Raw genomic sequence first — 72,089 nt, forward strand, 5'->3', positions numbered from 1 at the left:
GTTCACTCTACAGTGGAAGGTTTACGGGTATTCATTTATGGTTCCATTGCTAAAGGGTAAAAACGGTACTGATTTACTTAGACAATGCTGTCCGTACCTTTTTTCTCTCATCAGGCTGAATCTCAGAATGTTGACAGTGATAGTGATAGCTAGGCTGCTAAAGTATTCACACATTTGATGAGTCATAATAAAGATTAAGGTAAAGGCACGATATATCAATATAAATACATTGGACACCCATCAAATTATGACCGAATCAATTTGTATTTTTTGACCATCTGTGTTGTGAGTCTAAATCTCGTTTGACCAGTTATCATGGATTTCTAGTAGTATTTTTTTTTTTCAAGTCATAGAGAGGGCTTGTTGAGCAGCGACAAGAACCTGTGATTATAATTATGTTCCTTTCAACTATTTCAAACTCCGTCCCTTTTTAACGTTATACAAAACATTCTTACGGTTTTGGGCAAACCCAACAGAGAATCATCGGCCTAGCCTTTTCCCAACTATGTTGGGGTCGGCTACCAGTCTAACCGGATTCAGCTAAGTACCAGTGTTTTACAAGGAGCGACTGCCTATCTATAATAATAATAATAATAATCATTTATTTGCCAGTAAAATTGTACCATACATATCCTTATTTGCTAACAATTAACAATAGTAGTTAACAATTTAAAAATAAAGGAAATTTTGCTTGCGGTCTCCACACTAGGTCGGGCCTGTCTCGAGGAGACCTTGGAATCTCACAATTACAGCTATTTCTTTGGAATTCCGGTTCGATACGTAATGATTAAGTTATTTAAATTCTAAACAGGAAGTAAAAATTCAGAAAAATAAAAAGCTAACGTAAAATGAAAATAAACAAGGATATCCAACCACTGGTAAGAAAATTATAAGGAATTTTAAATATGTATCCATGCAATGTGTATGTGTATCTGAGGATGTAAATGTATGTGTGTGTATGAGTAAGGATATGTTTTGTGTTGTGTGTGTGGGAGTGTGTGTTGTGCAGGTGTGTGTGTGTGTGTGTGTGTAGGTGCGTGTATGTGGGTGTGATATTATGCTAGCACTCTAACAAATAATTCGGATTCGGAATAGGATTGGGTAAGTAACCATTTCCGAACTAATTGTTTTAATTGATTAATTCTACACCGTTTAATGTCACGTATTTTAGCTACTTTATTATATATAAATTGAAGCATAAATTCTTGCATATGCCGGGCGAAACTAGTTTTTACTTTAACTGTTGGACATCTGAAAACTCGTCGTTTGATTAATTGTGGATATACTGAAGACTGAAGAATAATTTTATGGCTTTTTAAGACTATTTTAAGGATGTAAAGCTGGCGGACGTTTAGCACAGACGCTTCATGGTATAAACTAACAGTAGGATATTCGAACGGTTTTTTATACATGACTTTTAGTACAGAGCGTTGGGCACGTTCTATTTGTATCATGGATGTGGTGCCCACTCCACCCCAAACAGTAATACAGTAACAGATAACTGATTCACATAACGAAACATACACGAGGTGTAGGAGTTTTTTGTTGGCTGAATTACGCAACTGCTTCATTATGTGAACCAGCCCTCTGACACGCCTAGATACCAGGTCAATATGGGGTTTAAATGAAAGTCGCTGGTCAATTATAACTCCTAGATACTTCAGACATTTCACGTTTTTAATATCATCGCAGGAACAGGTATCTAGGTTACAATTTGAAGAATGGATTTTAAGTTTGGAACTATTGTTTGATGCTGATGCAAGCGTTTTGTGAAAACAGATGTAGTTAGTTTTTTTAATATTCAACGAGAGCAGATTCAAGTCCAGCCAAATTTTAATGTTAGATAAACTTCTTTGCGCAGTTTCGTATACTGAAGTCCATGTTTTATTTCGGAAAATTACCACTGTATCATCTGCATAACAAATGACTTCTGCATTTTGGTTAAGTACACAGTGAATGTCATTCATATAGATAATGAACAGAGTCGGGCCAAGGACACTACCCTGTGGGACTCCGAATTCTACATGTTTTTGAATACTGACGTAATCCTCCACCTTTACACTTTGTCGTCTGTCTGTCAGGTAGGTCTCAAACCATTTTAGTGGCAAACCCCTTATACCTATCGTCTCTAGCTTTTTTAGTAGTATGGGTATGGCAACGGTATCAAATGCTTTTGCCAGATCCAGGAATACACCTATACACTTTTCATTATTGTCCAGGTGGGATGTTACAAGATTGGTAAGTAGACTAACTGCATCTTCGGTGGATTTGCCTTGCCTGAAGCCAAACTGTTTATCGGACAATAGCTTATTAATTTCAAGATAGGAGGTAAGACGTTTGTTTATAATCTTTTCAAGGATTTTGGAAAATATTCCCAGTAGTGATATTGGTCTGACCGCCTCTATCCAGTTACCTGGGCAACACAATACCCCTTTTTTAAGCTGGTTGTCAGACTTCAAGCTTCTGACTACCTGTAACGATTACCGAAGATGACATGTAGGAATAACAGCCGGGACCCACAATTTAGCGTACCTTCCATCTACATACCAACCGCATCAAGCGTAGCATAACCTGTGATCGATTCACTTATGCGGTTATAGCTTAGCCACGAGCTCCTCCCAACGGATACGATGTTCCAGATAATTTCATTAAAATTTAAGATTGTTTTTATGTATGTTGTTGGTTTAGTTAGCTGTGGTACTTCTGATCACACTGTCAGTCAGGCTCGCAGTGTGCAGCCGCCAATTACCGCGTGTAATCCGCGGTCACGCCGCGCCGGCACACAAAGCGCACTGAAGGCTGCTCCATCACAATGTCTGAAACTTACGTGACTCTTGTAGATAACTGAATATCTATACATACAGGGTGATCCTCTTGCGTTTCTTAATTATGACTATGATACGCTACTATTTATGAATTTGTGAAGGATTTGTGGTGGTCCCGTAGTTTCATACGATGAGCGAGAAAAGCCTGGTGGTATTTTTGATATAGGTATAAACAGGAAAATTTCGTGAGGAAATAACCCTGTGAACCTATAACCTACGTATAAAAATGTTTGTTTCTAAAACAATCTAACATAATAAAACCTACCTTTAATTATGTTATGAAGGAATCCCTTCTGTGATTGAAATAAAAACAACAAGTCTATGTTCAGATGATAATTATATTTAATAATACAACTCATAATCATAATAATCTCATTAATTAAGTAGGAATATCAATAGGCTGTGGTCTCTTATCCATGTACCAGGAGCGCAGATCGCTGTGGCGGTGCGACGTCTCTCAGTTCGTCAGGTCGCCTTTCCAACCAAACTGTGAAGTGACGTCATCAGTTACGGCCTCGCATGTGACCTGCTTGGTCACGAGCCGCAGAGCTGACTGCTGGACTAGTGGAGAACCACTCGGGTATAAGTAATGACCATAACATCAACATCATGACATCGGAGTCCGGAGCTAGCTGGCGGCAGTAGCGAGGGAGCGACTTCATCAAAACCCTGCAACAGACACAAATATGTGTTACACTAAGTTGGTAAGATCTTTTAAATAAAACATTGAAATTGTATCAACTGCTTATACGAACTGAGTGACGATTTCGTGACCTATAGTGAGGTTTGGCAAAAAATACTATTTAATATTTCCTCGGTAACCGATTGTCAAAGACAGCGCTTGTGGCTTGTTCCAATTTAGAGATCCTTCTGACACATTTATGGTTTCATACACTTACATCTAAATGCTCAAAAAGACCAGGACTTATAGCAAACACTCAATTTAATCAGTGTTCGTGTGGACATATATCCAGTGTGTGGTGTTAGGTAGTGTATGTCAGTAGCAGTACCTGTTCCTGTCCCCGTCCCAGTGCCAGTCCCAGTCCCAGTCCCACTCCCACTCCCAGAGCCGGAGCCGCTGCCGGAGCCGCTGCCGCCTCCCAAGCCCAGCAGCCGCAGTTTGTCCAGCTTGTGTTGCGCGTGCGCAGATGCCAGTGCTGTCAGCGGGCCGGTGCCGCTGCCGCTCCCGCTCCCGCTGCCGCTGCCGCTACCGCTCCCGGTCCCGGTCCCGTTTCCAGAGCTGTAGACACAAGATGGGGTGACAACTTTCTCACGAACACATAGCAACAGAAACCAGTAACGAAATGATTACTGTTTTGAAAGTGCCAGTACCATCGGTAAGAACTGTGTGTATACTGCGTTTCCAGATAATTACGTTTCTTAACAGCACTACATTCAAAACTTATTGAATTTAACAATTTTTTTGTAAAGCCTGCTAATTTAAGCCAATCTCTGATTTTGACTGAGATACCCATCATCTCACATCTCATGTGTATGTGTGCTCCCGCTACTTACAAACCGCCCCCGCTGCCACCCCCGCTGCCGCCGCCGCCTCCGCCGCGGCCGCGGTTCAGCAGAAGAAGTTTCAGAAGACCGAAGAACGGGCGACCTTCCGCGCTGTTACACCACTATGGACAAACATACGAGTACACACTATTTATATTATACAAAATGATATAAATATGTGACTACCACCTCTAACTTAAACACAACGTTAATTGTTTCAAGACATGTCGCTCTTCCCTGTATAGAGCACTTGCACGCTTGTGCAGGTAAAGTAATATTTCTTTTGTAAATTGACTGTAAGTCCCACCGCTGCACTGGGCATAAGCCATCCCCCTGCTTCTGGTACTGGTCGGAGTGGAAGAGTACGGAGCTCCTTCTTCTTTCTTAAGACGTTTTGAAAAAAATAAAGAGCATGCGTTTGTTTTTAGATTGCCCAGTGTGAGGTAAATGAAAGGCACGACTCAGTTGCAAATCTCGGTGAAGGGGCGCATTTACGTCCCGCTGTGAACTCAGCCACGAGAGTGCTTTGGCTTTGGTATTTTTTGTATAAGATCGCGGTGACTGGTAACAAAGCTTCAAAACGTTAGCAGAATTCCAGCAATTGTCTATAGGCGATGTAGACGGGTATCGTGTCATGCACGTCTCTTGTGAGGAGAGAGAGGTCGGTCAAAACAGTCCAACCCCCAACGCAGTTTCTTCAATAGCTGTATAAGGGGTGTTTTAGAGTCCACGACGCTAGCCTTGCACCCCGGAAATCGCAAAGTTAAAAAAAAATGATTTTGGGATGACTCACTAGAAGCACCAGCACCGAGACTACTAGCACGACATACGAAGTGCGCCACATGATGAGTGCTGTAGAGAGGTGGGAGACTCCGAGACTAGGACAGAAAGTATAGGCCTGTGAGCGAGGCGCGCAGCTATATACTGCGAGTGTTGCACCGGCGGCCGACCACCAACACATACAGGCAGAAGTTTCACTCCACAGGGGAGGTCGAACATCGTGATATCAATTACAATCCGAATAATTATTGTGTGCTAGATTGAAATCAAGTTATAAAGGACCGTAAATGCAGTTAAAAATATGTGTTGATCAGATGGGCTAGACGAATTAAGTTCTTCGCAGTTTTTTAGGCAAAATCTTTCGTCAAAATATTTCGCGTTATCTAGTTACTTTACGTGAAGATCTTTATAGTGTGCTGCGTGTGTGGTGCTTCTAGAAGTTTTGTCGCGTGCGTCTTTTGTTCATTACGCAGTGTGTCACGATGTTCTTGCGGCCGCCAATTACCGCGTGTAATCCGCGGTCACGCCGCGCCGCGGAGACAAAGCCGCGCCACGCACTGAAGGCTGCTCCATCACAATGTCTGAATCTTACATGACTCTCTTACATAACCAAATACCAATACATACAGGATGATGTTGGTGCATTTGATAATTACGATTATTTTAACTAGTTCTGTATGTTGTATGGAATCGTTTCGGGTTTATTGTATGTCGTGGTTCTGTGGTTCCTTGGTCGGGATCCCCCGGCAATGAATGTGTCTGTATCGAAATCGGCTGATCCCTCTTTGTGATGCGTGGCGCGCGGGGTGCGGACACGGGGGAGGGTGTGCCTGGGGCCGGGGAGAGGGGCTCGCGCGGCGTGAGGCTCCAGTACCGTCGCGGCGCCCGTCGAGAAAGGCCGCCTGTGCGCGCGTGTGTAGTGCCGCGAGCTCCGCGATCGGATATCGGAGAGTGTCACAAGTGCGCTAGTGCTCCTCCGAGGCGACAGACAACGAAACAGGTCAGCGTTATGTCCAATGTCCATACACTGGTGGACTGGTTATATTTTAAGGGTTATATTTGATCTTATCGATAGGAAAATATAAGATAGGATATTTGAAAAAAGGAAAGTTGTCTTATATTTCCATATAGCTTAGACTTATGGTCGTGCTTGCGTTGTATAAAATAACAAATGCTCCGGGTTCACCCGCTTGTCTCAGTATGTTACTATCACAGGATTTTCTACACACGTGAAAATTCCCTAAATGAGTTCCTGTAAGAAAAAACCACCTTCTTCAATGCTTCAGGGAGTATATCGTTACGAGGCGTGTTTTATAGTAAACAGAATGCTCAGGTTTTAATCTACCAAACATTATCATGATCATAATCAGAAAGTTGTTACTGCTGTTATGAATCTATCTACTGACTGATTACATGTTTGTTGAAAGCAGAAACATTACAGTCATCATCATAACCTTAGCTTATCCTTGAACGATATTGAAGTGTCGTACTCCTCGATTCTGTGTTTAGTCTTTAGTCTAGAGGTGAATTTACGATTACTAAGGGCTCTCTATCTAAGCCTTCTCTTTCACTTTGTTGACGTAAATAATTACTATGTTTACTTTATTACAGAAGTATTAGTAGTTAGTACTTAAATTGTTGGGTACATAGGTCCATGGGTCTTAAAACATAGACAATGTGTATTTTATAGAAAAAAATTAACCGTCGGAAAACACATGAATCATCATTCTTCTATGTAAAGTGTCTTTTCCGGCTACATTCAAACTTAACACTACTACAAAAAAAAATACACTAAATTAGTTCCATTCGTTGGCAGATTGGCACAAAAATGATAACTATAGCCACAAAACATGTCTGAAACTACTCTAAGAACTAACCTGTATTACCCATATTATCAATCAATCAATCAATTTCTTTATTGCATTTCCACAATGTTATTTCACAACAAGAGATGCATTTTAGTTTCCCCTGTATAGGTCGCTGTGCGTGTGTGCGTGCGACACACTTGTTAACATGTCATAATGATGCGATTGTCTCTTGTTTTGTGAGACTAGCGAGGCCTGCCTTACGGTCACGGCACGCAGGGTAATAGGAGGAAGTGTCACTGGACTACGCAGTATATTATTGAAAACAAGTTATATTTTACTAAAGCTATCTCCACTTTTGTTTCTTTTTTATGACTTGCAAATCTGAAAACCGTTTTCCGTAAGTGGGTCGAGTTATAAAATCGAAAGATAAAGTTCATTGCCCCTAGATCCAGGATTACAAAAAATACATAATTGCACTTCCCTCTTTTCTATGTTCCGTGTTTACAACAGTTAAGCGATACGGAAATCATTACATTTAAGCCACCTTAAGGCAGTTTCGATGTACAGCCCATCTAGAACAGTGTGATTTAAAAAATTGTCGCCTTTAATATGACCTATATAAATCCAGTTATTGAGTAAATTGTATACCGGTTTCTTAATAGTACATTTTCTTATGAAAGATGACGAGAAGAAGGCTCTGTGTAGTAAGTCCATCCTGAAGAGGTCTCGACAAAAGATGTTGATGTGTTTTGTTTATGTTATCACATTCTCGCAGTAGCCATTGTCTGAGGTGGCTAGCCCCCGAACCTGCTTAATAAAGTAGGGTGTGTAGTCTGATATGAAACTAACTGTGTATGATGTCAGATGTGAACGCGGACACTATTAAGTTTTTGTAATGGAATACGAGTTTTGATTAGGTAATAATGACTTTGTGTAAAAAAGATTTTTTTTTCTTATTTTTCGTCAGTTAGTTCTTTGTTTCCATACCTATCGTGAACTACCTTTTTCAAGTTATGGTACGACCGGAAACGAATCCTGCTTAGTAAAATTCTAGAATCTCTGGTTATGATTTTACACTCTAACGGCTAAAACACTTAATTCAATTTGATTAAATTACATTCAAGCAAAACCGTTCGCTAAAGCTAGTTTTTTTTCCAAATTTTAAACACTATTTTTTTTCAATGTTTGTTTGTTTGTCGTTCCGGTTGGATTTTTGAAACTCAGTTTTGAGGCACTTCAAAATAAGCTAGCAGGCTGAAATTTTCAGGATAGCTTCAAGCCCGATGACAATACAATAAACTACCATAAAAACGGCTAAACAGATTTAGATAACTTTCGAATGGAGTGACATTTAAAACGTGGGTATTTAGATTTTTTTAATCTATTCATATTATTTTATAATGTAGACGCCACGCTGATAATTATTGGACTACATCTTATAACTACAATAGCTGACACTATATCACATATGAATGTATAATTATGTATATTAATATTATGTGTAAGTTGCCCTTGAGCGTGGTCGTCACCCAAGGCCACGCGCTCGTCGAACATTACCGCCACAGTGGAACAATAGCGATGCCTCAGTGTCAACTACCTTGAGATAAGAAGTCGGTCACTACTCACTAGGCTGCGCTACACAAACACATTAACTGTACTCGCAGAGATCAAGTTCCTGAAGACGTATAACGTAGCGTACCATCCTACTGACAGTCGTAAGGTGATATTCTTACCTGTTTACATCAAGATGCTGTAGTTCACAATATATCACGGCGCTGAAACCTCCAAAAACGATTTGCTTTTCTTTTCTTTAGACTTGCGTATAAATAACGCAAGTCTTATTGTCACTTGTTCGACTCGCACTTGACTGATTATTACTTGATATTATAGCGGCAAAAGATATTTTTAAACACATCATTAGTGAACTGTTTGTCACAGTTCATAAGATATAGCGTGGTGACAGACGTATGAACGGACGGCTGGGCCTTAACAAAAGGGTTCGGTTTCTGTACTGACAGTATACTTAGTAAAACGGAAGTCTTTTTTTTAATTAAGTCCTATATTCAAGAGAAATTGATACAATATATTACTAAGAGCAAGAAGCCAATTACTCAGTTCCTGCTCCATTACCTCAAACTATTTGAATCGTATAACATATTTAGACATGGCCACTCGGGTAAACTTGCAGCCAATTGCAGACTTAACTGAAATCGCCGATACCTTACATAAATAATCGACATAAAAATCCTTACAATAACATTTGGACCATAGTCTGGTTCAGATCAAAAATGAATAATAGTTCCAACGGTATAAGAAGTTCAGCTTTGATTTGCAATCCTGGAATTTCTTACTGACTATAATGATGAAAAGCAGTCCTTTCCTATCGTATGGTAGGGCTCCTGAGCAGTGGGGGGGGGGGTGCCGGGAGCGCGGCTCCGGCGAAGTTGTCGGCGCACATTAGTCAGGTGTCGAGCCAAAACGAATATGAAACTCGAAAACGAAAGTTGTTGCGAAACAATAAAACTGTTCAAAGTAGCGCAATAAATTGTTGATATCCGTTTCCTCCCCGCTCCGGTCCGCTCCGGTCCGCCCCGGTCCGCGCCGCCGAGAGCTTGTCGCAACTTGTTATTGCTAAATTTTTGTGGAGCAAATTTGTCGTTGACATTTATCAAGAACAAGTTCCCCCCTCCCCCCTCCCTTGTCAACTCCGCCTCACCTTTCTCTTGTCGGACGTTGTAAAGAAATTACAAAGCTAATTAGCGAGTACTAATTTAAAAGCTTATTGATTATTTTCTCTGAAACAGAGGAAATAACAAATGTATACTCGTAGGTTCCAAGACCAGGGTGGGATCACACGTAAACTGTTACTTGTTTCTATTGTTTTCATTCAGTTATGTCAATTTGTATTTCAATCAAAACGAATGTGTTATTGTCTTAATACCAGATAAAACTTAATACAAGACATCGCATTTTAACAAGGCCACACGTGTAACGTCTTTTAATACTGTGGTTACGTAATCCAGGTATTATGAAGTCTTTTGTAGTTTGACAGTTTTTTCTGAGGACAAAGAGACGCGTGCTCACACATCCACCAACATCGAGTGCACTGTTCAACTACACGGATAGCTGAGTGGATGAGGTCACCTCGCCAAACCCACAGTGCGCGTCGTGGTTGTTCTGAGTCTGGGTGTCTTTGTGCATGTCATGACACAGGGATTAAATTCCTTACTGCGGGAGTCGCTTTCTTTTTAGAAAAAAAAGTGAGTACGGAGATTTTTGATGACCTCGCGAGACACACACATACACACTGTATCACACATTCACAAATATATCGAAGTGTTGCTGTCGACTGTCTGTTGCCCCCATACACACACACACACGCACGCACACATTCAGCCGTGTGATTTATGGCTCGCGCTGACAGTCCGCTGGACATCCCGGACCCTGCTAGAGACACTTCACTACATTATTTTTGCTGCCTCACACGTACCTACATAAAGACATCCCTACACATCATACAGTCGGACCTTCTAACTGTATATTTACATTGGTTTGTACACATAATATGATTATGTCTTCACGATCATTTTGATCCGTGTGCTACTTAAACGCGATTGCGTTAGAAATAAGACGCGTGTGTTATGGTATAAACTTGGTTACAAAGTAAAATTGGTTCAAAAGAAGACCCTGGGCCTACAAACAAGTTACATATCTTCAAACGCCAAGACCAACTACGTCTATCAGTCTTATTGATAAGTGTATTGTTATACTATCAGTAAGTAGCAAACACAAACCTCAATGCAGGCCAGTGTGGCGGGAAGCCGCGAGCTTCCGCCTCGCAGCGCAGCGCGGAGGAAGCCACCTAAACACTTCCTTCCACTGCAGAAACACGATCGGGAAGACCCCACCCCCTACGACCCCTGCACGACCCCCGGACCCCCTTAGGTAGGGGTACACTATGACCCCCGCAAGACGGGGCGCGGTGTGTACCGCCAGACACGCGTGACTCACACTTCCTGGAAAAGTTCTAGCATCCAGTACCAGCTAGTACAAAAGCAGTTATAGTGCGTACCTCACAGTGGACAGGCAAAGCTTTATTCTGATGAGTTTAAAGCTACTAAAAATGACCGCTATTGTATAGCTATACCTGCATTTTAGATGATATGCCGTGGTGGGCTTGCAGTTCTGTAAATGGATTTGTATGCACGGGGTGCAGGTTCGATCCTAGCACAAGCAAAGTACTAATTTAAATGTGACTTTCTCAAAAATATACGACCGTATTCTTTTTAGTGTTGTAGTTTTAGTAAGTAAATGCTTATACAAGTGTCGTAATGTTGTTGCAGATGCAGCGTCCGTGGAGATGAGCGTTGCGCCTGCGCCGCCGGCCCTCTGTCTCGCTCTGCCGCGCGCGCCTCTCCCTCGCCCCTACCCCGCCCCCCGCCGCCATGCCGCCCGTCTATAGGCTGGCCGCACCTTGGCCCCGCCCCTTGCCCCGCCCCGCGCGTCGCACGCGCACCCTGCTCTCCACGCTCCTATACTTCACCTTCCTTACAGGTAAGTCAAGTGTCACTTTACTCTCTTACCAATAAATTTCAAGTAACATAACTTATTGATTAAGCACCATACTACTGTTGCTTAACCTGGATTTTTGGGATCCAGTACCCTAAAAACGGAAGCCCATGACATGATAGTAATGCGTGTCGGGGTGTCACGAGCATGTTAACGCTAACTTGCTATCACAGACCATGTGATAGACGGACAGGCAGCTGTGCAAAATTCCATATATCCTCTTTGGTTACTCAAAATCATGACTTTCTGATAACACATCTCAAAACCAGTTTCTGTTTCTCATCCCTCGAGTGAACTGGTTTACATTTACGAGTAGTGATAGCGATGCGAGTTGCTCTCCGCGCGTCTCTAGGGACGTGTTACACTCACCGCTGCGGTTTACTTGCGGTTATGTTTCTAACGAATCAAAAATCCGTGTCACCCCCGACGTGTGTAGCCCCCGCACAGTAGGGCAGCTCCCCTTGCCCCCGCGCCCATATAAGCCGCGTTATCTCACCATCAAGTTAATGGAGAGATTTAATTACGAGAGCTTTACTCTAAACCTATGAGATGGAAGTCGCGCGCCTCTTTATTTATTGTTTGTACACGCACTCGGGGCGCGGCCGGGGCGGGGTGTGCAGGGGGGGGGGGCTCCGAAGCGCTTCGGTTTACTTTAGGACGGAGCCGGTCGCGGGGGCTTCCTGTAATGTATCCACTGAGCATTATCTCAACGTAGCGCTGTTACCGAGTTAGCTAAGACAATCAATGATAGACGATCATTTCTGTAATGGTAGTGATACTCTACAACCTGTCTTGTGATTTATAGTTTCCATTATGTAACTTTTAGTAAGATATCGCATCGCCCGCGCTTCTTCAAACGCTCTACAAAATGTCCGAATGTTGAAATGTTAATTCTCTACAAAATTAAAGCGTACGCCTCGTTGTTCTCTCAAAAGTAAACACTTTAGACTCTATAGTGTATCTTTAAGGCTATCTTTAGTTGAAATACTACTTAATGTTCATGCCAGTATAGACAATGCTGCCTCAAATGGCTCCCATTTCGACGCACCCTACAGTGGCTCTACTATCTGCGCATCGTTAAGCATGCAATAAATCAGTGTCGGACGTCCCGATGTGAGATTTCCCTCTCAGACAGTTATTTCGTCTTGTATAGATCCCACTTGTCACTAAACGATCTCCCCTAACACTCACACAGATGTAGGATCACGGTCACTACACTCGTACACATTCTGTGAGTGTCTGTAATCTACTGCACCGATGGTAAAAATCACTAATAACTTTTTTCTGTTCTTCTGCAAAAAATATTGGCAACAATTTTTTGGTTGTAAAAACTTAAACGCATTAAGGCGTATACATGCTGCTGTCTATTTAACTGTGTTTTACGTAAAAAGTGCTTGTATTTTTTTCATGTTTATTATCGTTTAAACTGCTGTTTCGCTCAAGGCGACTGCCGTCAACACATGAATAAAGGAATTACTTACCGTGCGATGTATAATTTACATTCTATGAACAAATGACTGTTCTCACAATGTTTGTTACTATCTATATCTAATAGTCAATTATTCATTATTTTTTTGGGTCTCTTGGTGGGATAACAACAACTCTTAAGGACTGCTGTAAATCGGCTTAGGATAGCCAATAATGACCAGTAGTAGGAATTAAAAAAGAAACATTAAAAAATAACTAAGGTGGTATTGCTAAGTACCACAGATTACCGAATTCCTCACTAATACACACAGTCTTTACCTATAAGTACGTACGTATATTAGTGTAATATCTCACCGCGTCGCATCGCTCAGGCCTCGAATGTGATCCATCGCTAACGAGCGCGGAATAAAGAGCCGCCATCGATCCCGAGATAACGGAGATACCGCGGAGGCTGAGCGGAACATTACGAACATTACCAACCGTGTGAGGCGGCCTAGTGGCTAATGATCGAGACAGTTAGCGCAGTTAGCCCGAGTGCAAGTTCGAAACAAGTGTGAATTTGAAACGGGCAGCTGATTGCATATGGGGTGTAAAAATCTATTTATGTCACAGATTAATTAGCTAATAAGAATTTATTTATTAGAAGAAGAAGTTTACTTTATTTATTTATTTATCAGAAAAGAAACATACGGCTTAAACAATTACATTTAATAAATTCAATTAAAATTATTATTCACTTAGTCTTAAACACGATCTAACAACCATATTATTTGAGCTATATTCATCTCTCAACTGTTTATTATTTTCGACATTTCATAGAATTTCTAAACAACGAAAAAATTATACATACTTTAAGACCGACGGCATGTTGTTATAATATTCTGTATTAAATCCACTAACAACACAGCGTAAGTCACGGGATGGTAGACAGGTAACAATTAACTCATACATAATTTGATATTATTTGCCGCAACCTACTGAATGAAACATCGCAACATTCACAACACAGGGGGCTGCCCGCAGCGGTGGGGGCTTGCAATTACATTTCCACGATGAATGACACACATTATGCGCTACGCAAGACTTATACTCGTGAACGGGTGCTGCTTGCGGTGGCTGGTCGGTCTGCTGACCTTGGCCTTAGTATCTACTTACAGTTTAATTTTATATTGGCTTAGATGCAGCGATCTCAAATTTTTGTTTGTTTGGCATGACACCTACACACTTATTTTTTTATTGTACTATATGATAATTTTGTAAACGGTATGACAGCGTGCTGCTGGGGAGTTTGTTGCGCCGTTTCTTCTCTCACAGCAAAAGCACTTAGGAAGCGGTGAAGGGTGATCGAAACCGGGTGCTGTCCAATGTAATCTGACCTTCAAAAAGTGCTACTAGTAGCCTAATTTGAATAAATGAATTTTGATTTTGATTTTGACTTCAGAACTCACTTTGCCGGTCACTACTCCATGTAGCACATTGTAGTTCGGACTCGTAGCTCTGTGATCGAACTTATGTGCTACGACTGTGATCGGCGTACTATGTTACCTAAGTGCATTGGCTTCTTTTCTTATTTATAGCGTACGCAGTTGCTACGAGCTTTGTAACATTCAGCTATCGTTACAAAGAAGTTGTGTTACCAAGATAATAAAATGTATGTACTTTTGTCTGTGTGGCTATTCGTAGCTTCCGTAGCATTATAGCTACGATCGCCACAATTGTTGCTAGGAATCATTCATGTGAAAGCTGTTTGATTTAATTATTTGTGAGCGGTTGAAACTCGCTGTAACGTAAAGATACAAATGAATGTTGAATAGAACGCTTTACGAGCAGTGAGAGCTATTCGCGGATAATCACTCGGAACGTTCGGTTTTGTTCGGTAATGGGCGCCGTCACCTCGCCACTCACCGACGCCGAGAACAATCCGTTAAAAAATGTTCTACCGTTCCCCTCTCCCCTGTCCCCCGAATTTCCTCCCCCTCCCCCCACACTCTCCCGGCGACTCCGCGGCGTCTTCCCGTAGCGGATACGGAAGGAAGCCGAATGAAAGAATTATTTTAAAAACGTTATTACTCCCCGGCTAATATATTCATAGGCTGCGGCTAAGAACGTAGCCGCGACCACAATAGACGTAAATAGCAGAAGATCAATTAAGAAGGTATAGGAGGATTACTGGCTCATAGGTTTTCTTTTACGGCTGTCTCAGTAGGTCTTACAAGTTTTTAAAACTTTCCAAACAGGGATATCTGTCATGTAGAGTTATTTTTTTCAAACTTTACGACTGGTATATGATTCTTCTGCATGTTCCTGGCGACTGGTCGGTCGCGGTAGAGCGCCGGACGCTCATCAATATTAATGCTGATTGTCGACAATTTGTTGATCGCCGCGTTTTCATTACAAACGGAAACTCTCTACCACCAGCGAGCACTCTACTTAGACATAAATGGAGTTACAACTACTAAGCTGTAATCTTTTCTATTTTCTGAATACTATTATGACAAGACAAGCAGATATACTTACAAGCTGATAAGATAACCAACGCATAACGGCTTGAGCTAGATAAGGCTATTATGATAACATAACGAATTGTGTATATCTTAGAACCAGATCACTCTTCTTCTAGTGAAGACTAATTCCTATTAGTCTTCCCGGCTCCTGCCAATAAGTATAATTCAGATAGGTACTTTCTTCTGTTCTAATATTTTAACGAAGAAAAGTTTGATTTTTGATGTTCCTTCACCAATATAAGGCTACATTATTTAAAGGATGGATATAATATACTATTTTATCACGCATAGAGCGGATATAGAAGCAGAGCAAAGAAATAAAATTAGTTCTGAAAAAACGATTATTTTATAAAATGGTGTTATTCCTCATCAAAATAAATAGCGGAACAAATAATTAGTTTGGAACTAAGTTGCCCTTTAGAGTTCACACTTTCAATTAATATCTCAGGAGATCACTGTTTTAAAATAACAGCAATACCGAGCCATTTCACGATTACTTTAAAACTTTTAAGCTGATTTGTAAAATCCTACTCTACATATAATATATCCTCATTACCAAGCGGATGAAGTTGCGAGCAACAGCTAGTATGATACATATATGATGGAACATTATGAAGCTGCCTTATCTGACACGAGAGGAGTTATCTCCATGTCTCTAGGGCACGATCACAGGGCAGTAGAGCCGAGCTCAGCGCGACGCGGCCCTGCGGCGAGGGCCGAGCGGGGACCAGCCGCGACCGGCCCTTCGGGAAACTTGTCCGTGTCACGTGTCATCAGATCGTTAGTTATTGTCGTGCGTGTGATTTAAAGATTGTCAACAAATCTTTTGATTTACCATTAAATAAATAGTTCAAACTTGATGAGAGCCTTATACCTCGTATTGGTAACTAATAATAATATTGTTATTTATAGTAGGTATTATGGTATTATAAAATGCATTGATGCGATACGAGGTTTACCCAGAAGTAGAGTACTGCTCGCATACTTGGACACTCGGGGTACATCAACGTTTCTTATACATGGGATCCCTCATCATCAGACCTCATATGTCTACTATACATCCACCAGTGGTCTCCGACACACAATTACCCCCCCTCTCCCCCCACGTCGCCTCGCTTGGCGAGTTACTAACATTGGCCGATGAGTCGGAACTCGTTTCGAACTCGATCCACAAAAACTGTTTCGTTAACAAAAATACAAGTTTAAATAAGTTCCCCATTGTTCGACGACTACTATTGTTTCACTGTTCTGTGAAAAAGGAGGCGGGGGGGGGGGCAAGCGGGAGGGAGGGTGTGGGGTAACTCCAGTAAAGCGACTAATCTTATTACAAGCGTGCTAACTACTTATTTTGACAGGCCGTCAATCAAGGACCGCCAGTCATATAGAGAGAAAGTGCAACTGCCTTGGCCTAACAGATACGTTACTTTTACAGCAAAGTCCAGACGGGTGATGCGGTCAACACTACTGTAAAACTAAAAGCTACTGTATCTTTTCTAATAGAATATAAGCTTGCGTATTGACTGTATTCCTATGAAATGTATAATCTGTAGTAAATCTAGATACTGCCGGGAATACCCATAACATGTATTCGGGTTGATAAATACTTTGAAACGAATATATCGTTTGAAAATAATGAATCCACTGCAGCACCGATATGTGAGCGCGTAGACACGGTATACGCGTGTGTGTATGTGTATGTGTGTGTGCATGTGTGCTAGCCGGCGCCAACATGCAGGCGCGACTCAGAAGGTTCACAGTATTCAGTCTTCTACCAGTATCTAACCCTATTTGAAACTGCACATCACATGCAAAAAGAGATTATTATTAGTACATTATATAATATGAAGCGGTATTTTCTTGGATAAAACGGTAGCCTATCTTTGAATCGCAGTCACATCAGTTTGTATAAACTTTGAAAAAAAATATTGCCAAAAAAAATTATATGATCTACATCGACACCTCTTCTGAAAACCGAGATTGCAGTGTATTTGATAATAACATAGTTAAACCATTTTTCGGAACACGCAATAAACGTGCAGTTGTATGGTCGACATGATATCGTAATCCAATACCCCGTGTGTAGTAGTCCTACCGCGTACCGCGTGCTCATTTGCTGGTAGGTATCGATCTCGGTGCGTCGCACACACACACACGCGCGCGCTGCAGTGTCGGGTGTCCGCCGAGCCGGCGTACTGCCAGCCATGTATGAACGGGATACCGACAAAAATAATTACTTATTTTAGTTTTGGAAAGATAGATGAATATTCTGGATAAAGCATTAGCAGTAATACAGGGATAAGAGTCACTTATAATAATAGTGATGTGTTTGTTAAAGCGAACTTTCAATTTTTATCGTGGTTGTTTTATGTCTAGTGATCCAGTTGGTATTCGTGTACGGTAACAGACACTTTTAGACTACAGACTATGTGACGTTTATAACCGTAAGCACCGTTTTTTGTTAATTCTAATTATTCTAAACTATTACTGGATGAGAAAAGACATGAGAAGACACCAAAGAACCTCGGTTACGTGGTATAATAATGTATATGAAAGTAATATTTTGGTCGCTAATAATACATTTATTAGTTTATATTGGATATCAAAGATATAGCATAGCGGGGTGAAAGAAAACCTTGATACATACGACTATACGAGGAAAATCAAATCTTTTGGTGATATGACATGTCATCAAAATACTTACACCTAAATACGTTTTGTTGATAAAATATCATAGGTTCTAATTATCTCTTTATTAAAGTTCTACTAAGGAGTGGGCGCCCACTTTATTTAATAAAACACGTTGTAAAATGTATCAAATATAAAATCTGACTAAAATTACAAAGCCTGTTTTACAAGGAAAGTTATCGTAAGAAATTACAATACATTGTGTTTTTCTCGAAAGTTCTGTAATTATGTAGCGACGCGAGGATGGTAATGTAATCAATGGGGATCAGGCGTGACGTCACGCGGAAGGGAAGGGGTAACATTAACGACTGACAGGACACGGAGCATAAAGAAAATAGGGGAAGTAACTATTGTTGCCTAATTTATTTAGTCGCGTTCTAATACTCACGTCTTCGTCTGATTCAATCGTCTTTAAAAAGAAATATGTCTCGTAAAATAAAAATGTATCTTTCAGTTAATTATCTCATTATCAACCGTCTCCCTCTTATAGTTACATGCACTTAACCTAAGTACCAATTCCTCCTACTTTCCTATTTTCGTTGTCGTCACATATTTGTTGCAAACTGGTTCACACGACGCGACAGTGTACTGAGGCGGAGTACACAAACATGTCGGTGTGACGCGGACATGTTTGTGTACTGTTCGTGTATCGAGAGCTACACGCTGTCAGTGACAGGGCAAGTGTAAACATGTTGCGAAAAGGTTACATTTAAACGTTGTTTACTTTTAAATTTACCTTTAAATAGCACGTTAAAGATGGCAGGTTATATTACAAAGATAATGCGTAATATTTGCATAAGTATACCAGGTTTTTAGTCCGAACATTAACACTGTTATAAAAAATAATATGTTTTTCTTCCCGACTTTAGTAGGCCATTAAACTAATGTATTATGAAAATGTGAAAATGTATCAAACGGCAGAATGACGAACAATAACGACAACTTCCTTCGTTAAACATTAACAATATGAAAATGTCTCGACTTAACTAAATGAACTGAGTATTTACGTGAGGGAGACTCTTCGTAGCACCGTAGCATCGTAGGCCGCTACAGCGCTACGAGATTGCTACGCGTCGTAAACTATATAATATGTCTCGTGTAGACTTTTGTCTTTATTCATATATTGTGGATGGCAGGAGTTATCTAACAATAACTAATTTCCTTGTTAGATCCTATTTATAAGGTAGACACTAAATGAGACATTGGTATGGTTCAGACGCCTTATAAAATATCGAGGCAAAATAATTGTCGTGATCGTTAAAATTTGTTTGGTGCTATAAATGTTTCTAAAGGGGTTTTGATATTATTTGATGAGAAGTTCGTCAATGATCGATCTCGTAAGTAACTGCCTCCATTATGTGGAGTATCGTCATTTCGAGTTAATTGACGGCTGGTTTTAATTAAGCAATGCTAATGAATCCATCGCTGTATTGACAGAGGTCGCCCCCCCCCCCTGACCTCCGCAAATATCATAATTTAGCATCTATTTCAAGAAATGTGGTGTCGAGGAATATTGTTGTTTATATAAATACATTGAAACTTTACAAAGTTAACTTTGAAGTTACTTAGTTAATATTTTATCTTAAAATATCCCGACCTCTATTGCGCTGGTATTTTGTGATAAACACATTCATTTGATTTTGGTTTAAAATTATTATTTTATTCTATTTAGTATTTAGCATTGGCTTACCCATTTGGCATTTATTTATTGCTTTTAAATACGTTTAAGTATTGTTTAAAAATATTAACTTTTAACCACATATATTTTTAGGGCGTGTCTGCCTCCAATAACCCTAACTCCTTATTCCTCTATATTGAGCCTGTTGAAATTACTTTTCACCACTTTAGCCGCGTGTCGGGTCCCAGTCCGAGTAGACGTGCAGAGCTGGCGGGGTCCAGAGGGGGGGGGGACATGTCGATCGAGATGGGAATTTTAATATCGTATTTGTATCGCAGAGATTTTCCCGCTGGCAGTGGCGCTGGGGATTAGTGGGGGATAGCCCCGCAAGGGACCGCCGGTAATGCTGATAATAACATCAGAGTGCAAGTTGTGTGTTACTCAGCAACAAACTTTTAAATAAGTGTGTTGTTTTTTAATACACTTGACGCGGGTGTGATTCCGCTTATAAATAACGTTTGTGTGATCCAAGAATGATTGTTCTGGGCCTGGGTGTCCTTATGCAAGTAACTTGAATGTTTTCGTAATTGACATGTAAATTTAAAGGTGGGTTTTGGTTACCCAGAAATTGATGACAATCGATAGTAATTAATCTTCATTTTAAGATTTCCGTCGCGAAATTGTAAAAATAACCCAGTCAATAGACACTAAACATAATGATCGAAGTTAGGTGACGATGGTACAAGAAATTGTCATTATTAACAGCTGTTTTATTTGCGAGTCCGATTCGCACTTGTCAGGTTTCTTGCGCCACAGTTCATCATTAGTCAAAATATCAACGATCTAGGAATAAGGGTCATTGCAGACAGACAAAACAGTGGCGTCTCAGAAACTATTTTTTCCTTTTAAAATGTATGGAGTAATATAATTCAGTACCGCCCACCCGTCACACGACGTCACACTGAGCGCGGGACAGCACGCCGCGTGTGACAGATGTGTTCAGCAGACGTCACGTGCTGCACCTCCCCGGACGTATCGCGTATCGATCAGCCGGCAGCGGTGGTGACGTACTCACCGCTGAAGAAAGCTGGTTGTTCACAATCTTATCTTAATGCAATATGATGCAAGATTTCTGTCTGAGCTAGTTAGGACTTTTAATTGACAGTTAGTAAAGTGACCGTATAAAATGTAGCTTTTTGTAAATGTTTCTTTTCCGTTATAAAATCCAGCTATTACTTTTAAGATGGTCCATTGCGGCACTATTATTTTGTTTTCTTTAAATTCCTGTATCCGTTTGTCCTGTTACCTATGTTTTGTAAATTAAAAGCGTATAAATTCAGTTATTCGTACAGAATCAAATCACTTACATCACGGAAACATCACTACTAACATATTCTCGGCGCAATCTCGAGTACTGGACGTCCGGGATGTCTGCTGACTAATAATAGCTCTTCCAACATCTATTTGAATCGGGCGCAGACAATGAGTCATGATAATGCTGCCCTACACTGAACAGGTTCGCTAGCTGCGCCCGTTCCGTCTTGTCTGACATCTGACAGTCACTTATGTCGAACAACTCAGGTAGCTTGCAACTAATATAGTGCAACTGATTTATTTACTTTGCTAAGTATTTCTGACACTATTTTATCTATACTGATATTATAACGGGATAAAATTTGTGAGTTTGTGACTTAAGAGGAGTGATCACTAGAGATCTAATAGAATCTGAAAGATCTTTAACCAATATGTTTGTAGAAGACACGGTTCATTTAGTACTACATATTAAGAGAGTTGTAGAACTAACATATTACAATGCAAAGCCCACTGTAAGAAACTCTTGACAGTTACTTACTGAGACAACCATATAAAAACTTCACCTCACCGCCTTCAACACGCTAAGTTTATAAGCAAACACAGTTCTAACAAGGGAACAGAGCATATTGTCTGAAGGCACATCAATAGCTTCCGCCGTTTAGTTTCGACACATTGTTCATGCACAGACACCGAGCTCGGCGCTCGCTAGTGTCGCGACACTCCAAACTCTGAGTACACTCGACACTTGGGGCGCCCTCCACTCGCCGAAGTGGTACCTTTTCATAACGCTAATTGTCGTGGCGCTTACTATATAGACACATGGAACATCAAAGTATTAGGAAGTGGTATTATACTGCCGCAGCACTAGGGTTGGAGAAAAGTAACTTTTCTGGAAAGCTAATGCTATTGAATGACTCAAATGTAGTGCAAGTTAAAGTCAATTAAATTAAATTGTCAAAAATTAATGTTAATCTTACTATTTGAAGTTTAGTGTTACTTTCAGACTACTTTCACTAGAGTTCCGTAGCCAAGTGTGGCCAGGGCTCCATTTTAATTCCTAACTGAAAGATGTGCACTATTTACAAAATATATGATGTGGCTGTGGCTGCGGCAGCAAAAAATAAAAAACGAACTTTTTTTTCCTGCCCAACTGTGTGCCCGACTTGCGCTTGACGAGTTTAATTTAATGCGATTTAAAATTGTTGAATCCCTCTGGACCCAGTGTCACAAAGTTACTTATCTTCCTTCTGATTCTATACTTTGTTTGTTTTCTGTCAAAAACGTAAAATATTAAACATAGCATCCAGTAGCTTGGGTTTTGACATACAAACACGACGGAAGAAGGGAAATGTACAATGGGGCTACGAAAAACAATGTTACTCTATTTAAGTGAGTCGAACTTCAAAACAAGGTTGATCGTGATCTCCTAATGCCGACACGAACTCGTAGCCTCAATACCACCTCCTACTACTCTCGTATGTTCCGTGACTCTCCACGTATCCATAGTTACCACGCCGCTGCTCGCCGGCTAGCGCTGCACATGCTACACATAGCTGACGTCACAGCGTCACAGCGGGTATTGTTTCGTGACGTCACATTCATCTCTCGCGACAGGGACACACCTTTGTTGCTCTTTCTGTCTGTCGACGATGGTCACGCCACAGCCAAGTGCAGAAGGTTAGGTGAATTAGTTTGAATCTAGGAGTTGAACGTTGACGAAGAAATAAAATTAACAAACTTTGAACGTATAATACGGCATCGACATAAGTTATTAAAGACATAGGAAATCCACAATCCTCCCTGATTGTGGATTTCCATAGGTTGAATAAGAGATCTAATATTCTGATGTCTTGACCATGTGCAAGCTTGTGTGTGATCAAAAAATGCCTCAAATTTAGAACAAGCTGAATCTGAGTCTCTTTATGTTGGATTGTTTTTTTGTGAATTTTCGCAAAACAAAGATTAATTTCTTACTTCTGAACACTTTACTTAAAGAAATAATAATATGAAATATTAATTCCATTACTACATCCTTTCATCTTAATATATTACCGTTGGTCATGGACCTTCTGTTTTCACCTATCCGACTTTACCACCTTAAGGTATGTGGGTAGAGGGGGGGAGGGGTGGGGAGAATAAGAGGTGATAATGAGCATGTTCGACAGAACGCGAGCAGCACGTGTGTGGCGTGCGCCGTACGGTGCGCGGGTAATGTGTGATGGAAAATGGATAACTACACTATTTACAGATAGGAATAAATTGTCTGTTGTGGAGATATTAAGTGAGCAGGTGATGTTTGAAGATGTAAACGGATGACCGAACTGTAATAATATAGCTAAATTTTAATTTATATGGGGTAGTGACTGAATTATTCTTTGACTATTTAATTTATTTTTTTATACACATAAATAATGTTCTATTATGTGGCAAATTGAAAGAGAAGATATGTGTAATAATTTGATAACGGATAAAATATGCATTTTTAAGAACTTTTCTATTTGTACCTTCCGGATCGGAGAACCAAACCCAAAACCAAAACTGATATACTTTGACTCATCTTCGGCGTTCCGTTTTACTTCACGTCACATATCCTATTCATTACTATTATGACACCTATTAGATACTCTCTCCCTGCACCGCCTCATTCAGCCACATCGCGCAGTGCCCAGGTGTTCATTCGCAGCCGTCACGTCACCGCGTCACGTTGCCCGCGCGACCTTCATTACGATGCCGATACAATCTGCACGGCGATGGCGTCGTATTGCAAACGTCACGCTGATCTGCTGAGATATTACGTTCAGTATTATGAAGCTGGTGGGGACTTTGTAACTTTTGGTTTCGTGCATCTGCTTTTTATGTACAAATGATGACTGATAATTCAATTTGATTTACCCATGTTTTTATAAACTCACTTTCTTGTTTGTTTGTTTGTCGTTACGGTTAAAATTTTGTAACTCAATTTTGAGGCACTTCCCGATAAGCTAGCAAGCTGAAGTTTTAGGGTTTCAAACCCGTTGAAAATGCAATTTACAAGTACAAAAACGGCTGGACTGATTTTGAAAAAAATTAATAGAGAGATATTTAAAAACGTGAGTATTTAGATATTTATTATTCTATAAATTTAAATAAGCGGTCGGTGGCTGAATCTCTCACTGGATAACAACAGACTAGGTCAAAACTAACTAAACAAAAACATTTATCAAATTGACCGAATCCGGTCGATTGCTCCACGAAATCGTAGATCCCGAACCACTAATGGATGCTGGTGAACTAAGAGTTATCTCTGTTGAGGTGAATAGTTCGTAATTCTTCCCTAGGTAAATCATAAATTTGTATTTAAGGAACTTGCTGCGCATACGGTCTGTCGAGATGGAGGCTTTTAATTCGTTTTGGAGTAGGTATATTTTCTGGTGTTTTTTAGCAACAAAATGTCCCGAAAAACTAGTTTACATAATTTCAGTTTAAACGTTGATCACTCAGTCTTCCCGTAGTACTCAAGTGGCAACCCGGAGTCGTTGCCCGCGGTGTCTCAGTAATTAGTTGTTTTGTGTGCGGGCTCTAATTGCGCGCCATTTGTAACTACCGGCCGGCGCGCATACGTCACGCCTGTCCCACTACCGCACTATGACCCCCCCCCCTCCCCCTCCCACTACTCCTCGCCGGGCACGTAAGACCTTTATATGAAAACAAGTGACTGTAGGCAGCTATTAATTTACAAGAACACTGAGAATAGGATGCGATAAAGTTAGAATTGCATCATTTGAGGTACCATCTTAATAAGAAATAATATATTTTATTTAATCAAAAGCAGTGTTTGAATAGTACTATCATGACAAGTATTCCCCATGCACAACATTATATTGGTGAGTTTTTTAAATGATCGAAGTATGTTTACAGGGGGTGTCGCGTGGCGCGCGCGTGTCGGTCGCGCGACACGGATTAATGTTCCTCATTAATATTGTGACACTACACACGGCGCTCTCCCGGGACGAGGCCGCGGTCAGAGAACTTCAAATTACTTATTAAAATACCGGATCGAGTCGCATTTGCAACACTGACGGTTACGTAAAAATAGGCTACAGGAAAATTTAAAAATAAAATAGTTGCCCATCAAAATGAACTTACCAAACGTAATGTACGTAAATATTTGTTAAGGCAACGATGCCTTCACAAATATTTATTTTTAAAGTATCAGTGAAAATAATGGTCTGGCACAATTAATGAGATGCAGTCTAGCACCAATGTGACGGGCAGATAGCGGAGCCTTAGTGATATTAGTGTTTTATTAGTGAATAGGTATATAGGATAATAGGATAATCATCGTTCAGAAGACAACACCACAATGTGTACTTGTATCGATGGCTTTGCTCTAATAATCCGCTGTGAAACGACCAACAAAATATACTGTTTAATAACTTGGTCTTCAGAACTCCGCTCCAATTACAGGAAGTTTACCGGGACTTGTTTGTAAACTCCTCCTTATAAATTACTTGATAATTTTCTTTTCTCGCCAACATTTTTTGTTGTTATAGCTGTAGGTAGTAGGTAGGTCGTAGGTAGGTCGCTAAGTGAGCGCCAGCCGGCGGGTCGCACGCATCGCCCGCGTCGCTCGGAAGGGTTCAACTTGTTACCCTCCCGACAACATGTTTGTGGACATATTTTCCGTGAAATATTTATGTGTTGGGAGTTCGCAAGTCGCGGCGGGCGAAGGTTCCCACGTTATGGTGATAAACACATAAGCTGATGTCTCTTTACGGCACATGTGCTTACTGTCAGATAGACTACATTACGCGGTCTTATGCTGAATGTAACTGCGCTTTAAATGTTTTGCGATGAATATGAGTAGCGTTTGGCTAACGGTATACTTGTTGTATTCAATAATGTGTTATTTGTTCAGGCTTCCCCTTCTCGCGCGGTTCCGAGTGGTCGAGCTCGGAGCGAGCCTCCCCGGCGCCGGCGGACGCGGCCGACGCGATCCGCGACGCGCCGCTCTACCCAGTGCTCTCCGACACGACCGACACGAACGATACGCCCGACACGACCGATGCGACCGACGCGACTATCACGCCCGCTGCGACCGACACTGAGGTCGAACCTGCCACTGGTTTAGAAACTCACGATGTGAGGACCAAACGCAGTAGCGGACAGGACTGGGAGCGGGCACCCAAGGTTGGTACACTATTAACTAGTAGCTATTGTTAATTTTCTAACTATCAATTCATGGTACATAATATATACGGAAATTTGTTATGACGAGATTGTAACTAGAGTTAATTTGAGTATTTGTAATATTAAGTATATTAGAGGATGAGCTTCGTGTACAACAATTTAAGTTAACCTATTTAATTTAAGAGCTCTGATAAATCTCCGCAGACAGCATTGTCATAACAAAGTATTTGAACCTTTGACATTCAACTATCTTAAAATACACACCACTTATGCCTCGAACATGTTGGTATTGTACACGATACAGGCGCGTCACCCGGCTCCACCCGTCTCGTGTAATTGCCTCATAAACTTCATTGTTAAATTAATCTTTCTCGGTTTAATTATGTGAAGCCTGTGTTTTTAAACTTAGATTAAGAGGCGTTCGCAATTTATACCCGTTGTGTTAAATTACTTTAATTAAATATGTACGCTGTTGGTAAACTTTTAATACTATTTTAAGCTGAAATTAATTAATAGGATTAAGTGAACTGGTTTGGAATTCAAAACAAATATTGAGATAATGGCGATCCTTATTAAAGCTGTGCAGTGCTCTCGTCGTGTTTACAGAAAATCCTATTGCTCAAATCACCCTCACGGGGAGTTTACTTGTATAATATGAAATAGTAATAAAAGCTGCAGGATATATGTGTATATATATATCCTTTGAAATAAGGTTGAAATATTTAGGTCGGTACCGTCGGTACGCTTGTACTAAACCGTGGCCTGAAAATACCATTTTACTACCAGTTTCAAAGTAATATTATTGTAGTAGTGAAAAAAAAGAAACCACCTCAATCCATGCTATCATACTTTAAAACTTCCTAAATCGTTATATGTCCTCTACAACTCTTACTCAACGGCATCTAGTCCTGAACTAAGCAAAGCTTGTATCATGACTACTACGAAACTGATTCAACATTTATACACTTTTCTAAATCAAAACATAGTTAAAATAAATTACTTGAAACGGAATAAGTAATCGTGAATATCACAAGTCTTCTTTTCTTCACACAAAAAAACATTCTTGGGTGGGAATGGAACCCAAGACCTCCCTTATAGCAACACCACTTGTCTAGCTAGACAGTCAAGTAGATTTGATTAGAGCCTATAATTAAATGAGGCTTGTATTCGTGTATTGTATAGACAAGCAGTGGCTCCCGTCGCGTGAAGACAGGCGACACGATCCTGAACATCCGCGGTGCGGTGCGCGACGCTATCGGAGACGCGGGCGCCGCGCCCGGGCCGCGCGCCTCCTCGCGCCTCGACACCTTCGTGATCCGACCCGCCGCGCAGCCACCGCGCAAGCCGCAGCAAGACCAGCCCGCGCCGCACCACACACAACAGGTACCTACCTACCACACAACAATACTGACACTTGCTACTGAACGGCAATCATAAGTCATTTATTCAAATTAGGCTACTAAGTAGCAGTTTTTGAAAGTCTGATTACATTGGGCAGCATCCAGTTTCGCCCACCCTTCACCGCTTCCTAAGTGCTTTTGCTGTGAGAGAAGAAACAGAGCAACAAACTTCCCAGCAATCAAGGAAAAACTGGTCTTGATTTGATGAGCAAAACGCGTGCTGTCCTATGTCCATGTGTTTTGTTATCCCAAAAGTGTCAATAAAAAGCTTGACTTTTAAGTGGCTGCTCCATAGCCGCCTACAGGAAAAGAACTATAGCAAATGCAAACAGCAGGAAAGAAACAATAGCAAGCGTCCAGATGACGCTATCTGTAGATCTGAATATATCACTTGAGATATCCCATCAAGTTGTCACAGAGAGTCAGTCACCAGCAGGCGGTGTGCTCCCCTCAGCCCGGTCCTCGTTAGCTTCAGTAAATAAATTCGGCTCGTTATTATGTAAGCTTGTTATTTTTCTTACAAACCGTCGCGGACTTCATTAGTACAAGTTATAACGTAATTACAATCTCGGCAGGTCTCGCCCCCCCTCCCGCCCCCCCCCCCCCGCCACAGGCGCACAGCTGCGCGGCTCGACTCTGATTGTCGTCTGTTTGACCATTTGTTATCATTTTAATTTTAACGTTGTTAGATATTTGACAATATTCCTCAGTCCCTTTCGGCAGTAACTTTTCGTTGGAATTTCGAATCTTATTAGAGAATTTTTAAGCAGTTGATTTCTTTGACTTCACTAATTGTCATCATAAAAAGTGCCAGCTGTTTATCTTCAGTTTTCCTTTGCCAACTGCTAGGAGCTAGGAAGTAGGCAGGTAAAGGCGGCAGAAAATGTTCCGAGTCCGGCAAAGTAGACTCACACTTACATTTTATAAATTACAGATAGAAAGAGCACTTCCCTTGATAGTCACTCAATATAACTTGTACTTGTTGCACTAGGTACCAAAATTCGAGCGCGAGCTTCTGGTGGAAGCGCACGCCCGCGCGCGCATCGAGTGTGACGTCAGCAACTCCAGCGACGTGCGGTGGTACAAGGACGGGGAGCCGCTGAGCCTGCGTGGCGGGGTCGCGGGGGGCGCGGGGGGCGAGGGCGTGTGGCGCGACGGTGGCGCCGTGGTGGTGGGGCGCGCCACGCGGGGTGACGCTGCCGCCTGGCGCTGCACGCACAACGACCACAACGGCAACACCGTGTCCGGGAAACCTATCAACCTGCTTATCTATGGTGAGTACTTGCGATCTTAGAACCTTCATAACCTTCACCACGAATATGATGCTTCTGACATAACTATGACCCACTTACTGGTGTAACCATCTATTTCTTCTATAGACTTTCTTTCCACGTCTTAACATCCTGAAAGCTTAAAATTTTGTCATCATATTGACCTGGACATTAAATGACGTCTTTGCCAAGGTCTCTTATTTTGGCTGCAACTTGCTGTACTTAAACTGAAATTGGGTCTACCATCGACTCGACAAGTATGAGGAGAAACCAAAAAATGTACCCATAAGGTGCTTATCGCTTGCTGTTTCAAAATACATGAGGGATATATTAGGTACTTATGAAAATAATCACGTCCAGACATTGTAGTTTATCAGCTGATATTTGCAGTAATCCTAAGCACACTGAAGGCGGTGAAACTTTTAAGATTAATGTTGTTAGTTTTGTTCGCGTCTGGAAACTTACTTCGGTCACATCTCATAATAAACTTGTGTTGAGTTTGCTCCTTCACAATGTAAGCGGTGGTATAATTGAGGCTAGTGTTACTAACATACTAAATAAGAAACTTGAAGACTATTGTGGAGTTTTACAAAACCGCTTTGCATCGCATACCTAGTGTCTTCAAATTCTAGCTTAAAAGACTTGCTGGTGGGACAGCCAAATTACTGTGATCATTGTCTATTGGAGTTTAGCAAGTTTTAGACATTCGAGTCTCTTGGTTCTTCTGCGTACAAATGAAGCTTTGGAACCGTGCAACTAGAGTCACCACTGTAACGTTTTAAAAGTACCCGGAAATCGGCCTCAAAATGAAAGTTATGTTTACGCATTTATATCTCCCCCCCCCCTCCATAGTGTGTAACATGTAGGTATTCGTGAGTTGAGTGTATGTGTGTTGGTGCAGAGCCGGTGCGGTCGGTGTACCTGGCGGTGGACGGGCGGCGGCTGGACGCGGGCAACACGTGGGTGCCGGTGCGCGACAAGACCGAGCTCGAGGTGCGCTGCGTGGCTGAAGGTAAACAACCAGTCTTTATAGATGATGGAGAGGTCCTGAACTTATACAGGTTCTGTTGCAGAAAAGGTACAGATAAGATGGTTGATTATAACAGGTGTTTGTAAATCATTTTGACTTGATCCGGACAAAATAAAATTAAGCTGTAGTTTTTTTGTCCTTTGGGCGACAGATTTAGGTAAAATATTTTGAAGGTTGTTACACTAATTGGATGTTGAAATTTTTAGATCCTGCTGTCGTTCAGAAATGTTCGTTTTAGTGGAACTTTTTGATAGCCTTTATTGATAAAAGTTCACATTGTTATGTATGTTTTACTACATGAGGTCCTGATGTTAGGTGGTGTGCCTCCACCGGAACTATCCTGGCGACTCCTGGCGCTGGAGCCGGCGCTCGACCACCGCCCTTACCTCCGCATACACCACACCAATTACTCCATCGGTAAGTCATATCATACCACAGAATAATATGAACCCAAAGGTTTTTAGATAATCCCCCCTCGAGAAGATGTGAAAGTCGTATTTTTGTGTTGAATTCCATATTTAAGCAGTAATCCGTGTACTGTATTGGAACAAGAAGACTTTTACTACTCGTAAGGAGGACTTTTATATCATTGTTGGGATAACCAGAAGGCGTATCGGTATCGCACGCGGTGGTGACGGCGGCTCGCGAGCTGCACAACGCCACGCTGCAGTGCGACGCGCGCCAGCGCACGCCCGCCAGCGTCGCGGGGCCCGCCGCGGCCCCCGCGCCCCCCGCGCCCCCCGCCAGCACCCCGCCCCCGCATCTCATGTCTGCCAAGCTGGAGATACACGTTACCTGTGAGTGCTATAACGAAAGTAACGGTTGAATTCTGAAATCTCTTCAAAATTTTAGGGAAATTACTTGGTTACTTTGGCTACCGGTAGTTGTGCAAAGGATACTTCTGTCTTCTTCTGAAACAGAAAGAATTTTCAGCCTTACCTAGCATTAATATAGAGCAAATTATTGAAGTGGCTTGATTGGATACAAATTTGGTTAATTTGGTATTACTTATAAAGCGTCTTAAATGTTTCATTACCATAACTATAGCTCGCAAGCCGACTCCAAGCACAGACACAGGCTTAAGATATAAGCAAATACATTTCACATGAGTCCAGTACCTACTCCATATATTATAAAAATATATGTAAATTGTGTTGAAAGTTCTGGCTACTCAAATATTAGCAGCGTATGATTATAGCAGCATCGTACACGGGCACGGGATCGCACCCGCGGGAGCGAGGCGCGCGGATACTCCATCATCCTAACATTTTACTGTTTACTAAGGCTTATGAATTAACATCTGTATCGTACTGTTTTAATCATCTGAGTAAAGTTAACTTTAGGTGGTATTTTGTATCAAGTGAATAGAAAACAAAAAAAGAACATATACGATTATAACTAGATGACGGTTACTAAATAACGTTGAGTTCCAAATTGGAATCAGATATTGGTAACCTGCCAGTGATTTTTTATCTTCTCCCAGCCCTACATATCTATCAGTAAATTCAGTCTGCCGAGGTCCTCTGCCAGATATAGACTTTCCTCAAGTTGCTTTTATGCCTATCATATACATAGAGAGCAAAAAAAGACCAAGAGAGGCTAGAAAGATTTACAAGAGCCGTTAAAAATACCTTTTGTAATTTCGTTCTTATTCGTAAATGTGCGTTTTTTCATCCAGTTTTGATGCTGACTGTTCTAGCTATGTATCCCCTTGACATATACTACCGCCGAAGGATTGTTGATGAGGGTGACTTGTGTTGTATTGACGTAGATCCTCCATCGTTCGTGATCTCTCGCTGGCCGGGGTTCGGCGTGGCGCTGGCGGCGGGCGGCGCGGCGGCGCTGCGCTGTGACGTCGACGCCAACCCGCCCGCGCGCGCCTGGTGGCTGCGTGACGATGCTAACCCTACCAGGTATGCATAGGTCAAAGGCTCCCTTTACTGTTACGCGATTTTCGTCACAAGTATGTCAAAATTTTCTTTACACATAAGATAAAGTGTCTATTAAAAGTAGTATCAATATTTTTGAACTTTGTCGAAAGGGTATTATATAACATACAACTTAAATGCGACTGGTTTCTTCCAAACAATGTAACATAGTCGCTAGAAGCGGCACGGACGAAGCTCGACGCGAATGAACGATGGGACAAAAGACAAAAGGTGGGTGACAACTGTCGCTCTGATTCTGTTTCCCGTGTCTTTGCCCGTCACCCTCCCCCCCTGTCCTGAGGTGCGGAGGGGGGTAGTGTGACCTTCACCGAGTGCTTCAAGGTCGCGTCACCCTGACAGCGGTCGCCGTGGCATCGTCCTCGTTACATATTTAGATCACTCTTTACCTTTGTTTCCATAAGTTTGTTACAAGTGTCGTAACTACTAAACTGTTGTTTAACTTTATTGTTTGTACACTTTATACAACCCATGTTATTTGTCCGTGACAAGTGTTTAAGTGCCCCTTTTCAGAGATTAATATTTAATTATGTTGATGCTATTAATCACAACTTGGAACTATCGGAAGGTACACAAAACTCTCAGCTAATTTAACTATGGAAAGTGGATTTCAATTGAAATGGTTATTCATTCTTAAGCTCGTTTTCCAAGATTAAGATTCTCCACGAAATTATATAGCGGTATTATTGTATCCGAGCACTAGCGAGCACCACCGGAGGCCGGAGGAGTCTAATATAAGTGACTTGTTTGCTGAGGTTAGCCGTTATCTATCGCGATGCTGGGTCCATTTTTAACCCTGGCAAGATCTCATGCACATTTTCCACTCCCCCTCAACCCCCCTTTTGTTGCTTTAATTATTCGTAGGTTTTGTGCGATATCACCATAGTACCACCTCGTATAATACGCGTGTGTCGTGGCCCAGCTCGCCGCCCCCGCTGGAGGCCGGCGACGAGGGCGCGCGCGGCTCAGCCACGCTCCGCTGGGGCGCCCTGCGCGCCGCGCACGCCGGCTGGTACCGGTGCCGCGCCACCTGGCTCGACACCGACTACTCCTCCATCGGGTACTACCTTAATGTTATGAGTGAGTATACAATGTTGTTTAGGCCGTCGCATATTTTCGTTTCTGATTTCTTGATAAATTTTGTGTATGATTCAAAGGACAAAAGCGAGGTTTTGGCAGAGATGATAATGTCTGAGGAGCGGATTTTACAAATTTTTATATCTTATTTTAGACGCTTTGGAAGTTAGATCCGGTAGATCATTCTTTTGGCGACTATTCAAAAGATACGACTACTTAAACATTTTTTTTGCGAACCATAAGCATACATAAACCATTTCGTTCGGTTATTGGTTGATAATCCAAAAGTAGTCATCCACGTTTATTTCGATACCAGAATGTATAAAAAATATTCCTAACATTACTTTATTTAAACTGAAACTCAAAAAGTTTCTAATATCCAAAGTGTATTATTCAATTAATGAGTTTCTAGAGGATAAAAATCTTGACTTATTCTAATAATTAACTGTGACATATGCATAAATATAAATCCTTTATTCTTTAATTGACTATAAGTGCTGACATAAATATTTTAATGAATGTATGACATGATTAAAACCTCGAGATAATTAAGTGATGTACCTACCTAGCTAAACTTGTAAGTAATTGAGTATTCAAAATAATTATTTTCTTCTCATTATGACATTGTACACCTCAAAGGTATGTTACAGCGATTCTATACATGTTTAATTCTAAGAACCATATTTTACCTGTGACAACAATAAATGAATTTGATTTGATTTGATTTGATTCGAATCTCAAGCTAGTTATAAAAAAATACAACTGTTTGTATTCATCGTGGTCATATGCCTTTGGAACAGCTCCGGAAGCTAACACGGAGCCGGCACCAGAGCCGGAGGCCGAGGCGGAGGAGCCGGACCACCAGAAGGTGGAGGTGCCGCTCGGCGGGAACGTACAGCTACACTGCCCGAAAGGTAAGCAGACAGTACTCATAGTTTTAATACACTGTCCACTGCTGAAAATAGAGGTCATCAAACAGCGATAGCTACGACAATCACGGTTTTAAGCAGCCCGAGATTTATGATAAAGTACGTCAAGAAATGTGTAATGTTTATACTGTATAGTACCTGTCATATTTTTCACTGGAAGTCGTTTAGGTATATAACTATTTTAGATTGTTCATGTGAGATACAAGCTCTCGGTAAGCACCGGTGAGTTGTGCCTGATTGATTGTGTTGGTGTGTGCAGGCAGCGTGGGATGCTGGTGGCGGCGCGTGGTGGGCAACTCCAGCGAGTCGTGGGCGCCCGCCGGCTCGCATCACGCACACGGCGTGTTGGGTACGTCACTGGTTCATGTTGGTGGTAGAGGAACAGCTGATGCTGTTGTAGTGGCCGCATATTTGAATGAGAGCATTTTCCCCCAGGCATAAAGGACGCGTTATACCAAGAAGGCGGCGAGTACCGGTGTGTGGGGGCGCGCGCGCCGGACCTCATGCGGCTCAGAGAGCTCAAGCGAGTCACGCTAAAAGTTACCGGTGAGTACACATTATAGCTAATAGGTCATTGTGTTAGAGTTCTTAGTGGTTCTAATATCATTTTTTTGCTCACTCGGCTGGCTCAGGACCACTAAATATTTGGTTTTGCTTCCGATTTGAGAGTACGCCTCTTTGCCCTTTATTTCAGTCTTTCTGTGTTCGGTAGCCATCAAAAACATATTTTCAAAGAACCAGACTTTTCTTTAAAAATCACCCTCGGTAAATAATATAAGTCGAGTAGCAGTTTGTGGCAGGGTGCAGTGTAGCCATGTGTGTGTAGGTGGCGCGACGGCGACAGCGCTGAGTGCGGAGCCGGCGGCGGGCGGGTGGCGGCTGGAGTGCGGCGCGTGCGGGCGCGGCGTGCGCGTGCGGTGGCTGCGCGCGGGGGGCGCGGGGGGCGTGGGGCTGGCGGGCGAGGGCGCGCTGGCACCCGACCTAGCGCAGCACTGCTGGCGCGCCGTGCTGCACGTGGCCGAGCCCGACGAGGTGTGGTGCGTGGCCGCGGCCGGCAGCTCGGGCGCGGTGGCCGTGTTCCCGCGCCGCGCCGCGCCCCCCTCGCCCGCGCCCGCCCGACACACGGTCCGCGCGCTGCACAACCACGCGCCCAACGCGCCCCCTACACTATCCACCGCGCTGCTGATGCTCGCGGCTACAACAATCGCAGTCCGCGCGTAGGACAAAGACTGAACGCAGCGTGATGGGAGAATCTCCACGAGTTTTCTTGTTCTGCAACTCTAATGGCATCGCCTTGCGTTACGCAAACCAAAAGTACAAATCAGTCGTAGAGCGTGAAATTGTCTTCAGTAGATTGCTTTCTGATATCATTGAATAGAAAGTTAGAGAAAGTTAAAGAGCAAAAACTTGGATCAGAACAGTTGCAGAACAAGAAATATGAAAAAAGTGTTGTCAAGCAAGTTTCTTCTGGATCTCATCATGATCAAGCTGGACATTACGTGTGGAGTGGTGTCGCGGACACAAGTGATGTGTAGTGGTGTGTGGTGTAAGTGGTGGTGGTACAAACTCAAGCATTCGCAGGAATGCGTTGTTACTCGTCCAAGACGAGCTGACTTGTAAGTCTATCTCCTACTCTAGTCTTCGTAGCTACCTTCTGTATGACGTGTCTATCGGTTACTCTAGCGTGTCTGTACTCGTGTGTATCTAGCGGCGCGCGGCCGCGCTCGCGTGACGTCACGCGCGCTCGCGGCCGCGCGCCCGAGGCCTAACCCTTGTATCCCCTTCGTTCTCTTCTCTCCAACTTCCTGTCCTCTTATTTTCTAACGTAATATAAACAGGAAACGAATGTGCCAAATTGTTGATATTTTAATATTAAAAAAATAGATTTTTCTTATATTGATTATTATAAATATATGGTCGATTATTACGTTTTGTTCGTATTTTATAAAGGAAAGTGAATAAATCGTGCAATGTGAACACCAAAAGATAAAGATATAATGTTAATGTTAAGTGAGAGTAAGCTCATGTGCTAGTTGTCAAGCAATACGAGGCGCGGAGCTGACGTCACGCGTGCCGCCGCCGGCCGAGTCAAGCTCAGCTCGCAGGAGCATTGCGCGCTGAGTGGGAGGAACGCCGAGTGCTCCTCGGTCGTGTGCAGCAATGTATAGCAATAAATATAAAAAGTGGTGGAAGCGGGCTGGGCGGTAACGTCAGCGCCGCGCCCGGGTCCAGGCTAGCAGATAACTATAATATATTTTATATAGATGTCAAATTCTTAAAGTATAATACGTATGTATCATAGCTTAAACTGAATCATGTAAATTTCGATGTCAATTTTAGTCGTCCGTTTAGATCGGACGTTTTTTGTATGGACAAGATACTAATAATATTTGCTACCACAATTTTTGCAACAATCTCGTAGAGTAAGGGGTTTTGATCAAATGTTCGAAGTTGGTATTGGTGTTGGTCTGTTGGGTTCGTTTCGTTTCTTCTGATACTCGACGCTGTCTCTATGTGTAGCCCGAATTATAAGGTGAGTATGTGTGTGTGAGACCTGCCGTCCACACACACGCACACACACTGTGTATAAGTTAGTCTGGTTGTTAAGATTGTGCTAGTGAGAGGCGCGGGCGCAGGCGCCGGCCGCGCGTCAGTCTGAGAGTTTATCCAGTAACCACTGTCGTTAGTTTGTTAGCCGTAGCGAGATGTATTTTTGTATGTCTGAGCGTTTATCGTCAATTGGACAATGAGTTTGGAAAAGATAATGTAATTCTAATTAATATATTGTGGCTTTGTTTGTATCTGGCGGGTGACCTACAAACACATCTACATCTTTATGAGCATCAATTATTTTGACGATTATTTGCGGAAAACCAACGAAAAATGTTTTAATTTGCGAGTATTTTTTCCGTGTTGATCTAATGATTCAGTGTACTCCAAACTTTTCAAAATATCTAACTCATCACTCTACTATTGTCTCCCGCCAGATATGAATGAAGCCAAAACAAAAAGTCGTTGTTTCGTTCGTACCTGGATGATGTTATAATGATCCGTCCATGCGGAATTCGATGTAGTTAGTTAAGGAGCTACGTAGAACCTCTGTGTCCCTTCTCCTGCCATTTCTGTCGTGTCTAGCTCGCTGGCTATCAACACAAATTCATGCACAGAAGGATTACACCTCACAATATCTCGACAGTCTTCTGTTTAGTCAGTTTGTTTCGTTTGACGACGCAGCTGTCTGTTGCTAGGTGTTCTCATGGGTGGTCCTTCTGTATGTGCTTGTTGTGTGGTATCATTCTGTAGGATGTCGTCTGTTGTCACTGTTTTGGAGTCTCTTGGTCCTTCGCACCCCTCTCTCTGTCCTCGTGGTGTATGTTGGCGGTCCTCCGGGCCCCGGTAGTTGTTTGGTTGTCATTTGTTTAGTTGTTCGCTCCGCGGCCCCCGCACCTCGTGCCCGCGCCCGCGCCGGCCGGACTGCGACGCGAGCGGACATTGTTCAATTAAACACATATTTCCATGACAAGATTAGCTATCAAATAGTTAATTTGGAAGACTGGTTGCACGTACGTTTACAAGACACTTACTATTAGCAATGATTTGCTACGGGCTATCTATATTGTTCGCTCGCGTCGCCCGTGTCGCCCGCTCCAGCCGGCGCGCTCGCGACACGCCTCTATTCGTACTTAGCGTCCATTCGATACTTCTGTGTCGCATCTCGGTGCCAACATAATTTAATAGATCATAATGATATATATTTACATTTTATTATATACATTGTATTGTTTACTTTGATATTGAATGTACAGAATCCATATATTCATCGCCATGTGTTTATGGAAATCGTATACCGGATAAAATAAACGATAAAATATACTGAGCGCTTTCATTTCATACTCCTGTTTTGAGTTTGCATCGATACGACATAGTCGGTGTGCATGTAATGTAATCTACACCTTATGACCAGGGGATATAGTTCGAATCAGCTTGCTGGGGTGGGGTTTTAATAAAATTAATTTCAGCGAGGGCACGCAAGAGTCAGTGATGCGAGTGATGGAGGCAGACTTCGGCCTACAGGACGCGTAGAGAACAATAAGTGCAGCTGGAGCAATGCTAATGTATGTACGAGTATTAGAAAATGAGTATAACCAAATTCAGAAGCATCTTTCCAATTAGGTTAAAGTACATACACAGTACATAGCTTTTAAAATATGTATCCGGAACTCTACGTAACCTCGCCATTGGTTCCTATTTGGAGCTGTTTGGTCCACCGAACAGGGCTGACCTGTTCGCCTCCGGCCGGTCTACCGGAAAGTATTGTTTTATTAAATTATTCACTTCACTACGCCGATGAAACAGCGTTTTAATCAAATTAGAATTTTCGGGGAACTAGGGTAGGTGGATTGAACATTTAATATTGATATTGATGGCGATTCAAAAGAATATCTAAAGAAAACATAGAAAATTGCGTAACTGACTTTAAGATTTTTAATCATATTATGTTTGGAAAAGGAATGTATATTAAACATTAAGTGGACTGCACGGGTAGTCGAGTGGTCGAGGTCACCACGAAAAACTCACTGTGCGTGACGTGTCGCAGGTTCGATCCCCGCATACAACAGCATGTGTGTGATCCACAAATACTTGTTCCGAGTCTGTGTCTTTGTGCGAACCCCTAGCGACACAAGGATTAAATTCCTCTGCGCGAGAATAGTTAAAAAATAGGATCAACAATAGGTACCTACTCTATAAAATGTTCATCGGATTATTTACGTCATACCGTATGATAATTACACAATTGTTTTTTTTTCTAGTGACACCTATGTGGAGCATTATAATTGCACAATTACTTGACAATTACTATTGATGCATGTGAAACTGTAATAAGTGCTTGTAATATTGGTCGGCGAAAACAAACCCACACAAAACAAATGAAAGCTAGTCACACTGCTCTGCTGTGAATGTGAGTTGTGTTGCTTGTCATATAGGTGTTGGTCACAGGTGGACACGTCGTAGACATCGTGATTACCGGCACCGGCGACGTGCCCCAACATCCCTCATGTTAATGGAGTTGTTCATTATGTTGCGACACACTTTTATTGCGTGTTTCACGTAATGTTCCCGTGTTATGTCACGAGGGATACACTGTATCTATGTAGGTTTGTAACGCCGACAGCCGAACATTCAGGGGTGCTTCCACCAAGCGTTGAAGAAACACTGTTGCAGTTGTGGAAGCAAGATGTGTTGTTGAGCAGTGTCACTCTCTGCAACTGATGTCTGTGTCTGATTTGGACAAAAGCGGGACCGGATGCGGGTCATCGGAACATTAACGATTTCCAGTTTTCCTCACAAAGAGCGTCAGGATCACGAAATAAGTCAGTTTTGTGATGCACATACGATGACAAGTTAGCATTTTAACATTGGTAATAACAGTACCTTTTTCATAATATCAAAAAAGGAAATCATTTAAAATCTGTCAGTTTAAAAACTTGATATTTAATAATCGACCTGATAGGACCCTATTTAACTCGGTATGCTTCGTACTACCGAAAAAGCGAAGGTTGGAAGGAAGGCGATTTGACAGTCACTAACACTTGTAAAAGTGTATCTTGCATAGAAGTAGTATTATAAGGAAGTGGAGAAGGGTGGGCCTATTGACATTCAAAATGAAACGCGGTATCTCATGTGGTTAAATGGATGTCATTTCAAGCAGACTTTCCCTCTAACAAATTAAGTGATACTTGTACATTATTCATAAGATTCGAGAGACGTTACATTAAAACATGTGTGAGTCATATTGTTGGGTCGCTACAATAATACCGTATTCCAACTGGGTCCCGGCCATCCAGTACGGTGCACGACACATACTATGTAATCGTTGCTGCTTAGCGATGCAACTCGCCTCTTATCTCCTCACAACTGCACTTTACGAGATTCATGTTCCGTTGCGCCATTTGTTCGGCGCTGACAATAGCGGGCGGGTAATAAAACGGCAATGTATGCTGAAGTTGGGTCGTTATCTGTCACAGTTTAAGTTGCCGTGATGCGCAGATTATATGACTTTGTAGCGGGACAACTACAAAAGTATCACTATGTACGTATAATGTCGATGTATTCTTAAGTTTCTTTTTATGTAGCAATATTATATCAGACTCTTCATATTTGTTAAGTTTTATAGAATACTAGCTGTTGCCCGCGATTTCGTCTGCGTGGTTAGAAGATATAAGTTATGACTTTTTCTTCGCTCCTTTTAGTCAGCGTGATGGTATATAGCCTAAAAGTTCCTGAGATTAGCTCTTCAGCTTTATATATAAGTAAAGATTACTAATGGGTTTGTGTGATTTCATTTCTTAAATATTAGGCAATCTTTATTCGTACATTCGTAGTTAGCTCTGCCTCTGTGCTTGCCTCTGTATAGTAATGTACACAGCCTACTGCCGACCGCATTGTGGATGTTGAGCTCTTTGTTAGGCAGCTAATTAAAAAGGAGAGCTGTTTGTGTCGAGACAAAGGCAAGCGCTTTAACAACACCAGTACTTACCGGCTGGTCCATAATCATTGATCTTTATGTACCTTAAGAAGGCCTATCTAGGTCGAGGGGTCTATCAGCCTCTCTTAGGGTCTAAATTCACACTGAATGATCAGCGTTTCTATATAACAAATAATTTTTAATTCTATTTACGTCATTGAAAAAATCACAGTTAATTGAAAGCAAAAAAAGGGCCTACTAGCGTCTAGCTGACGCCGAGCCTAGTCTCGTTGTGAAATACGTAATCAGATTTACTTAGTTGTCTATTTCAAGGACGCCGGATTCAGGTACTTTTGAAAAGTTAATTTTAATGACTCTAGTTGCGCGTTTCTAAATTACCATTTACAGGAACAATAACCGATATACACTGCGTAATTTCTTTGTCAGTTGTAGAAATAAAAGGTTTTTACCCTTTATATTAAGGACATAACTTGGTCAGTTATAAGCAAGGTACCAAAAAAAAATCTAGAGATTTTGCCAAATAGTTAAGTTAAAAAGTAATATTAAACAATTGCCTAGTTTTATAAGCTTAGAGCCAACTCCATAATACTATAGGTAATGAGTTAGCTACATGACGTCTTATTGAGTTGCAAGAGATTGCAATAGTTCTGCATACGTCGTATACGTTACGTACGCTGTGTACATCATGTACGCTACGTACACGAATATTGAAATCATCTCGTGTAGAACTGTGTCGTATATGCAAATAGTTTGAAACTCATTCGACTGTCAAATGGTATTGAGGTGCAGTGACTGAAGTGTGAGACGGATAGATATACTACCTGTCATGTTTAGGAAGTAGAGATACTGTTGGGTAAGATTTGGAGATTCGTAACACACATACAGACAAGGACAGATCTTCAAAACTGTGACGAAAATTATTTTTATAGGACTGAATTTTATAGCTATGCCATCCGCGCAGTTGAACAGCAGTTGTAATTATGAGTCCTTCAAGTGAAGGTAAAGAAGTCAAGAGACCTGCTCAGGGACAATCGTGGCTCTATCACGCTTATTACTAAGGTGGCAGTTTGAGAGTTTACTTCTATTTTTGTTACCAATTCACGCTCATATGGTTAGTAGAATAGGGTGTACATTTAGCTGATAGCTTTTGATTGACTTATTACCTTTCTTTTCCCAGCCATAAGAGACATCTGAGTGGGCAATAGGTAGACTTTCAATAAGTAGTAATAGCTACATCTAGACAGGCCGGCTACCTGTTTGCCTCGGCTTCGCGGGCGCCAAATGAAGTCACGCTCTACTTGCGGACACTCCACAGCTGTGGAGGAGGAGGGGAGAGGAGGGGATGCTCAGGTGAACCTGAGATAAATAATAACAAAATCTGTCTGTCAATCAATAATCTTGTAGTTATTTTTAATAGTGCTTGTTATAGACGTATGTTGTATTTCAAGTTTTAAAAGTGAGTTCGTAAGGAAGGCTAGTTCTACTTGCCGATACTTGATGCCAACATTTATGTGTTTCATAAAGCATACAGGTATGCAGCTTCGATGTAAATTTTACTATGTTTAGGTATCTTGCACTACTTAGTTTATGCATTATAATAGTTCTAAAGTATGAAAATTGGTCGTATTAGGTTATTAGTAAGGGTCAGTGACCGCATTGTAAGACCGTACGACGAGTATCTACTCAGATTATAACTGCAAAGAGTTAGTGAGTTTCAGCAAAAAAGTTTAGTATCGGAAGCGAAAATATAGTATTTATTTATTTATTCGATTGGGATCTCCAACAAAGAATACACCTTACAAGCTAGAAATAAAAAAATCACAAAACCACAATGACATAGTGTTTCTTCAGTTATAGGAGACCACATCATGCGTATTTAGATTAACAAGTAACAATGCAAAAGGAAAAAAAACAATAATAGAAAACATTAGAACACTGAAATTATGTAGTATGAACTCAAATTCTGTAGAAAAAAAAATGGAAATTAGAAATTAGAAATTAGAGAGAGTATCGTAAGTAAGAGAAATTAGTATCGTAGATCTAAGACTCAAAATATTATAGAAATATCACAATACTCTAGAATTACAGTTGCTAAGCACTTAAACACCGTAGATGCTTCAGTAAGATAAGTCCACTTAACTAAGAGTATACTAGAATACAGGTGTTAAATAACCTCCAAGTATTGCACCTTGCTCTTAATAAAGTACACTTAAACCGTTTCCAACAACTTATACAACGAAGCTCCGCTCATAATACGAGCTGTAATAAAGCTATTGAGAAACAAAGCGCCGTGATCCAGCTTATAATAAAGCTGCATAAAAAGTGCATCGTACATCACTAGGCGAGAAGGGGGTGTGAACGGGGAGAGGGGGGGGGGAGAACGAGTAGGGCTGTCAACATGACTTCAGTAAAACACATATTTTAAAATATTGTATTTTTCTTTTACTCGTAAAAGGAGGAGGTTTTCAATTCGGGATTCATGCATTTTCAAATTAAAAAATATATAATACGATTTAATCATTGCGATAAAATGAGACAGTTCTTAGAGTCATAAAATATAACAAACAGTCTTAATAACCTAAGCCACAGAGCTAATCGCAAAACTGTAAATTAGTTTCAATATAGTTTTTGTGTGGAGGTGACAACCCTACTGGCGGGTAGTGTAACGGAATATGAGGGCTGCGGCATGGGACGCGAGCACGCTGTACAGATTACATCTGCGGTAGGTGCTTGCGAGGTACCAGGAGAACATAGTTGAGTAAGGATATACGCTGACGACCACGTGAACGACATATGACATTATGATGATAAGATACAAGGAGTTATATTGCAACGAATGGTTTAACTGAGTGTTTATGGCTCAAGTGGGTAGGTTGCCTGCGGTACTACCAGGAGCACTATCATGCAATACATAATCACATTTAAATTGTAGATAAAGTGGAAATATGGACTTTCGATGTGTGACATATTGTAGTAAAGTTGTAAGCTTGTATTTATGAATTAATGTTTTTGACTACTGGCAGCCTGGTTTTGTTACTTTGTCAAACATAACATTGACTATTATAGAAAATCCGACAAGTCATCATTGGCCTAGCCTTTTCCCAACTATGTTGGGGTCGGCTACCAGTCCAACCGGTTTCAGCTAAGTACCAGTGTTTTACAAGGAGCGACTGCCTATCTGACCTCCTCAACCCAGTTACCTGGGCAACACGATACCCCTTGGTTAGACTGGCTGTCAGAATTTTTCAAGCTTTTGACTACCTGTAACGACTGTCAAAGATGTAGGAATAACAGCCGGGACCTACAATTTTACGTGCCTTCCGAAACACGGAGGAACTCGTTATGACAAAGATGGTCACCCATCTACGGACCAACCGCGTCAAGCATAGCTTAACCTGTGATCAAATCACTTATGCGGTTATAGCTTAGCCAAAATCCGACAAGTCCTATGAGAATTTATTTGGTGGAATTGTTTCATGTAGCTAGTGTCTTTTTACTGCTCACGTGGAACAAATTAGTTTTTTCATAACATCATTATTTACCGTAAAATACATTAAATGACGATAGGCGTTCTATTTTTGTTCAAAAGAGCTCCCTTTATCCTACAAGTAATAAAATACAGACATTGCTTCCTGGTGTTGCCATATTTCACTCGTTCGTATTTCGTCGGTTAACAGTTGGCGTTGAAGGGATTCAGATAAAACTTCCTGGATTAAGACGATTCTTTTTCACTGGAATAAAACTGAGAATATATATGGTTCTGTAGAAATTTAAATAGAATGCAGAGAAATTCCCGACTTCAACTTTAAAAACCGACTGCACGGATAGCTGAATGGTTTAGGTCACCACACCCAACCAACTTTGTGCGACTTGCTGCGGGTTCAATCCCCGCATAGCACAAGTATGGTTGCTCATATTCTGGTTGTCTTTGTGTATATGACTCGAATGATAAAATTAATAGTGCGAGGATTTCAAAAATAAACAAACAAAAGAACTTTGTGAACATTTAGTTACATGAAAATATACAACCACATACCGGGCTAAAGTTAAACTTAAAATATGGTTATTACTGCGCTTAGCAAAGGTCACCTCAAAAAAGCTTAAATAACGTGACACACATGAATGGCAAACATTTGCTGCCAACATATTTGCGCCAACGTTGGTGGTTTGCTAATACAGTCATATTACTTTCGTTTATTGCGTCGCACACACTTCGGATGCTGGAACGATGTCGTTACCTCGGGGCTCGCACTAATCCCCGTAAGAGATGCTGTAAGGTCATGGAACATTAAAGTAGAAGGAAGTGGCACTTCCGTGCGTGTCATTGTTATGAGATCATGATCAACTTACCCGAAAACATACCTGAGAAGTTGAGACATTAAAAACGAGTAATATTTTTTCCACGAAATCCAAGTCATTTATCTGTTAGTCATTATTTTTCCTAGGAAACTATGTTTACTTTTTTGTCATTTGAAATAAAAGGATTTACGAGAGCCGGCATGCGATAAATAGGTAAGTTTAATGAGAGTCGGTCCAATATTGTGTCACAGTACGTGTACTTCTAATCTCTCAGGGCATGCGCAAGAAATACTGCCTAGGTAAAGGATTTCTTATAGCCTAGTTTACAATTCAGCTAGTTGTAGAGGGTTGTCACTAGTTGTTGTAACTAACTAGATACGCACTTCCCTTTACTGTTCTATAATCTGTGTGTACGATAGTACAGGGTGGAGCGGGATGGCGGGCTACGCAACTATCCCGGGTAACGGCCGCCTATTACAAAGGACGTAAAAAGCGCAGCGAGACAGTTTTGATAGGGAGTTTGTCAGGGTGCCAGCGGGCTCCGGCGACCGGCGACCGGCCAGACATGTACCTAGCTTAGCTCGCTTGTATCTATCAGTTGGAGACAGAAATACGGTGTCCATACTGTCAGCATTTAGCACGCCTTAAATATTGTGATATAACAAGTCAATAGTTAAATTTATTGAAAAGGACTGTCATTTAAAAGAGAGATTTTAGAGTCATTCGTTTGTCGCTAATACTTCTGAAATAGTGACTTTTATGTTTTCCAGCGTACCCAAAGGTTTGTATGTAGTGGTCTTCTACAGGGTTTGACATTCTTCTCAAGGTTGTTTTTTTTTAATATTATATAATAGTAGGTGGTGTAGACTTTAGCATTGCATTACAGACTTCAGAGACCCTACCACCAGTTTTAAAATAATATGATTACTCCTGTGTAAGAGAGACGCCGCTTTACGCCGTGTAGAGTGCTATCTCACTTCTACAACTGCAACAATACTACTATAAGGCGTAGTGGTAGCCTCACAGGCTCGCACGCGTAGCCTCCGCTATAACCGTTAGCACAATGTGCTAAAATTATAAGAAACACTTTTGTTTCTCCCTGCATGCCTTAACGATTATGTTTCTTGCTTTCCAACTTATATAATTTCTGTAATAACATGCAAAATTAAACTTAAAAATATCCAAACGGTTAAACTTTGATCCGGAGAACAAACTTCATTACAATGTCTTACAATACTTATGTACCACAGAGCCAATAAAAACTTAGACAGCGCGGCAGAAGAATTGAGAACAAAAGTAAAATAAAAGTATATTTCCATTTGTTCGGACATCTAAGATGTTTTATTTCCAAGAATATTTCTGTGAAAGTTTTGCTTCTGGTTTTTATACAGCTCCGACATTCATCTAAATTACTTTTATACCAGCATCGGTCTACGAGAACAGATGACCTAGACCGCGTTACATTACATTATCATAGACAATTCATTAAAAGCACAAATACGTTATTTATGGATAAGTGATGGGACTTTGTCTTATAAGTTTAATTAAATGCATTTTTAGGTTACTGTACTCTAAGGGTGAAACCGAATACCTGTCACTAAAGACTCTGCTGTTTTTCTGTCTTCCAGGGTTTATCTCAAGAACTGTAATAGCTAGTGTTAAAACTTTCACAGGGGGTTCATTATGGCAAAAAGTATATGTAAATACGAAGTTTAGCATCGATAATTATCGGCATTGGACATAAAGTGATGTATTTTGCATATTTATTCAGCTTATTGGTACGTAACTAACCCTCAGTGTTAGTCTGACTCGCATTAAAAATATCTTTAATCAGAGTTAGCGTTCTGATAGATTTGGTGTGTCTATGGGCTCAGATTTTTCCGAAACAGTATTAACATTGCTAATAAATATTGGCATTACGAACAATCCTTACTGGTTTTATTGCGTGTTGTTTATGACACAGTCTTTTCTGAAGCTAGACAAGTTAAGGGGGGCAGTAAACAGGTCTGTCCGTGCCGCCAGCGCGACGGAGGTGAGCTGGCGCGCTGTCCGGCGCTGTACTCACACACAATGTAGGGTAACGTACTTATAACATATGTGACAAGCTCTTCGGCTGTTAGTTTTTATTGCAGAGATTTAGTGTGATCATGAGCACCTTATACAATACAGTCGTGCTTCAAAGTGAGAGAACGAAAGAAATGCATAAGTAAGGTTGAAGATTTCAGTTTAGTTTGGGGACCATTGTCAATAAATGTAATGAAAATTGTAATTTTTAAAACAATAAATTTTATTCTTATTTTTATTTGTTAGTCAAGCAAGGAATTATGTTCTTGGGTACTGAAGTTATCTTGCACAAAAACAATTTATTACCAGGAATAATATAATTTAACACTTCAAAAGTGTTTTTTTTACAAGTAACAGGTTTAATATAAATAGCTCGTATGTAAAATGAAAATTCTTTCGTTTCACAATCATAGAAATCACAAGCTCAAAGACTTCATGACTCAAAACAAGCTTTTGTGGATCACATAAGCGGTTGCCCTACGCGGGGATCGAACTCACGCCTCGTCGCGTGCATTGGCTAAGGCATATGCACCTATAGCACTCGGCAATTCGTGCTGTCACTCGTATTGACTCGTCTAGGGGGATAAAAACGGGAATAACCCAGGTAAAACCACAAGGTGCAGCTAGCTATACATATTAAATATCCCGATGCACTTGATTACTGCCCTACTAATATTGTAATGTGTTCGTGACTGGCGCCCGCGGGGACCACGGCGTACTTATTCAGTAGGACTGCATGCTGCAGGCTGCTATAGGCTATTGCTGGAAGTATGAGAGTTTTATATTATTATGTTATACTTTGTTTCTTAAAAAACGATTCCTACAGTAATTATTTTCAGCCTGGTCTCGCGAGGGTTTAAAAAAAAGCATTCAAGCCAAGTTAAAATTGCAATATGTAACCCGATTTTATCGAGGGTGCCAGCTACTTCCACATCCCTATCATCAGCTTCGTCGAAGTCGACTATTGCGAAAAAAATCGCTAAGTTTTAATGTAAAACTGCTGTTAATATCGTTTGCCGTGCATGCCGTATGTACTAGTAGGCACCATGATAGTGTCTTCTAATAATGTTCTATATTTTTTCATTCCCATAAACCTCTGACTATTATCAGTCGTTGTGTGTGGTGTTATCCTAGTGTGTCTCGTCTCGCAGGTCTTCGTGCAGTATAATAAAACATGTCGCCGTGTTTACTGCTGCTTAACTTTATACTGTGTTGTGTGAGCTGACGTGTCGTTAAAGCGGTGCCTGGCGCTGGCGATGTCATAAACTTGGAATAGGTGTCGGTAACTGTAGCTAGCTGTAGTTCACTTGCACACTGAGCCTTGTCTCCAACTTAGGCTTATATATTTTTTTAAGCATATATGTAGGTGTTACTGTAACATTATGGCTTCTTTACATTGTGTCAAATAATTAGTTTACAAATTGTTGTGTTCGGAATCTCCTTTTAGACAAATAATGCCTGTAGTAGAAGACTCCAGATTGTTTGTCTTTTTTGAAAGAATTCTTTTAACACAATGAAGCCTAAGTTTATTTAGTAAGCATGGTAGAAGCACAAACCTGCACACACACACCTGACACATAGCTTCATCTATTTTTTATCACAAAGACTTTCATCTGAAACTATCGGAGCAGTTCTCATTTTTCTAATAACAAGTCCCACGGAAACAGGTACTCTAGTTTGGTTTACCATGACCAGGTGGTTACCGATCATGGAAGCTTCTATCCCTACTAATATTATAAATGCGAAAGTAACTCTGTCTGTCTGTCTGTTACGCTTTCAAGTCTAAACCACTGAGCTGATTTAATGAAATTTGGTACAGAGATAGAGTTGACCTTGAGAAAGAACATAGGATAGTTTTTATCCCGGACTTTTGAAGAGTTCTCTTGGAAACGCGATATAACCGACATCGACGCGGGCGAAGCCGCGGTCGAAAAGGTAGTTACTTATATAAAAAAACCAATAGAAAACATGATTATAGAACATAAAAAAAGGTTTTATTTAAATCCTATCACAATTCCAAAATCATAAGAAAATTCTCAGCGGAAAAGCGCTCCTACGCTTTAACAAACATTTCTGAACCCAGGTGTAAATATTTCTCAACAAATAATATAAGTATTAAAACAAATAAACTGTTGCCGGTTATCTCCCGCCCCGTCCCTGTAACTCGAGACTCGACACGAACTTGGAGTAAGTTACGCAAATCCTTTGTCAACTCGCGCACTTGTAAGAAAACGCTAATTGGCAATTAGGATCACTTTACATGACGTATTCGTCGATATATGACAGGCAAGGGTTGGTACCTGACCTTATGCGACCCTTTTTCATTGCTCTTGATTTCTTGTTCAAGAGTTATCGGAGGTCGATGTGAATGAGTAAAATATGTTTTATATTTTCACGGATTTGTCGTGGTGGCCTTGTGTGTATGTATGTGCCTCTGATAGACGATGATGGAAAACAACGTTACCTGGTTTCCACATTGAGTTATCTCGAAACCCACTTTCACATGTTTTCTGTACACCACCCGAACTGATAAAGCGCTTTAAACTGTGTCCTTAACCGGTCGCTCTGGTGACCTATTCACTTCTATTTGATTTTGCAATACAAACCCACTAACATCTATCTTTAAACTGCCTTCCAACGTTCTCTTTTCGCCTAAAGGAGTACTTCCAAAGCATTCTCCACCTAAACGTAGTTCATTCTTCGATTAAGCCACCCCGACTAACTGTAGTCGTACTCTCGACAAGTTTCCGCAACTAGACGTTTGCGTCTCACTTGAATACAGTTTAATAACTCCCCTCGGGTTTTTGTGACGAGCACCATACATACATACACACAGGCTGACGGCCGGCCTACATTCACATGTGTGCACGTCCAGATTCATATTTCATACAATTTAATATATCTTAGAAAACTTCCTGGTACACATGTCGCTGTGGAGGTGACACAGAAGCACAAGTACGAGGTCAGCAGGTTAGTTTGTAAGCGATGTGTTTTGTGCTGTGATACGAACTTGGACTTGGTACTAACTGAAATATTTCGTAAAATAAAGACTAATTTTAAATGTCATGAAATTATTTGGATCTGTCTCCTATAAAATGTATTCTGTGCAATGAGTTTTGCTGTAGTTTGTTTGTTGAGTGATCATTTTTGCTCCTTGGGTGTTCATGTTAACTAGACCTTCTGTCAATACATTACACATACCCAATGTATGGATGGAATTCATCAACTGCCCGAGGGAGCGCGGGGCACAGGCGCGGGGTACGCCGGGGCCGGGGGAGGGGCACGGTTCAGAAGTTTTTGCCCCACGCACAGCAATATAAATCATCCGCCAGATGATATCTGAGGCGTTGAAAAACTTACGCCAACTTGTGAAAGTCGTGCTATTCAGCTCTGCTACACCCCCCCCTCCACCCCGCCAGCCAACCCGCACCCCGCATTGAAAGAACTTCGGGAATTAATTCAATTCTGTGTTAGATAAATATAAAGAGCGGAAAATCTGTATCGCATCTATAAGTAGCCATTAATAATGATAGGAACCAAGTTACCAGGAACCATAAAATCATTCACGAAGTACGTTGGAATAGATATTTGAAAACCATCACTTACATTTTCATTACCATAATTAATTTAAACGCTACTGCTTGCCTTGCTGGACCACTTTCTGTCGACCAAAGTTTGTTTGCGTCTAAAAGTTCAAATGTCAGTCCATTGAATTCGTCCTGTGAACTACTGTGGCTATGTAATCGTTCGTATATGTCTAATACGTTTACTTCTTGAATGCGTTATGTGAGCAATATGTTTACCTATCTGCTAAAAAGATTCGCATGGTATATCTTTGCTCTCGTCTCTTGCAATAAATGAAAGATTTGGGTATTTTAGACTCCAATATTTGTTGTTTGCCTTCACCGTTTGTTCCATACCAAAAAATCACATTAGTATCTATCTGAACTGGGTTCCAACTTGCACCTCGCGAATAAAAATCCATGCATCGGATCTTCAGATCACCACAACGATAAATAATAATCTGAACAATACTTGAAAATGAATTAACCTGTTAAACATCGTTTACAAATAAAGCAGTCCATTCATAGTTATATTGACTTCAACACAACATATCTCCTTGTAAAAAACATTCGTGTCACGTGGTGTCAGCTGATCCCGCGGCCGCAGTCGCGACTCAAGTAATGCATGGTTTATAGCCGCCTCATAGCGCCTCCTCTTGAATTGTGAAAGAGATCTCTTTAAACATATGTATTGGGATATCCTTGAGGTAAACCTAGCATAATGCAAATACTAATTAAATCATATTCTTCTTTAGGTTTAATAGACAAATGGTCTAGGTTCAAATCGAATCAACTGACACTACACAATGGAATGATTTGAACTCTCGGTCAGTGAACTCATTAGCTTAGTTGTTAAAGCGACATTTGCGTTGAATCAGGAGTGACATATATTTGCATTTAATTGCGAAAACACAAAAAAACCACGGTTTTCAAACAACTTAATCTTTAGATTTTACAAGTGTATATATACCTGCTAGCATAATATATGAGAAAAGTTCAATAGTCTTCGGAAGTGAGTATCCGTTATCCTCCAGTGTCTAGTCTCGCCGGCAGCGACTCTCCTGTTATTTATGATGGCAACAATGTGCGAACTACTTGTCTGGTCATAAAGTGGCTTTGAGAGCCGCCCCCCCCCCCAGTGACGTCACGCGGACTGCAAGGGGCGCACCAGCATCAAACCTGTTGACGTTTTTAAAGCGAGATGGCACGATACACAACGTAGCGCTTCCTCTCGCTTCCACAACATCGACAGCTTTGCTTCAGGAGGTGCGGCAGAGGCACAGGTCCCAGAGACACTTAAGATAAGTGCCTGCGGTTTATAGGGATACTGTCATAAAATATCCCTCCTGCATAAACTATGGGAACTGGCTTATGTTTGATGAAATATTAGTACCTTTCCAATAAGAAGAATGTTATTAAGGTCCGAATGAGAATGGAAATTATTATCATTAATGTACGGTTGGCAACGATAGCCGGAGAACAAAGTAATATTGCTGAAGATGTAGAAGAGAGACAGTATTCTATCTCGTACTATCTCGATTCCACAGACAATTATCCAAGTAAACTCAGATTCAAAACGTGACAAATGTGTTCGACTTCATATTGTTTCAGTAAATCTAATTGTATTTTGTTCAGGCAAGACGTTTTATAAATTATCTGAAAATATTAATGAACTTTTGTCACTGACTGTACCTACTTATTCAAATGTCTAATTTAGTTGAAATCGAAAAGTGACTCGTTATGATTTTGACAATCACGAAGAAATGAACTACGTGACGTCACAAGGAAAAAAAAACCTTTTAACGAACGTATTGTTATTGTTGTGACGGAGATATGTTTTGTATAGAGTTTTGCCATTAACTACTGATAAGGAAAAATGTAATAAAAAATATATTTATCTTCCTCAATCATGTGGTTATAATCAACAAATTTATTAAAGAGTGTGGTTATAAGATATGTTATTGTTTCTTTGTAACCTTTTCAGTATACCTCTATTGGGTAAATACCTTCAAATTCGACTCCACGCTGCTCTATGAACTTTAAACATTTCAATAAAAATAAAATTACTCTAAATTATTCCTGCGCTTTTCTACACCAATCGATGCGACGCTTTCTAAAACTTGTAAGGGAATAATTTCAAACCCGCTTTTGATAAATGTCCAAAAATCCCACGCATTTGCCGTGTGGGTGAAAACTCAGTCCGATCTGAAAATAATTGTTCCAATATTTTTTTGCAAACCTGTAATCCTCCGCATACTTGTACGGAACCCTCCTTGTTTTGAGTCTAACTTGCTCTTGGCAGGTTTTCTATTTACACAGAATAATCCGAAAATGTCAAATCAGCGTGGTTTAATATAGATAAACAAGTTCAACCCTTTGCGAAGTTATGCAAGGGTTGTACAACGTGATCTTTTTAATAGAGAGCCCTTTGACGAGTTGCGGAGAGCCCCCACAGCTAATGTCAGATTTATTATTGTATGTAAATCATGCCGTCCGGGGAATGAACCGACGATAAAAGTTTTAATGCACACTTATTCTCCGAATAAATCTACAGGACTATAGCTAAGAGTTGTTTTAACTACGTTTTAAAACATTTCCAACTCAGTTGTCTTAAATTTTTATTTTCGGTGATAATATTCACTAATCAGAATAAAGTAACTTATCTATATACCCAACGGGGCGTAGTATGTTGTACAACTTGGTCTGTAGTAGTACAACCTTAACATAAAAAAACTCTACCCTTAGTGTCAGTAACTCAATGTGTTATGTCAATGGAGCACATACAAAACACAAATAAGAACACTAGAATTAAAACAAGCTAGACTGACTCACACAACTGACATCACATTCCCAAGGCCAACACAGCAGCACGTCATCCACGCTGGTGACTAGAGCTCGCATCATATATCTGTATATTCAAGTTACATTGATCAGGAGACCCGATCTCCTTGTTATAAAGTTACATCATAAAATATTTTCATGAAATGTTAATTGTTCGTTAATAACGGTTCAATAAAAGGTCTCGACTAACAAACTGCTCTCAACAGCCCTGACCTTTGATCATTTGCGCGTTTATTCTCGAAACAAGCAACTTCGGAACAATGGCCAATATTTTAAGAAGTTGTTTTGTTATCTTTAATACGTTCTTTGTTCGTTTTCGGAGTTCTCTGAAACATGATGATTGTTAGGCTCACGGTTTACAAGTCCTTCACGTTTAACTGACTTTAAAAGAGCTTCTGAATTTAGTTGGTATGAGTTATTGTGTGTATATCGATGATGTCGAGATTTCTGATCAGATCTTCGTGTGTCTTATATGATTCGATGTGCAAATGTTTCCATTTGGGCCAAATAAATTAATATCATGATTTGTGTAAAATAAATTTTTTTAAGGCGGGGGAATCCTCATGCACACCCACTCCCTCGGGGGAGGAAATGGGTAGTGTCAGACTCTTACTGACTAAACCTGAACCGTTGTGCTACGTCATCCGCGTTTTTGTGTCGGTGTATGGCAATGCGTTGCAATCCTACATTCACTTGTGTACAATACCTAACTTGATACAGAGCCGATCAAAATCTTTGTTTATCTAGATTTTTTTAATATACAAAATCAAGTTTTCTGAATCTGCAAAATGCAATATACAAAATCAACAGAACATAATGAATTTTAAACAGCGATTGAGTCATCATTGAGGTTTAAATTTCAAAGTATCGAGTTTAATGAAAAATACTGCCAACGGGAACCGAACTCGCTCTGAATTATTAATGCGTTCTGTGAACTGAAACTCGTTGCCTACAGGTTGCCAATAACCTTTCTCAACCGTCTGTGACTGTACTGCGAAATTTAAAAGATAGTGGCCATAGTGGAAGCGAGATGTAGGAATACTGCACGTAGCGGTGTCTTGCTCTTATAACGGAAAACAATGTTTTGTTACTAGAGGCCTGTTACTATCGTATATAGTAATTCTGTTGCCGTTGTGGTGATGAGTGTGCTAGGATATATTGTGAACTACATATTATAACTGTATTATTGTAAAAAAAAGTATAGCTGTCATTTGTCTAAAATGAAATCCATAATTGAAACAAGCCTAGACACACTTGTGTTAAGGTTTTACTGACTGTACAGTTGGCTGGACAGTCAGCAAAACCTTAGCAATGGTGTTTCGATTTTTACACTTTGCCTACGGAACACAAAATTCAAGTTTCCAAATAACCAATGAATGACAAAGTTGCAGCACTAAATCACTTGGGAGTGTCGAATAAGTGATTAATAATCATGCTATAAAATGTACAACATTAACTATCATCGAATGTTCTGAGAAACGGTTTAATATTAGTAATATCTGACTGAAATTTCACGTCTAACTAAGGCAAAATAGACTGACCAATATAACAGATTAAGATCTTATGTCCCCTACTTTATGTGGAATAAGTGAATTTCAATTTGAACCTATGTTAGGCAGATCTTCAGGTGTGTTTTGTTTTTATCTCCAACTCCTCCCGTGCACTCTATAGGTACTCCTCATATGTCAATACTTCCTAAAGTTTTTGCCCCGGAACTAGGTCAGCGTGCACAATGTGAACACACAACATGTTGCTAATCTTAACAGATACAATGTCCTTTTGAAAAAGGCAATAAAAGAATATAACGGTTTTTGAACTTATATCTTTGTGGTCTAAATATGTGTAAGCTCTATATCAAATAAGATTAACAGTTAAATAAAACTCAATAATAATTAACATTAAGTAATATTAGTTTGATAAATGCGTGAACATAACTACTGCGTGTGGAATGAACGTAATTGTGTCCTCTTTCCTGGTTAAACTGCTGAACCGTTTTTGATAAAAAAGTATGTAATGATAGATTTCACTTTAAGGAAGAATACAGGCTTTTCGCTCCTATAAACGACATCAAATCCGAACTGGTGAGTTGATTACACTTAACGTTTTCTGTTTTCTACTTTTCCTATATTATAATTGGTTATTGTAATTAATATTGTAATATTTGTATTCGTTACTAACATATTGTGGGATAGTCGAGGAAAATTACCCGATTGTTTTAGTTTTGCCTTGTTTTTCTCGGGAATACCAACTGCGCAATATACAAACCGATTTAATTTACAATATTATTTCAATTTAAAAAATATATTTTGTAATATAATGTCATCGTATGGCAAGTTCAATGCTATGGAAGTGGTTAAGACCACCAATTATTTTCAAATATAGGTACTATGTTACTGACTGAAAGTTTTTCATAACTCTGTAATATTCAAAGCAAAACCCCTCAGATTCCCCCATGACTCTTCACTCAGCCTCCTTAGATAGCACAGGAACCCAACTCTCAAGGAACCTACCACCGTCACTTAATGTGAGACTTTATTAGTTGTGGAAAGGAGACAGAGCATTCATGTCATAGAGCGACGTCTCGCTCTCACAACTGCAACATTCCTACTCAAAACTCAGTGTAAGTCGCTAAGTAATTTGAGGAAGTAGTAGCAAATTAGTCAAAATGCAATTTTATCAAACATATTTATTAAGGTTACTATAATTTACTTAACTATAACAGTGGTTGTATCTCGGCAGTTCACAAAGTTCAGATGTTATTGTTGTCTCACTTGTAATCGTAGTTTATGTACGTGTACTCATCCTCCCTGAAAACGTATAATCTATTAGTTTTGTGACACTTCAGTCCCAAATACTGTTTTACCTTGCACAAAAGAACACGATTGTTATTGCCATCGCATGGGACAGAAAAAAATATATAAATAAATTGACGAAATGTTTACGCCCTTTTTTTAATAATTCATAACTATATTTTATTGTAACACAGTACTTAGACGATTATTTTGTACCTACAATTGTGCATCGAAACTATTTAAGTAGATATCTGTTTTTAACTATAGTGCATCAAAAACTAAGAGGTTTTAAAAACATAATCTAGACTCATAGTTGTCTCGATATTTTAAAATAACTTATTTAGGTGCAATAATTGAACAGGAACAATGAATTATAAGGCTACTCACGGTATTCTGTGATGCATACAGATGTACGCTCCAAAGTAGAAGACTCGACTAGACTGGTCGTTGCACCCAAATATACCCGGAATCATGGCCATCGGCGCGGCGTGAGCGAAGCCGAGGCACAATACTAGCACACAGAACAATATTATTACTTTATACATCGTGGACCACAGTTAAACATTAAATAATAAACTTCAAGGAAAATGTCAATACTTATATACTGGTGTGATGACTACGTAATAATGTATCATTCGCTATATTTGGAAAACGCGACTCTACATGGATAATCTAATATTATATTGAGTAGAATGAATATGAAAAGTCAGACATTATTAAAAAAAAAAAGTAAAGTACTTTTTACTATCTAGTCTCTGACACAGACCATTTTTGAACCTTCGACATAAAAAAGGAGGTCATGACTGTGTCTGTATGTTTATTTATTAATTTTTCTTTTAAGACGACTTCCGTACTAAGAAATTTAATCCTTGCATAGCGGGAGGTGTCACAAACATTCACGTGTCAAGCACAAAGACACGCAGACTCAGGACAAGCATTCGTGGATCACAAAGATGTTTGTCCTTGAGCCCGCAACACGACGCGCACTGTGCTCTCCGCTATCCATAGCTTTCAATTAGCTGTCACGATTCATGAGACGTCCGTAATCTAGTGACACAAGAATCATCAGACAAACGTAAGGACAGCAGAGCGTCAGTTATTAGAGTTCCGTTGTTACCCTGCAAACAAGGAAACTTTAAAAGAGGGACAAAATCACGGGCGACAGTTAGTTCTATTCGCAATGAGTCACCCATGTTGTAGATTATTTTAAAGTATGTCAATAATGTGAACGTACTGTCAGAGGTTAGTCATTTGTTTTATAATTATCTAGGAAGGAAGATCTACATAAGTGTGACGTTTTATTTAATACGTATATTACTGTATGTTCCTTATTTTAGTCATGTGTAAATATATTTATGACGGAGTAAATAAACTTGTAAGTTCATGTGTTATGCATTGATTACTGTATCTGTCATTATTATTTTTGATGCAGTGTGATGTGTTTAAAAATATTAAAATGATGATTTATTTCTTCTGTTACAGTACAGCTTGCCACGTGCATTGTTTGGTTACAGGTTAGGTTGAATTAGTTTTTGTTACGTCTTGTTACATATTTTTACGTAATAAAATGGTAATTTAATATTTAAAAGTTACACAAATGTATTCTAGCACCGGTAATTCAAAATAAATATTTTAATGGAATTAAAATCAAAGCCCTCGTAATTTAAGGCCAAGGCCAAGCCTCCTGAAGGCCTCTCCCGGTGGCCTGGCCTCTGTCGGGCCCAACTAATTGCCTCGTCCATCGCTGACTTTTATGCTAATTTGATTGGGGACGTCACTTCATGTGAAATATGTCCTTCATTTTGTTTCTCATTTCTGGTATATACAGGTTGTTCACAGAGTTATTTTTTTTAGGTTTCGAAAATATTGTAAAGGTGAACAGAAATCAAGGCAGCAGATTTCATTATTTTCATGAAAAGTTCATGAAAAACCTTTCCTTTACCTTAGGTGTGATTCAATGCTGTATCTTCTTTTATTACGCTAGATTCCATTAGGTTTCTGCAATAACAGAACTTATTATATTTCTACTCCTATATAACCAATCCAGAGAACTATATCCCGTCACAATGACCACGTTTCCGTATCTGCACAATTTTATGGGTCGTTAAAAGAACCAGTCGTCGTCACAACACCCTGTATAGCGCGGACTTTACGATGCCCGCCGTCGGCCGCCCCGAGCAGTTCCTATTACACTCTAATTACACTAACGCCGAATTAAATCAACGTAAAATGTTACGACTAATTCATTTACCTTCCAATTTTACTGAAAACCAGAAAACGATATTGTTGACTTTAATTAACTAGATTTTAAAGTGTTCTAGTTCTATACTAAGGCACGATGGCAACACCTAGTTCAATTATAATACGGCCTTAATGTGAGAACTAAATATGAAAATACTAAAACCTTTTTGAGAAATCTTAATTATTTGATACGAAGAAATCATTCTAAAATTGTTAATATTTATTTTGCAATTTTATACAAATTAAAGTCCTGTTTGTAGTTTTCATATTGCATTTTTTAAATTTGATTGCAAATAAATCCTTCCAATAATGCTTAATTTACATTTATAGGACTTTGGCTCATACAAACATTGAGGCATCCAATAAGTATAGAAACCGCTTGTCTGTTTGTTAGTCTCATGAATCATATTCCGTGTGTTTGCGAGCGACTTAATTAGAACCGCGGTTTTGTTGCAAAGAAATCGCGAAGTTCAGTCTATAGCGCGGTCTACTTTAGAGTGGCAATGATTTATGTTGAAAGTTTGTTAGATAATAAAAAACAATTGGTTGGTGTGAATTGTAAAGATTTATTTAATAGTTTAGATGCAAAAATAAAAGTATTAGCTTAACCTAATGACGGGGTTTCTGTGCTCTGGTAACTCTCAAAAATGTTTACCTTACAGATCCACTTTTTTTAATAGAACAGAAATTAATTGTTATTTGTTTTTTTATTCCTAGAGCAACAAGAGGAATTATTTAGTCAAGTTTTCGTAACTAACCGATTTTCTAAACTCGATTTGATTTAGCTAAACGTTATGTAATAATAAACCTCCGTAAGTACCAAAAATAAGTACCTCCTTACGCAGGGCAGACATCGTTGTGTTTCGATTTAGCCTAAACATTTGAGTATGAAATAGACAAGCACTAAACTATATTATAAAACCTCAAGTAATAATTTTAAGCAAACAATACATTATTTTGTCAATGTCAGATGCAAGCCCCACCAAAGATAAAATCTTAAAGATCAAAATCTGCCTAAGGTTTTTCAAGAGCACATCCTTTGGAATAGAAAGTACTTTGCTATCATACTAGAGTTCCCCACATACATACGCTCGGCAGACGCGGGCGTACGCAAGGACCGTACCTATTAGCCGCACTATCCCAAATTCAAGATGACTCCGAGTTTTACAAGAAAAAGGGAATGTAGAGTCCAAGATTGTCGAGATTAGGGAAGTAAACAGTGTGGGATTAATTGTGGGGATGGGTGGGGATACCACGCGGTCCTTCAGTCCTAATCCCGGCTTTGGGGCGCGCTCGTGTCGTGTTTAGGCCGAACTAAATTAAACTTACGTCTTTGTTCGCTGGAGTGGACAGTCTTTGTTCAGAGGTTTTGTGATTTGAGGCGATATTTCTTTTCTGTTGTGTTTTTACCCTTACTCAAGGGGTAGAAACGGGACTCTATTACTAAAACGCTCTGTTTCTATACCGTCCATCTCCCTGTATCTGTCTGTGGCTGTATCATTTGAAAATTCCGCAGATAATATATTTCTTTTTCCGCTAAGATAAAAACAAACATCAACCTTAAGTTCATTATTATGTTCATAAGTTTGATTAGTGTTTTTTTCTTTAGTTTAATTATACGGGACCCTAAATATTGGGAACTAGCTGTTGCCCGCGACTTCGTCCCCGTGGGTAGAAGATAATAATATAAGTTATGATTTATACCTGCTCTGTTTATTTCACATTTTCCATTGTATCTTCGCTCCTATTAGTCGCAGCGTGATGGTTTATAGCCTAAAGCCTTCCTCGATGAATGGTCTTTTCAACACAAAAAGATTTTTTCAATTTGGACCAAAAAAAAAACTCTTCAGCTTTATATATTAGTATAGATATAGATTTGACTCGCACGTGACCGGTTTTTGTTTTTCTTAGGATACTGACCTAATTTAAGTGAAACTTGAGTAAAAGAAAAGTAGGGCCTAGGAGGGCAGACCCTCGTTAGACATGTCTGAGATAGGTGACGGATTAGTTCGTTACTACAACCAGTAGTGCTGGAGGTAAAACTAATGATTAACTTAGTGAACGAGTCTGAGTACTAATCAAGATCCCTTCGCGTCTTGAAAACAAATGTTTAGGTTTTTGGGGATCTCTCTGAATTCAAACATCAGTTCAAGTACATATATAATTACAATTTTATTTGTTAACGATTTTGCTTCCGTATTCACTTCTGATGTAGATAGATAGATGTAGGTTCCAGTTTCAAAATGGCCTATGAGTAACTTTAGATCGTCATCTATTAGAAATTTTATCACACTTGGTAGAGTCGAGAAAAATCTACAAACATATTATTACAAACACAAACTTTCACTATTATAAGTGCGATCATTACATCAAACATTACGTAAATTATAAACTTTAATTTTACTACGACAGAAACACTAATAAAAACCTCAGTACCATTAACATAAATCTAAGTTTTAGTAATAAAACTACAGCTATCTAGAGACGCTGAGATCTGAGCGTCGCACGGACGAAGACATGACACTCCCGATCCGGCACCGTCCGGCCCGTGCCGGCTGCAAACCGGCCCGTATGGAAAGAAAGGTTCCATGTCTTATGGCTACCAATGAATTGCTATTCAAAACATCAAGACTTTTGTCGTCAGGTGTTTTCAAAATAGGTTTTGAAAATGAACTATATGTTGTAGAGATAGGATAGAGCTTGTGGTATTTTTATTTTTAATCTTTGTGTTGTATATTGATTGTTTTAGCTAAACTGCTATGAAAATTACGATGATTTCATTTCATCATCATCATCATCATCATCAGCCTATCGCAGTCCACTGTTGGACATAGGCCTCTCCAAGATTTCATTTATAAAATAAATTTCAAATGTCTACTACATAACAGTTTGTATTGTGATTCATTAAAGAAATTCTTAGCTATACGATTTAAAACAATTTAATACATTTTATCAAACCAAAACATTCCCGCACAAAAGACTAAAAACACACAAGCGCCACAAATAAATGTACCGTAATAACATCTTCCAATTAATGTATAATTGAACAAAACGTTTTCCTCGGTCTTCAGGAGATAAGGAAAACGTGTGACTGAACACAAACACAAGATAATTCGTCCATTATCACCGCAAAACGCTACGCATTGTCAGTCTGCGTTACTGCACGGACAGACAAATCGACATCATTATATAGATAGGAAATAACCACGGGAATAGCCAATAACTCTGTGAACCGTCCTCCTTCGCGGCTCAACAGTTTTCCAAATAAACTGTAGGATCTAAACGCTTATCCGTGAAGATAACGGGAACTGAAATATGAGTGGAAACACTTAATTTTTATATGTCGTGTCCCGAGGGCTCGCACTGATTTTACGACAACCCTTCACGATGACTCCATTTAGATTGTTTCGTTCAGTCATTAAGTTGATACCGCGGCGGCCGGGGGTTTAAAAAATGTAATGTTCCTCTCGGGAGCCGTGAGCCCGGCCCGTCGCACGCCCGCGTACAGAAGGACCAGAAATAAGATGTCTGCACAGAGAATATTATAAGATGTTATTGTGGAACAAAATGTTCGTAATACTTGTTAATATTATAAGGCTGTTGTGTTTGAATGTCTTTACCTTACTGCTGCAGTATTTATCCTTAAAACCTAGTTTCTGTTTTTACATTACTGTCGCTGTGGTTTTCACGTTCCGATATAAGTAAGTTTACGATTGGGTTGGGATTGGGGGGTTGGTCTCGCGGGACTGGTAAAATGTAATCAAACTACGGACATCCTATCGTATATCCTTGGGAACTATTATTTTGTAGAGATTGGGGCTTTCACTGACCGGGATACGATTTTCTCTCGAATTTCATTTAAAAACTGTACACGTTTATGTAATCAGATTTTTTCAATAGAACATTTTTCCCCTTGATTAGATTTTATGTTAATACGGCTTTTCTCAAAGAGCGTTTGGAGCAATAAGCACATTCCTGGAGCTACGGAGGTGGAACTAATCAGACAATACATGCATGAGGGATACATTCTGTGTTTAATTATTTTCAGTATTTACGGTTCGTTTGGGAACTTTAATAGGCCAAATAACTAACTAGTAAGCAAATAAATAAATTATATTTAAGGAAGGAAGCTCCCGTACAACTTCATTTTTACTTTTTTCAGTTGATATTCGTCTAACGACTACGATCTTTAACATGAGTATTGTATTGTTACAAGCTGCTTAATCTTAAATGTTTGTAACAACTGTATTAAACAGTATTATTAGGAAAATAACTTTGTATAAGTAATATTGTTGTTATTGAAGAGCCTATCACACGTGACCAATATATCAGAGATATTGTCCTATATAATACATTGTAAGCAAAGCTTCTTTGATAAAGTTGCTGAGAGTCCTGTAAGTGTCCTCCGAGCGATTTTTGCGGAGGGTGTGATGATAGTTTGATAAATGTCTCGAACAACTGTTAGGCTCGAGGGCTCTCGTTGCTCCCTCACTACTCTGTAGGGACGATGAATTTCTTTCTGTCCCTCTTGGTAGTTATTTTAGTTTCCTAGTCCTGTACACACGTTACGATCCCTACGCTTGTCAGCAGTTTTCTATTCTACTGTGATGTAATAATGTACGGGCTTTTAGACTGTTTTTTATCTCTAAATTGAAGTCAGATTATATTAATTGTATAGAACAAGTTGCTGGTCACACCCAATCAATAATTCCTCTATTTCCTTCTATCCGCTATAACATAATCTATTGGTCCTTCGGGTATAGTCGTATTTACACTAATTCTCAAAGGACCGCGATACTAAACTAACAGAGCATTTCACACTTGAAGCGATTCCTTATGTGTTTGTCAGTAGTTTATAAGTGGAGGGAACTAAATAAACATCCATTTGTTGGTCCTTCGAGACGAGGACATTTAAAGTCACATTAGCCAGTTGGGAGAGCATTGTCTGCGGCGTGTTGTGGTTACACTTCTCAAGTGTTATTATGACATGTTTGACACACTAACCTATTGCGTATAGAGTGTATGCTGTATGTTACAAAACTTAGTTGAGTATAAGCTGGTGTGGTTTATAATGATGACAAATTATAGATTTGCTGGAAAAAGTGTTACCGCAAAGTCTCGAGTAGTCTGCCGGAATTGTCTACTCATAAAATATACTAGTTTAGGTTGTCTGACTATAAAATGTCGATTATAATTAACATATTCAATACATATGACGTCCATACTAAGCAGTAATTACTAATAATTACACATAAAAGTAGTACTCGCGAGGTTTTCATGACCTCATACTAATGACAAATATATTGAATGCGTCGTTTCGTCTGTTATTGTGGAATCATCTTGTTTCAGTAGTATTACACATGCATTTGGTCATTGTTATTAGGTAGTAGGGACTCTCATTATAATTAGTCATTAGTGCACAGTAAATTATACAGAATCATCGCAATTAAATGACATTTGTCTTTTTTGCTAAAGAGCCTGTTTGGTTCTAATGTAAAAGAAAACTGACTGTAGAAGATTTATTTACAAAAATAAGATGCAGGTCAAGATCTATATATTAACATCAAGAAACATCAATGTAGTTACATGAAGAATTTTGTCGTTGGACCCTTAAAAATGTATTTGCAAATGTATGTATTGTAAGCTACAATTTTTGTATGAAGTTCTGTCTGCCTTCAAGTATTTGTACAGATTAGCATTGCTATATATGAATGCATGTTGCATATATAATATATAGAATGTATGCATGCATGCATATAAAAGTCCACTCTACGACTGTGGACATCTTTCCTCATGTAAACATCAAACTTTTCCCATAGAAATTCTATTATCACCATCACAAAGTATTATTTCAATTCTTTTTGGGACGAGTTGCCTCCGCGGCGTCTGTCCGCTTCCAGCCGTTCGTATTGCGCACGTGCTACATGGCTTTGAACTATAAGATTTTTAAAACTTATTTTGGACTTTCCAATGATTACAATATTTAAATTCCTGTGCACCTTTATTATATTAATAAACTCGACTAAAGTCTCCAGGAAGGAAGGAAGGAAAAATACGTCGAGACCGCTCACCAATCTCATGAACTGAAGTTGTCGAAATCAAAAGTTTTTACTTCAAATAAGCCGTTTTCCAGGCACTTTCAAAACGTTACAATGATGACTCTAAGCGCACGGCTTAGTTCATTCAGTCGCTGTCGAGAAGAATTATTCTAAAGTTCAAAAATATTAAACTAACATGTCACTTATTGGTAACACACAATATTTTACACAAATCAATGACCACTAAGGTCATACAATCATAACTAAACCTTACCCTACTTTACATAAAGTCTCTATTCATGTGCATTGAGCCTCTCTGGCCGCTACATGTGATTTCCTAATTAGCGTAATGAAGTGATTTATACGTGTTCGGGCTACCAGGCTCCCAGACATGTGTTAATAATGACAGCTGTTTAGGTTAATGACTCACTGCACTGCACTGTGTATGGAAATAAGAGTTAGATAAAAATGTGTGTGGTAAGTAGCTTGGTTATGTCGCGGAAATATATTCGTTTTCTAAATTTGGAATGCGATATTATGCTTATTTTTGTTTATTATAAAATTTAATGCCGTTTTGTGTCACTTTGTTTCTGGTTAAATTGATCAATATGATCGCTTTCACGTAGGTATTGGTCATGCGTAAATGGTAAGTCTATTGACAATGTAAAGTATAACTTCAAAGGAGTGTTTATGAGTGGGGTTTGTTGAGTTTTTCTTACAAATAACTAGGTAATTCATGTTTTGTCAGTAAGAGTCTGATACTACACGTCCTAAAAAGAGGTTTTGTAGAGTTAGAAACTTAGCTCTAGAAAAGATCTTTCATGTTTTATCGGTTCCAGCCACAACTTAAGTTCGATTATCTACCAAAACTTAATATCTGAATTGAACACATCCCCTTAATTTTTAAGGCCAGTTACAGAATAAAACTACGTGTTAATGGCCAAAACCAATCTACTGTATATAATATAACAATGACCGCACGATACGCGTCCCCGCCGCCACAGTCTGTCCCGCTAATCCTCTCGGACGATAGCTCCCCACTCCCCCCGCTCTTTGCGTATGTTATAATTTGCAACTGAAATACTTTGTATCTACTTATGATTAATTCACGCCACACATGCATTTGTGTTTTACTGACAAGTAAAGTATTTTATGAGTTTGTTCGTGTAAAATTTAAAGAACTTCAGGTAGATAATGGATACTTATTACTTACAACATTTTTGAAATAAATATTATGACACGGTAAAATATTTAATAATCTCATAATTAAACTCAACTAAACATCCAACCTAGCTTTATTCAAATATGCACAACAGACAACAAAAAATCATAACCTAATATTTCGGAAAGAAGGACCAATTTTTGCACCTGCGAGCTGCATAGCTGGCAAAATCACGTGCCGCGTACTAACGGCGGCGGGACGGCGGTGAGACGGGGGCGCGACGGAGGCGGGACGACGACGTGACGACGTGTCCACTTCCCCTTTGTCCCGCACACAATAGCTCGCGGTTTTACGACGTTCATTGTTACACTGCATACCTTTGACTCCGCTGTTAACTGGTCCACAGTTACTGTCGCCTTTTTAAGATATATCTCAGGTTATTTTTTGGTAACTTTATGTTCGGAAATAAAAGAAGTGCTTGCCTTTGTGTAGTTCCTTTGTACTTGATTTATTTTCTTCTGTTAACATGAAGTATTTTTAGAAAGTTATACTATGTGGTAGCGCAGATTTTATGGAATGCATCAAGTTAAAAAAAGTGAAAATCGTTTGTTTTCATTTGTTTTTAACAATTTCTAATATTATTTGTAACGGTCATTAAAGTTTGTTTATTGGAAAGCCGAAATAATTAATAAACTTGGTTTAGGATTAATAATAATAATATGAATCGTTGTAAACAGGAAAATTCTGATAAGTTTGTAATAATTGCAAATTGATATGAAGGACAATAATTAATTACTTCATAATTATTCATCACATTTATAGGCACTTAGAAAATAGTTTTGTTTTTGCTGTTATGCGGTTTTATGTTATCGTTAAAGTTGGTGCGCTAGGACGCATTCATTATATATAGAGTACTCACATATAAATAAGGATATTTTTGGTTTAACACTCTACACACAATAACATGGAGACAGTTTATATATGACAGATTCTCAGTTAACGTTTAAACTGTAATCTCTCAATCACAAGAAAATGAGAGGAAAAGTTCATGATTTTTCTAAATTATCATTATCTGACCAGTTGCAGCTTCCCAAACTAAATGTTTTTATTTAAAGTAAGCTTAAAAACGTCGTTTTACAGACACGCCTGTCTGCGTAGACCTATAGCCACATACACTATATCCTCGTATATAGTTGTCAAGTTGTCCTCAAAGTGAAACATTTTCTGTGTAGCTGGCAAACTTGAAGCCGATCTATCAATCACATTACATAACGTAGTGCCTATGTGCAGCGGGTCAAGGTCACGCCGTATACAATAGTGATGGACTACAGTAGGTCCGGCCGAGATTAATGGTCCAAACATCTGCGGTACGTCTGTTTGGAAGGACAAGTCCGAATACAAAACAGATTTATGAAATAGATAAGTATAAAATAGGTAGAGAAGTAGAATGATTCAGTTTGACTTGCTACAATCTACTTCTGTACCAAATTTCATTTAAATCCGTTCAGCAGTTTTGGGGTAACAAAAACTCACTTTAAATAGAAAAAAATATGTTTATCCAGTCAAAACAAAATAAAGACAAATGGAGCAAAGGAAATCGATTGATTTTATCGTTTATAACTCGGTCTAGTAGCTCTCGTAAATGAGATTGTTCGGTAATATAGGTAAAATAATTTCTAAATGTACTTATAAATATAATGTTTATCCTCCTTATAAATATGATTTCATTTCTCGTTTCCCTATTTACGCAAATGAATAAGTTCATATTTACCTCAACATCACATAAAAACCAGCCAAGTTTGGGTCAGACTTTCACACAACGAGTTCCTTATCATTATCCTTAAATGCGGTAAAAATATGTATTAGAAAGCCTCCTTCCTTTTTTTCATTCGTCTTCTGTGAATTTGAACTGTCTAACTATCACGGTCCATTAGATATAGCCTGGCGACAGACAGACGGAGTCTTAGTAATAGGCTTCCATTTTACCCTTTAGCTACGAAACCCTTAAAAGCAAATAAACGAAATTAATAAAACATAAACGCTTTATGATTTAATTTTAATACTTTGATTTGAGCAAACAGTTTCGATAAATAAAACGTTGTTTACAGAAGCTGTTATTAAATGCGCGTAACATCGTGTGTGCGAGTCAATATGACGAGTATTTATTAATACGTCAAACAATTATGTGAGACCATACATGTGTGTTATATGTGTGTATGTTGAGACGTACAAAGGAAAAGTTTTGCTTGATCGGGAATGTGTTGTAACGTTATTTATTAGTTAGAGAAACCTCTTTGTGCTTGAAAAATGTTTTGTACTTTTTGTGAGTGAATAACTATTGGGGTCGATGTAGAGTTATATTTGGTTAATTGATTGTTTCTTCAATAGTATGGTTAGTAATGCTGCTACCTGCTCTGTTAGTTTCGCCCTAGATCATGTATTAGAAACCTACCTGCTGTCCTGATACGCCTGGCGTACCTATATGGCTAGCGCTGTGGGTTAAGTCGGAGGAGCCTGCCTACTGCTGAATTACGCCTGAAACAGATGTCAGATAACTTGTATCCTGGCTTCCTTTTCAGGCAAACACGCTAAATGAATTATAATACGAAGTGGGTTAGCCTTAAATAAGCAGTCATCAATTAAAATGACCAAGATTTAGCTTGTCTAGTCACTTGAATTCGACCTTCGGAACAGGATCTAACCCTCATTGAATCGCTCGTATGTCATGAGAAGCTAAAACCCCAGAACTTGTAAAAAAAATAAACCATTCTCTCCTTAACACCTTAACCAATTCTACGACTGCTTCCAAGTTCTCTGGTCTTAAGAGAAGGATCATGGATGCTCTGCTCTTTAACGTTCCTTTGTGTAATTTTCTATTTTCCCCTTGAATAGCTACAATCAGGATGTTTTTGCGTCGTCTGCAACTATCGCGGACGCACGCCCTCCGCTCGCTGAGCGTGACGTGACTAATTCGTATAGAGCACACCCTCATACACATAATAGACAATTAAATGTTTTGGAGACAGTTGAGTAAGGCTAACATTGTTTAGGATACAAAAACATCCGATATCAAAAGTAGAATAACTTAGTGTTTAGTTGCAGTTTGACAAATTTTGTTATCCACTATTTTAGTAATTTTCAAAGTTTTGATTATTTTTATTTTAGTATTTGAATTGTCGGTTCCTAAACTGGATATATAAAGGTAACTGAAGCTTCCATTTTATGCTTTGTAAATTTCATTTTAAATTGTGTTTGACATATGGGATAGTAGTCTTTTCATTTTCTAAATTTCTCTCACTTCAAAGCAAACAGCCGTAAAAAAAGAACATTCTAATAAAAATCCCCAACATTAAACATTTTCAAAACATTTAAAATCACTAGCATTCAGTTTAAAGGTCAGTTTTCCCCGACAGCGGCCCAAAGGTTATCGTTGTACATTGTTAATAACAAACAGAACCGAACAAGTAATGGACGTTAACACAAGTTAATTACATAAAGCAGGCTGCCGCTAATTGGATTAACTTTATTGAATAATTAATGTTTCGTAAAACAAACACAACTTGTTTTATATTCGTCGTTGGCATCACGTATTATGTTAAACACTGATTTTAATGAGTGCTTTGTAATTACCCCTTTACACGATTACAAAAGTTTTATCCGGAGATTTGGTTTATTTAGTTTGACTTTTGAACCTTTTCGAATTAAAGCTGTGTGTTTATGAATATGATTTGTTTTCTTTTTCATTACGATTTTGACAACAAACTGATTGTAATATGAACTTGATTTTCTTTTGCTCTTGAAATCCGACATATATTTTAGTGCGATTTAAGACCGCTTTAGATAACAATCTTGGCTACTAATTATTACTTTACAAGAAAAAGATATTTGACGTAACTAGCCAGTTCAATGATCACACCAATAGGCTATCAACATAACACAACACCGACTAACTTGACATAATACTTGAGAAAAGAAAAGAAAACGTCGGAATAAGCGGAATTATTAAGCTATTTGCGACCCCGCTGGGTCAAAATACCGAAGGTTAGTTCAAAATTACGTGACACCATTGTTAAAGCGAACGCAATTCCAATCATAGGACCGGAGACTTTTCCTCAATTGGACCTTAGGACCAAAAATATTAGCAGCGTTCGTGTAACAGGAATCGAGCTTGTTATCGCCACCCAATAACGCTGTGTCCTTCAAAACGGAAGCGATGTGGGGAGCGGAGAAAATTGGACGAGTATTGTGTTGTATTAGATGATACAGCACTTATGGTAACTGGAAGGAATACATGTTGAACGGGACTTGCTCTACCCGGTAGTACACTATTGTTTTTTTTTAAGATTGTACTTTACGACAGCAATTTTACAACAACAGGTCTAGAAGAACATTTGCGTAACTAAGGACCAAATCGTAAAACAGTTTGAAATGGTAGGTGATGCTACTTATATTAAAATATATAACTACTTGAAAATAATAAACCTAAATGGACTATAAAATTACAGATGCTGGATTACGTCTAAGCTACGACCACCCTCCCTACTAAAGCCTGCATGTTAACGTCCTTATTTCCCAAAACGACTGCACTATAATTGCTATAATTTCCACATTTGCAGCAAAATGCGAGAATAACGCCGCTAGCTAGCAGTATTCAGAAATAGGGATGCGATAACATCGACACTAGCACAGCACTAGTGCTGCGTGGTACAACACTAGCTGCAGATTGGCTCAGTTATTGTTTGGAGAGCGACACGCGACTCGTTACGTGATTTTATTGGACGATGCAACTTGCCGAGTGGACTGTTTTGTGTTAGAAACGTAGAGCTGGTATAAATGCTGGCTGCGGTGAAATAATGTCCTTAAATAGAATGCTGAGGTATATTTATAAGCGGTTAAGGAACACGAGAAAAACATTTATTTGTAACTGTTTTAGTATCCGTATACAAATTCAAAAAAGTAACGTGCCTGCTTGTCTGTCTGCCTCCAGGCTGTGTCTCACAAAACATTACAGAAAGACGGTTAACTAAACTGGACTTTGGTGGGTGACCGTTATTTCAAGAAAACTTGACATCTATAATTCCACCTATTTCAAAAATAAGACTCACACACACTTGTAATTTTAATATGATCTGCATACCAAATATTCCATAATAATTAGCAGAGTATATAATATTGAAAATTACCGGTGTATACGAAGCCTTTGATAAACTCATAACTCTAACTCTAACTTCTAAACATAACCACCCAATATGACATGATATACCTAAATATTGCTTTGCACCATTTACTGATACAATATATTATTCATCTCTCTGCAGCAGTGATATAAACGTGCCATTTGCCATGTCATAAAAATCTTTTCTTCCAATTTTATTTACCACAAACGTGACTATTTCTGAGTAAATATATTCGCAAAACTGCATTTAATGTTCACTGGTTAACGAGTCCTTAGATATTCCCATTTTATCTTTTGTCTCTTACATTCTCTCATATATTACATGACAACAGATGACTACTATTTATATTACTGTATTGCTTTTAGATCATTTTATGGTTCTTCTAACATAAAACTAGTGAAAAAAAAATCAGTTATAAAAAATAATATATATAATCAAAACCAAAAGTTTTTATTTCAAATAAGCCGTTTTCCAGGCACTTTTAAAATACTTAGTGGTGACTCTAGTTGTACAGTGCCAAAGTGTCAATCTTATGGAGAAGAACCGGGAAGGAACTCCATAAGTTACTCTTTTAAATCAAACACTTTAACCAAAGCCATAACGACAGAAAACATTGATCACAAATACAAAGCAATTACCCCATCGAACCTCCGCCGCTCTACCACTACATCCTGTATAAAGTATATATTTATATAATTACCTTTATACGTGTAGTTCATTAACCAAATGACTTAATAGTCCCCACGAGCTGTTCAGCGGCCATTTGTAATAACAGAGCACCCGAGGGAGCGAACCAGTTAAATAATATATAATACTAGCTTTTGACCACGGTTTTCACTGAAAATTCAGTAAAAAAAAAATATTTTTTGATGCTCTCCAATTAGTTTTAATGACAGCTTTCGACGAAAAAACATAAAATCAATAATATATATTGAATTATTAAATAAAATCACTCAGTTATTAATAAATATGACCTACCTATAAATGTCTAGACAACTTGTGGTGAATATAACTAAATACCAATATTTTCCTTTAAGCGTAATATATCAAAAATGGAATGTAATTTAATAGTCATCATAATATTAACATCGGTTATAAAAAGATGTGGTTGTGATGTTAGTCCTTAGTGCCATTGCTACTGCGAGATCCAACGTAATATTTATTTCATCCTGTGTAAATTTTTTTCTCGCATGTCATCGCTGGACATTTGCTATCTTCTTTCAAATGCCCAAAATAAAATTTTAAGATTCATAGGGATTCATAATTCAATTCACAATCATCATCCGCCTATGTTGGGAAAAGACTGAGATCTGACTTAGTCAACCCAGTCGACTGGACAACACGATACCCCTTAGTTAGACTGGTTGTCAGACTTTCACCGTTCACAATATATGAAAACAGTAACACAATACTAATATATAACAAAACTGTGTCAAATCTTCCATGTACTTAACCCATTGCAACTGCAACTCGAAGTGTTCCACAAAAGTTCCCGATGTCTTCCAACGCGACTGCACAACTTGACAGACAAACTTCTCTTTGAGTTGCGGTTATTTTGTTGCCGAG

General features: G+C 39.5%; 1 protein-coding gene and 1 long non-coding RNA gene across 2 annotated transcripts; one reads left to right on the top strand and one right to left on the bottom strand.

Annotated features, from left to right (window-relative positions):
• The first annotated feature begins 11,364 nt into the window (after positions 1–11,364).
• On the top strand, positions 11,365–37,732 carry LOC113501416. The gene is made up of 13 exons (XM_026882545.1): positions 11,365–11,473; positions 25,935–26,206; positions 27,389–27,589; positions 28,598–28,880; positions 29,779–29,889; positions 30,223–30,324; positions 30,513–30,704; positions 31,679–31,820; positions 32,776–32,933; positions 33,731–33,844; positions 34,119–34,208; positions 34,295–34,405; positions 34,686–37,732. The coding sequence occupies exons 1-13, from the start codon at positions 11,365–11,367 to the stop codon at positions 35,078–35,080; spliced, it is 2,280 nt and encodes a 759-aa protein (XP_026738346.1). The 3' UTR covers positions 35,081–37,732.
• An 18,047-nt stretch (positions 37,733–55,779) lies between these two features.
• Positions 55,780–56,490, bottom strand: LOC113501363. Its single transcript, XR_003401287.1, has 2 exons — positions 56,293–56,490; positions 55,780–55,920 (listed from the first exon to the last, which is right to left on the bottom strand). It is a non-coding gene; the product is annotated as an uncharacterized LOC113501363 (long non-coding RNA).
• Between the last annotated feature and the right edge of the window lie 15,599 nt (positions 56,491–72,089).

This window comes from Trichoplusia ni, chromosome 15, assembly GCF_003590095.1.
Source record: "Trichoplusia ni isolate ovarian cell line Hi5 chromosome 15, tn1, whole genome shotgun sequence".
Lineage (NCBI taxonomy): Eukaryota > Metazoa > Arthropoda > Insecta > Lepidoptera > Noctuidae > Trichoplusia > Trichoplusia ni.

Bases quoted from the DNA above. Each gene is read 5' to 3' on its own strand.
- LOC113501416 (XM_026882545.1), top strand. From the start codon at position 11,365: ATGCCGCCCGTCTATAGGCTGGCCGCACCTTGGCCCCGCCCCTTGCCC. The intron at 30,705-31,678 runs GTGAGTGCTATA...GTATTGACGTAG, and splicing joins GCTGGAGATACACGTTACCT to ATCCTCCATCGTTCGTGATC. The intron at 31,821-32,775 runs GTATGCATAGGT...GTCGTGGCCCAG, and splicing joins GACGATGCTAACCCTACCAG to CTCGCCGCCCCCGCTGGAGG.